Source organism: Denticeps clupeoides, chromosome 1, assembly GCF_900700375.1.
Source record: "Denticeps clupeoides chromosome 1, fDenClu1.1, whole genome shotgun sequence".
NCBI lineage: Eukaryota > Metazoa > Chordata > Actinopteri > Clupeiformes > Denticipitidae > Denticeps > Denticeps clupeoides.
Window position 1 is genome coordinate 14,945,142 of NC_041707.1, and position 60,948 is coordinate 15,006,089.

The window sequence follows — 60,948 nt, forward strand, 5'->3', positions numbered from 1 at the left end:
CTTCCGTGCCTTTTGGAAGTTGTTTATGGTCCCTGGAGAGACTGGGGAACCTTCCTTTGTGCTCCTTTGGGGGCCACTCTGGCGGCCGACAATAATTACTCATAACAAAACCATTAAAATCCTCCTGGGTGGAGAAGATTGTGTGTGTGTGTATGTGTGTGTGTGCATGTGGCCGCATGACCTGGTCCAGTATCAATTGCAGAGTCATGTCATCCCAAGACTCCCATTTTATTTCCCATGTTCGCTTGGCTCTGACTCAGCAGCTACAGCGCTGGTGCCAGGCGAAACTCATGTAAGCACATTGCACAAGAGTCGGAAGTGTCTGTTGATCTTAAAAATGGAAAGGGAAAAAATCAATAAACACACACACACACAAAGAGGAAAAAAAAATTGACTATTGCACATTTGCAGCCCATTTCAAGTCCACAAACACATCTGCCTGCACATCAGCTGGCTAACCAGTCAAAAAGCTAAATCAAATGTTTGGGAATTATAATTTAAATTCCCAAAATTTAAAAGCAAAGACTGACACTGTTTTATTCGGCACGTGAACAGTGCTTTCGATGGCTACACGTGAACAATTGTGAATGCTGGAAGAACTGTGCTCCATCAAGAATTGACAGCGGTCTATTCTCTCACCATATCTAATCCAATTGCATGTCGATTGGATAATGAAGGCCAACACAAAACACAAGAGAAAAGGCGCATACAATGGGCACAAAAAGGCATTATTTTGTAGCTGATCGCGCTCTCTGCTCGAACAAAAAACACAGAGATCCTATTAGATAAAGCACAGAAAAAATCTGCCGCTTTAAGAATTCTGCTGGTGAAATTCTATGGGACAGATAAAGAACAGCAATGAGGATCTTCAGCTGACCCGCAGCTATTTCAAGGCACCTGGAGGTCCCTACATGGAGCCAAATGATGCCCGAGGCTTTGAGTAAATAAAAAAAAATTATTTACAGGTTCAGTTTTCACTGACAAATTAAAACCCTGGCAGAACCACCAATGGCCCAAAAACTCAACGTCAGTACATTATATGTTTCCACAATTTGCAGCAATGACAGCTTGACAGCGACGTCTCATGCTCCTCACTAGCTTCATGACATTGTGAGGCAAAGCGTTCCACTCTTCCACAAGTGCTACACACAGTTCTGACAATTGTGCCACGACGTGGTGGAGCATTATCATCCATGAACAGAAAGTTGGGGGTGTGCTGGCGGAGTTGGGGGATGATGATGGGTTCTATGATGTCTCTGAGGTAAGAACGTGCAGTGACTGAGCCATGTACAATAACCAAATCTGATTTGCACTGACTGGTGATGCCCAGACTGCACCTCCTCCACCACAGCAAACCCTGGGGACTATGTGGACCTCAGCGTATCGCTCACCTCGCCTTCTCCAGCAACGCTGATGACCATCATTTCTGTGCAAGGTGACCTGACACTCTGCATGACCACTGCTGCATTTTCCAAGTCACATGGTCTTGTGCCCACTGAAAACGTTCACAGCGGTGTCTTGGTCTTGGTGTCAGTGGACTCACCTGCAATAGTTGTCGGACGTTCAAGCCAAAGCGGTGGAACGAATGGTTTGTCTGGAAACCCTAGTACCTCTCGCATCTCGTAAACGAGCCTGCAGATGTGCAGCAGTTACATAACGATGTCTGAGTACATAGGTACATGGGTACTGGCCATCATTGCGGACTGTCACTCGTGGGGCTCCACTCCAGGGTCTGTCATGGACTCTGCCAGTAGTTCTGTGTCTTGATGCAAGTCTGCTGATAACACATTGAGACACACCCACTTCACGAGCAACATCTGACTGTCTGTCACCACTTCGAAGGCGGCGCCATGGCCAGGTGACTCTGCTTGTCCATTAAGTGACGTTCAGTGTTCATGGCTGTTTGAATGATTAACTTGGAATGACTTACTGACAATACCAACTTTTTATACATGCAGAATGTTGAAATTGATGCCACATTGATAAAGGTTGTCTCTTGGCCCCAATATAAGGCACACCTGTACACAATGAGACCATTACATGAAAAACACTAAATGAGGTGTGTCTATCACCCCAATACAATGTCCTCCTTATCCCCAAAATATCTGATGTGAAACAAACATGTATGTATGACATCCACTAAGTCTCTCACAATATGCTTATTGTGAGTAGTGTATATACATATATACAAATAAATATACATATATATAACATTATATTGGAACAGTACGTGGCTTCGGCGCCAGATAGATGCATTTTATCACGGAATCGATGTAAACATGGTGAGCTCATAAGAGGGCTCATGAGCTCAAATGAGAGCTCATAAGAGGTACAGTCTTGCCTTTATTGTGACACGCCATTCATAACATAAGTAGATCCTGGATCTAGAACCTGTTATATCTGTTTCCATAGCTTCATTTTTACTAGTGTAAGAGAAAACAAGACTCTATGTTTTGTGTGTGTGTGTGTGTGTGTATATATGTATACAGTATGTACAAATGAATGCCTTTGAATGCTTGGGACTGACATGATTTACTGCTTATGGGTAGTCATAAGATATTGCAGCGATGACAGATTGATGCATTATTTTCTTGTTTTCTTCCTAGCTGGTTTGTCATATGTTGTAATACTTTGATATTTACAGCACAGCAATGCGCGCGCACACACACATACACAAAACCAGCACATCTTTCATCACTTCACTTTCACTTTTTAAATGTCCATGAGAGCACCACTGATGCTGTCACTGTGTTGGGGAAGGCATGAGGGGCAGAAGGCACAACATCAGTAGTTAATGGAACTGATGGCACCAGACGCCCATTCGCACTTGCTGGTGTCCCTCCCTGAACAACATTTTCGTCAAATGGAACAGTTGCAGGTCTTCTCTCAACTATAATGACGTGCTGCTTTTGTTCATTTACCTTGTGCTCTTTGGGATGCCTGGCGTGGTAAATGCAATTCCGTTTCCTTCCTTCGAGGGCTTCTGTTGCATGCTCTCCGCTTGAAATCGTATTTTACATTGGGCATTTTGCGAAATACCAGAGTTTCACTTCATCACTTGGGGCTTGAGAAGGCAGGCACCACCTGCAGGAACTTGTTTCCTAAAGACGCTGAGATAGACGCATTGGCAGTCAAAATAAATTTCCCTTCCCTATGTGGATCAGCATGATGAATTAGGTCTGAAAACAAAGTGGTTACAATTTCTTTGAATAGGAACTCCCAACAACCGAAAGTAAACTTGTACTGATAAGGAAAATGGGGAAAATCACGTGCCTCCCAAAAAGAAACATGGAATCTACTATAGTGAGCTAATAAGTAAGGCAAACAGTGCTGCCAGGTATGTGTAGCATTTTGAGCTTTCTCACGATTTATTCAAATTATTCACTCTCCCTCTCTCTGTCGGACTTTGACAGGTGACATAAGATAAAGGGATTTTAGGGGAAAACTGAAGGTATCCTCTGGTGTCGTTTTGTAAGGAAGCGTAAGGCACTCAAATGTGAGAAGAAAAACAAAGGAGGTCAAAATTGCTCTTAATGATCTTTTATCCATCAAGCAAGCATGATCTTGCAGACTAAATTAGAGCTTCTTGTAAGATTGCAGTATGTTGCCAGTTGCAAGGACTGGATCCCCCCCCCCCATTTATATATTTAATTCAGAGCTCTTAACAAGCATTTTTTTTCTGAACTATGCTCTGCAATGTGCATTTTTAAATACAATTCTTTAGATCATTTGACTTCTTCTTACTCTCTGTTTGATCGCGTGGTGTGGTAGTCATCACCAACAACTAAGCAATACTTCATTTTAGAGAGACCGAGTGCCAGCGGAGCCTCTGCGTTGCATCAGCTTCTACAGTTTGCCTGTGTATGTTTCTACCTGCTCCCACAATACCTCCAAGATGACGTCACAGACCACAAACCCACGTGACTGACGAAGACAGCTTGTGGCTGCCTGGGAAATTAAATAAAAAAAAAAAAAGCAAAAGAATCTGATTGTTTTGCTGTTTCTTCACAGGCGGTTTCAGTCACGTCTCACTGTTTTTACGTTCATGTCTATAAATTCTCCTAAATAACACGCTTTTCTGTTTGTGATAACTTAGTCCATGTATAAATAAAAAGGTGCTTCAACAACGTATTCGTTTAAGGGTGAGCACACTTATGCAATCATCTTATTTCTGTAGGTTGGAACATTTGTTTGTTTGTTAAAAGTTTAGTAATTAATTATTGTGATAATTATTATCCATGTCAATCTGGCATCCGTGAATGATTCGGAAATCTGAAGGCTCATGAAAGGTAAATGATTACATCTCAATATTTCCAGTTCTGGCATCGCATTTGCCCTCCTCTTTGGCTTAACTAGTTATAAATTCTTATTTCACCTCATGTTGCAGCTTCCGTCGTTTTTATCTTTTGTGTGCTAGCCCCCCCAGCCGACCCCACCTAAAATATTGCCCTTCCAAAGTTGCCCGTTCCCGTGTAAAAACCGCGCACCTGGCAACACCCGCCGGGAACTCCGTGTCATCGATCCCAGAGTGGACACAAGTGGATTTAATTTAAGTAGTAAAACGAACTTTTACGTTAAACCGATTAAACATGGGGCGGGTGAAGGGTATCCGTCCCGCCAGTGTTGTACTTTTTCCGGGATGGGAGGGCAGTGTTATACTTTTTAATTTTTTCCGGGGTGGGGGGGGTCCGTCCCGCCAGTGTTGTACATTTTTTTCCGGGATGGGTTATACTTTTTTATTATTTTCCGGGATGGGTTATACTTTTTTATTTTTTCCGAGGTGGGTTGGGGTGGGGGCGTTGTGGGCGGGGCGTCCGAGCCGGGCCGAGTTAATGAAAACGCGCGCGCACGTGGAGGGGACAGGGCAGCCCCGCGTCACCCCGCGTCACCCCCGGCGTCTCCGCTCCGCAAGATGAAAGTCCGCCTCGGACCAGGTGAACAGAGGTGTCCGCGTTAGGCGCCTTCTTTTTTTTTTTTCTTTCTTTAAAAGAAAGAAGGAACGAAGCCAGGTGGAGTTTTCATGTTGGCGCAAACCCGCGGCGCACAACACACACCGGCGTCCGACTCCGACTCTTTCGCGCCCAACTATGGTTGACCGGGGTCCCCTGCTGACCTCGGCCATCATCTTCTACCTGTCCATCGGGGCGGCGATATTCCAGGTCCTCGAGGAGCCGAACTGGGAGCGGGCGGTGCGGGAGTACCGGGCGAAGAAGGACAAGATCCTGAGCGACTACCCCTGTCTCACCCGAGAGGACTTGGACAAGATCCTGGAGGTACGAACACCCAACAAGCCACCTTCGTCTTCCTCTTTAGCGGCCAGAATTACGTCCAGTTGCCTGTCACAACTTGACTGGGGCTCGTTAACGTTTGGGGGGTTTAAAAGAGAGAACTTTTAATGGGGGGCTTGGAACAGAGCAGTAATATTTAATTGTGCGTGAAATTTAATGGAGCAGCCCTGAAAACAACACTATCATTGCGCTTAACCGCGCCCCGCCACGCCCCGCCACCATTTATTTTTTTTGTAATAGACTGCTGCTAATTTTCAGCTCAATAAGGTTGTGCAGGAATTTCTAGAAAGTTTGTCGCATCGCGTTACCCGTGTGGCGACCCTCCGCGGCCGATGGGGAAATCCTGCTGCACCTGGGGCGGGGCGAGCCATGTGATGTGACCCCCCCATCCCATCCCATCCCATCCCATCCCATCCCAACCCAACCCATAGACTGTCAGATGGCTTTGTGAGGGCCATGTTCCTGTTTGTGTATGGTGGTTATGTGTACACACCGCAGAGGGTCGTCGACATTTACAGCATTTATCAGACGCCCTTATCCATAGCGACTTAGTAGTTACGGGGACAGTCCCCCTGGAGTAACTCAGGGTTAAGTGTCTTGCTCAGGGACACAATGGTAGTAAGCGGGATTCGAACCTGGGTCTTCTGGTTCATAGGCGAGTGTGTTACCCACTAGGCTACTACCACTCGTCGAGGTCCCTGGACGTGTCCACTGGCCATATTTTCCCCTCCTTCTTCTTCCCAGGATGAGCGCGCAGGGCGCAGAAAGTCGCGTGTGTTTGTCGGGCTCCGGAGCTGTGGAGAGCGTCTCGCCCAAGTCAACTGCTCCCTTAGAGGCGTCTTTGAAGACGTCCTTCAATGCCTCAGACCGTCAAGCTCGAGCGCTGGCGACGAGTGAACCAGTCAAACTTGATTCCTTCCTCCTCACATCCAGGCCGTCACAGCGTCCGCGAAGGTCTTACGCTCATGTATATGATCACATGTTGATGTTATCTTGTTTTTTTTGGGGGTTTTTTTGTCAGGTTTGAGGAACAATCTTATTATGCATTTCATGGCGCTGCCGCCGCTCTCTGTTCCCGTCCCGTTTCTGGTTGAACCTATAGAAGGGTTAACCCGTCTTTGGGGATTAACTCCCGAGGGCCTCGTCTCATCTCCTTCGCGGCAGAGTTCAGGCCATGTGCACAATTCAAACTTCTAATCTCCATGTGAGGAAATGGCGTTTTTTGGGGGCGTTCTGCGATCGCCCCCCGCCCCCGTACTTCTGATCAGACGGAGGACGTGTCCTGACGTATCCCTGGGCCCGAACGCATAATTAGCTGCCCCTTTCACACACTTTTGTCGAGCAGATCTGTGAAAAGGGACAAAGCTGGCCTGAAACCCGAGCAGCCATATCTGCATTTTCTTTATTCTCCTCTTCCCGTGCCAGTTGGGGTGTTGGTAGATGATAGCTGATGGTGCTCGTAATGTTGCGCCAGTTTTGTGGTCTTTCCACCTTGTCTAAGATTTCATCCGGTCTGTTCTCATGAAAATGGTTTGAGGGGGAAAAAAAAAAAAAAAGCAACTGTCATAAAGGCAGCATAAAGTTTAATAAAAAAAAATAATGGTATATCGGTTATGTAGACATCCCTAACCAGTGCAATTTTTATGAAACTTTTTTTGATGACTTCTGCTTGCAATATGTGGCGTTATAACATGATTACATTGCTGTCGTGTCGGAAGGAAGCTCTATGGCTTTGGATTATGTCGCACGCCATAGCATTATTTTTTTCTGCCGCGCATTTCCTATTGATGGCCTGAGGTGACGGTCATGTTCCTGTTTGAGGTTGCCATCACCATCTTGTTTTGAACAGTAGTTCTGTGAATTCCCCATGTAATCTCATTTAGTAATGATGTGGTGCTTAAAGTTCACAGGAAGTGGTAGACATGGCTTTCCGGGGTTAACGCTGCATTTTATGATAGAATTACGCATCTCGTGTCAAAACACAACTGCTTGTAAACGTACGGGCTGGACGAGAAGTTGATTTAAAACTCAAAACTGATTGCAATGAAAACTTCTCAATAACAGAACGGAAGATGTTGTGAGAAATAAATTTTATGTTCAAACTTTCACGATAAGAAGGTGATGGTTGGGCTTGGGGTAGTTAGTTGCATGTCCATATATGGTCGTGCATCCTGTCTTGGGATGAAAATTGGCATCTAATAGTACGGTATTGAGAGAGAGTACTTTTAATGTTTTAAAATTGTTGGCTTAAATTGTTCTTTTATGAAAAAAAAAGTCTTTAGTTTATGGATGTCTTAGTATTGCTGAAGCAGCATGATTGTCACATCACTGATTCTACGGGCGAGCTGTCATGATGGTATTGTGTCTTGGGTCACTGTCATTCTCAGCCTTAGTCTGCATCTAAATTGGAGGGCGAATGCTCTTCGGTTACACATTAGTTGAGCAGTTTCGGATCTGTGGAAGGACGACACGAGCGCAGTTTATCACCAAGTCAGCGGAATTGTGCCCATCCAGGCCCTGTCCATTTATTAACCTGCACGGGTTGTCCATTGTGGTCATGCACACGGACATTTCGGTAAACCATTAATGTCAGTTTCTAATATTTTCTTGAAGCCCCCAAAAAAATAAACCTGCCGCGGGCCCTTTCCTGAAACATTTGAGACTGATTGCGCGTTTTAGGAGATGAAGATTGGTATTGTGCTTCATTTCCTCTTTATCCACTCAAGTTCCATCTAGACCTTGAGCGCTGAGGCTTTCAATTTCTGGATCATGTAGCATAACTGTGCATGTCGGGAGCGCGGATGAAGATCCTGCAGACTGTAGCAAGCATGGGAATTCCTGCCATGAGGAACGTGGCTAATGCCGGCTTCTGTTGTGTCAGCTTTTTGTCTGTCTGACTCAACAATGAGCCATCTTGTAAGAGTGAAATGACAGGATTGGACACATTCTCTTGCGTGAATTTGAGAAGGAAGAGTCGGGTCTAGAATGAGTGTGGTTGTGTTGGACTAGGACTGGGCCTAGAGCAAATGTCCCTATAAAATGGTCAGAAAAACCGTGCGAAATTGAATCGATACACGTGATATTGTATATACTTTTTCAATCTTACAACAGCCTTGTCTCGAGACCACAGCTGATCAGTCCTGCAACTTCAGCAAACCTTCAGGCTCTTTGACCTTTGCGGCTAATGGAAAAGTACCCGTAGTTTGTGTGCGGTCAAGACACCGTTGATTGGAGTGATAATGCACAGTTTGTTTCATTTTTTTTTTTTTTTTTTGCGCCAGTTATCAGTGCGCCGCAGAGGGTGGGACGAGTTAAGTCTTCTCTCCTTCTTTTCTTTTATAAAGCTGCACAGACACGAGCAATCGACTTGGGGCCGTTATCAGTAACTGTGCACCATGGAAGTTGTACCATTATACAGTCGACGCGAGACGACCTTGAGAACCCGAGCTGAAGAGAAACCGCTACAGATAAGGAAACTGTGGGGCGCAAAAAAATGAGCGTAGCAACGCAAAGTTGACTGTTAAAGTTACTCATCAAATGTTAATCATTAAGAATTCCCCAAAGCCGGACAATAATGGAGTTGTTCCAGGATTACACGGAAACGGTAAGTTTTAGTGCCCGTTTCTGCACAAACACCAAGTTGCCGAGTTAATTTACCTAGAGGGTGATCTCACTGTATATGAAAAGGGAGTCATGTTCTCAGTGAGACGTCTTCAGTTACGTCTCATTTTCACCACGTGTCTCATTGTAATCCTTCTATCCGTGAGTGCCCTATCACTGCCATCAAATGATATTTCATATTCTGGAAACATGGGGAAACATGATCCTTGTCTTCGGTGCCCATATTTACCCACAATTTACTCTGCTAGCGTGTAACGAGAATTTGCGACCTCAGTTAAAAGCCGAGGGCTCTGGGGTCTGGCGCTCCTAGGGTCTCCTGGCCGATGCAGCCAAAATGTCCTGTTCTCCATGTCCTGAAAAGCACATTTTGTCCTGATAAGGGAATCTTTTTTTTTTTTTTTTTTTTTGTCAGCTTTGTGAGCGTTCTCTAGACTAGCAGTGCCAGATGAAAGTGAAAGTTGTGGAAAAAGTCCAGTTTTCCAACTTTCATTTTCTAACCCTTCCACAAGGCCCATTTCACTTCTGTTTTTGGTCAGCGCATGGTCCCCTGGTCATGGTTCGAGTTGACCACCAAGTGGCATTTGAGGACTCTGAGGAGGCCTCCCGTTGTTCCCGGTGGGGACTGAGGACATGCTGGCCATTGTTGTGGCTCCTGGTGACACTGTTCTGATGAGCAGGATCTGGCTTCACAGTCGAGACCAGTGGTGCATCGGGATTGTTGTGGCATTAGCAGCTGGCATTTTGGGAACTGCATAAAGCCCGCGTTTAAGGTCCTAACCACTGATTCCCCATACTTTCTTTATTTTTAATATTGTGAGTAATCCTACCCACTCTTTACCATGACAACAAAGAGCTGGAAAGTTCTCCCGTACTTCCCATCACGGAAAAAGGGACTTTTCAGGTTCACTACCGCCTTTCAATCTTCAAACAGCATCGCATCAAAGTTGGCTCCCCAGACCTTTAACCTCCACTGAACACTTCCATGTGTCCAATATTTAAGAGCCTTAGCAGATGCGTGAGACAGGACGGTTCCTGTGCACCACCCAGGCAGTCGGCTGCTGCTTCTTCAGATCCTCCCTGGGGCTTACAGTGATTTATTTCTGCCCAGATCATGTCTGCGCCTTCTGACTTCTAACACAGTAACCGTTTCCATTTTCAGGCCCCTGTTTCAGGCCCTAATTAACCCGCCATGGCCTTCTGTTGACCTTGTTGACTTTCCAGCCGGTCAGGTGACTTTGCTTAGCTGGGGTCCTTTGATGGATTTCCGTCAGGGCGCTCTTCAGGGGAAGGGGGCTGGTCCACTGCTGGCAGAGTGGAAACCAAAACTGGTTTGCAGGAATTCTTTCAGAGTAGAAGACGGCCAATGAGACATGCTGTCCAGGTATTGCTTAAAATCAGTTGAGAAACTATCGACATATTACCAGTAAGGACGTCTGTGTGGTTAAGGTCAGGATTAGATTTCGGTTAACTTTTTTTTTTTTTAACTAGAGTTAATATCCATTACTATTCTGTTGAATCGATGAATAGATTAACATTTAACAGAGATTACTCAGAGACGACGTGAGTCTCAGTTTTTGCACGTCATAGCATTTGCTTTTCAGTTGCAGTCTTCCTGTAAGACATGCAAAATTCTCATTTCTGCCTGTTTCCATGGCGCAACCTCACTGGTGTTGAGGCTCGTGCAGAGTGTAAACTGTTGTTGTGATCGGTCAGCGAAAGCCGCCATGAGTGACTGATAAAATGAATGATAAAACCTTCATCCCTGGACGACCACAAGCTTTTTGCCTCGTTTGCTGCTGTTATGAGCAGACGTGTCCAACCTTTTGACTGGTAGTGTATGCATGTTTCATGTTATGAGCAGAAGGGGTTAAAGTGTTCACTCCTAAATTTATCTGGAGTTACGCAACGTCAGGAGACTGTTGAAAATGGGCAGAGACTTCAGCATATATCTGCTAGGCATGCTGAGGCCCTGTTCCAAATGCCCTTTGGATAAGAGGGTGTCGTGCATGGACCTCTTCTACCATCAAGCGTGCACAGATAACATCAGAGGCCAACAGGAAGGAAGTGGTAGAATGCAAAATTAAATCTTCTTTCTCATCAGCTGAACATCAACGTCGACGTCTGAGGTGTTTCTGCTCATTTCTTACTTCTGTGGCTTTTCGCCTTCTAGGTTGTGTCTGATGCTGCAGGCCAGGGAGTGACCATCACAGGCAACAGAACATTCAACAACTGGAACTGGCCCAACGCGGTTATCTTCGCTGCAACAGTAATCACCACCATAGGTGGGTATCAGCCCCATCATCTCCAGCATTATCTGTTTACTCTGGGTGTACCAGGATGGTGGCAGGGGGGTGAAGACAAATTAGTGACACACATCTCGCTGGGCAGGAAATTGCCTTATTTATTTACAAGACGTTCAGTGTTTGGTAATCACTCGGTAATGGCCTGTTTAGCTTTGCTGTGATGGGCTTGGCCTGCTCACAGGTGCATTCTTTGACCCTCTTTCCAGCGGCTGTAAAATCCAAGCGAACGGTGCTCTGATAACATGGTGTCAGAGGCAAAGAGTTTATATTCTGTGAGCATGATATTTGATTTTTTTATATATTTTTTGTGTCATTTTAACAGGGTATGGCAACATTGCACCTAAAACTGCGCCTGGGAGGGTCTTCTGTATTTTCTACGGCCTATTTGGAGTGCCCCTCTGTTTCACATGGATCAGTGAACTTGGAAAGTTCTTTGGTGGAAGGGCCAAGCACCTGGGCCAATATCTTACAAAGAAAGGCGTGTCACTGGTAAGAAGCGATTTGGATCCTATAAATGGAAAAAAAAAAACTCTTAAAAGCACAAGCTTGTGCACCTACTCTCTATGTCTCCATTTTTCTTCTAGAGGAAAACTCGGTTCACCTGCACAGCCCTCTTTCTCCTTTGGGGAGTTCTGGTCCACTTGGTCATCCCTCCATTTGTGTTTATGTGCCAAGAGGGCTGGACCTACATTGAGGGCTTGTACTTCTCCTTGTTACCTTGACTACAATCGGCTTTGGAGATCTAGTAGCCGGTTAGTTTTTCCATTCATGATATCAAACGAATGTTGTTGGAAAGAAGCAGGCTCACCTTAGTCTTTTGGTAGCGGTTAGGCATGTCAAGTGGAGGTTTTATCTTCAATAGTTGAACAAACATCTCTGTAATTTGACCTTGCAGGTGTGGACCCCAATGCCAACTACCCCAGCCTGTATCGCTACTTTGTGGAGGTGTGGATCTATTTGGGCTTGGCCTGGCTCTCCTTGTTCTTCAACTGGAAGGTCCGCATGGTGGTCGAAGCCCACAAGGCCCTGAAGAAACGGCGGAAGCGTCGCAAGCTTTCCATGGATGAGCAGCAGCACTACAAGGAGACCCAGAAGTCCATGCGCCTGCCACCCTCTCCCAAGGAGGTGAACATCTTCAGCTTCCGGTCGAAGAGACCGGAAGCCTTCAGTGACCTTATTAAGCAAATGGGCTCCAAGGACAGCAGGATGAATAGCGTCAGCACCAACAGCAGCATGATCAAAATAAAGGAGCCTGTACGTTCCAAGAGCTGCAGCGACGCCATCGCCTCCAGTAATAACGCCATCCTCAACCTGGACCGGTCACCTCGACAGAAGCGGCGCTACAGCTTCAGTGATCGTGTGACCGTGGCCTTCTCCAAATCTAAGAACTATCTTCTTGGACAAGATAATGGTCTGCTGGAGGAGGTTCCCGGTGAAGTGGACCTGGTTAGTGAGCAAGAGGGCATGTTCGAAAACCAGCTGGACAAAGAGGCAGGGGAGGACCGCATGGGAATTGGGGTTTCGGGCTGTGGGACGTGGGAGTCCAAAGAATACCAGGCGCTCATATTTCAGAATGCCAACATAACCTTCATAGATGAAAACCTTTTGAACAGTCCTGAAGATGAAAATGATGACTGCAGTGAAGAAGCTCTCTACAACGACAGACGAGAACGCTGAATCCGAAACAGACTCCAAAGAGTCTGAGGGCTCGGTCTTCACAAGTGATGGGTCGGATCATTGCCACTCCTATGAGAAGCTTGTTGAGGAGTACTCCAAAGAGGAGAACACAGACTCATGACTGACTGTCATCTGTATGACAGTTAGTGTTCCTCTGAAGGGAAAAAGGGACCTTGAACACCTGGACAATCTGGCTGTTTGTGTCTTCTTTGTTATTTTTCTGAACAAAATGAAGTACCTGAGACACTTTTTTTTTTTTCTTTTCATGTTGGTGTTCCACAATCATGTTAAGGAACTGGTAGAGGCTTATAATACATGTCAACCTCGAATTACGAAGTCCACTAAACAGCCGCTAGTAATCTCCTTGTAATAGGGTTGTTGTCTATTTATGTGGATAAAACAGTCCAGCATTCCCGTTCAGAGTGCATGAACTCAACTGCATATGATCTTTTGCTGAAAGGTTGCTAGTGGAAGAACAGAAGTGCTCCTGGAGTGCTCAGCTTTCTACCCCTCGTATGCACCATATTGGTGCTGTAGTCTTATTGTAAAGAAGGAGAGCAGTGGTGTGCAGAACTTAAGGTGGTTCAGTTCTCCTGATCCATTTAATTCTGTTGTGCCTTGAAATTTTAGGTGTGGGTTCATTCCAAATGTCTTGGAACTTAGCTGGAAAGGCCCTGTTAAGTGGAAAAAATTATATTCTCTGGATATCTGCCTAACCTTAGAACGTATGATGATGCTGTACCATCTCTTACAACTTGTGAACCTTTAATATCCTGCCCACAGTTTCCTTTTGCTTTGAAGCAGTGTGGTGTGGCGTCACGGAACCTTGCAGCCACACCTTTCAGATCCTCCTGCCTGCATTCTTCCGTGCTGTATACTGTGTCAGTATGTTTCATTTTTATTGTTATTCATGTTTTAAACCCAGCCCCTGAGGACTGCTGCATTTCTTAATGATCACGTTTGCTAAAATGTGTACTTATTTACCCTGGTTTTAAAAGAGGACCCTCCCTCCCCCTGCCCTTCCTTGTGTGTTTTTAAGTGGCAGCTGCATATTGTGCCTAGGTGACTAAGGATTACTTGACTACAACAGGAAGAGTGAAAACTGCTAATCAGGAGTTTATACTGTATGATAAAATTGGGTTGAGTGTCCATTTACGGTGTAATGACCCTGTATAGTTATAGAAAAATTACTCAGGACCAGTTAATGAACATAATGATCATAAGCAATCTGGTCACCTCATCTGTGGATCAGTTTTTTTCTGATATATGTGAATCAGACTAAATACAAAGACTGTGATTTTACTCTTAATTACTGTGTTAGGAAATAAAATAAACTGCTCGATGCCCAAATAATGGTTTAGAGCCATTCGGTCTCTGTTTGTGTTCTGTTATTCTCTTGGTGGTTGTTTGCACTCCATTTGTTGGTCATATTGATATTCTATATTGAGAGGAATTTTTATGAAAATTACAATTTTTGGCATCAAAATCTTGCATTTAAAGTTGTGGTTCTCAGGCCTCCATTCACCCTACATCAGACTATGCAGCTTTAGACCATAATCAGTAGACTTACTACGAATGCGGTTGGCTGAAAGGGGTTTGAATCAAAATTTTGCAGAGAAAAGGACTTTAGGATTTGGACAACTAATATCTAAGGTACTTCAGGAGGGATTTTTTTTTTTTTTTTCTTTTAATACTTAATGTAAGGATAACCCACATTTGTGTAGTATAAAACTGTGCTCCACTAAATGTACTCCAAATGTACAACATGTTTTTTACTGTTTAAATTATTTAGTTTTAAGGTGCTTTTTGTAGATAAATCTACTGTATGTCTATTATTGCATTTAAATAAAGAGAAAAAAAAACAGATATCTGCTGAATGTGTCTTCATTCCACCTTGCTCATTTTTGCATTGCAGTAATAATACTAATAATTCATATATGTATGTTCACTGATAAATCTAAAGTTTGTGTTTGCACTCCCCGGGTGTAGTTAATTTAATCACTGCATATTTATTTGCCTTTTTTCTCTCCTTTATCAGCCGGTGTTTAGAATTCTCACCCAAATCTGCCGGAGGGAAACAAAAAATGTGTTGGGCCGATAGCACTTTGCGGTGTTTACATTTCCAAAGCATTCCTGATCTGCTGAATTGGGGTGGAGATTACTGCATGCATACCATCTGGATGTGGATGGGTACAGGACAAACTGGCTGCTTTGTCTGGAGGTGGTCACATGAAAAAATTGTCCCCCTGTTCTGCTGTGGCCTTTGAATACAGTACGCCCCAGTGACCAGTCTGCCTGGGTTATGTAACACTGTCACACGGTCTTCAGCTCTCATCAGCGTGGACCTTGACTGCTTCCTCTGGATTTCGTTTGCGCTCGTGTCCTGTTGTTGGCGAGCTCTACCACGTTAATGCGCTAGTCCGCTACCCTCGTTACATTTGCTGCTCTGCGCTGTTTCCAGGGTACATTTTAGGTATATTTTTCCACACAAGGAGTTCTTGACTAATCGTCAAACTTTTCACGCAAGAGCGGACTTGTATAGGAAATAAAGATTACTGGAATGGGAATATGACATAACGCTATCAGACACTGAGTCGTGAAACTGGTTCAAAGGTGAAGACGTCAGCAGTGAATGGCGGTGCCCTAGAAAATGCTTGTGCAGCAGCAGGTGTGCAGGGCATGTAAAAAGCAGTTGGAAATGCGTTCTGCATGTGATGCGGCGCCAGGTCAAATGTTTATTGGGCCTCCTGAACTCCCTGACTTGTCATTTAGCACTAAATATCTCTGTGAAGATGGTGGTTTGACTGAATCGCCATTGTGTGTCTCAAGGACAGAAAGGCTGTAAAATATCTTAGCCCTGCCCTGCAAGGTGCAATCTCTGAGGTCACAGGAGGTCATGTAAGGTATTACTGTAAAAGGTGTGTAAAATCAGGTAAAATAAAATGTTTGGGACTTTATTGCTATCTATTTTACCTTTGCTCTTATCCTTACTTAAGACTGCTTACAACACTTGATAACACACTAATATATCTATAATGTGTCCTTATCTACAATATATTATTAGTGTTATCTATTAATATCTTTATTAAAAGTTGTCTGGCTGTCTCATACACGTATGCCTTGTTATTTCAATGAAGGGACTACAAATGTTCATAAATATTTGCTCAGAAAATGTTTCCAACTTATGTAAGTTGAATTATGCAACCAGCGATAACGTCGAAATGATAAAGCTGCATCAGAAGTGTGTGAACAATGGTGGAAATTATCAACAGGTTAAATTATGTCTTTAAGTTTGTTGACCTTTTGAATTTTCCAGAGTACCTCTCACGCATCATCACCTTTTCACACAAGTCATCACGGTAGGGAATGAAGATTCAATCAAACAAGTCAATATAAAATGTTGCACTTGTTCAATCGATTTATTGTACACAAGAACCCAACATTACAAATCCATGAGTGCCAAATGCACGTGAAGTAACAGTGAAGGTCAAATTAGATACAAGTCTTACCTATTAATGGGATGGAGGTGTATCTTGGAAGGGTCAAAGGACAAAAGAAAAGTTATTCATTCTAATCAGAATGGAAAAGGTTAAAGAACCACTTCTACAATGTCTGGATGTAATCCACAAATCCACAGTCAGAAGGAAACAGAAAGGTTTACCTGCGGCAATACTGATACTCAAAGCAAATGTGCATAAGAAAATAAATAATAGTTTAACTTGATTATATCTTATATCATATATCAGTAGAAATATGTCCTTGTACTCAACCATAGAGATGTTTAGGGGCATTCAAAATTTTCCATAAGACAAAAACATGAAATAGACAGAAAAGACTTTTTTTTTTATTTAAGAAATTACTGCCATGCCTGCTCTAGTGAACACAGCATTCCTGCTGCTGATAAAAGTTCCTATCTATATTTATGCAGATATTCCATTCATTACCAGCCATTTCCAGCTATTTGCTGCATGACAAATGTCTAGACATGATTTGTAATCATTTTTATGTGATTTATTTTATGTGATGTTTCTAAATAACCATAAACTTTTGAACAAAAGTGTATATTAACCTTAAATTAGGTTTAAGGGGTGGGGTGAGAATAAATGTCACCCAATACACTTATTAATATGCACTCACTTCAGTGCTGTTTGATTCTATGAGTATTTCTAAATGTGGGTCCTAAATTATCCTCAGTAACTTCTTCAACCAGGGAGAGGAAAGGACATGGCGCTGTGTGCTCCTCATGAGGCTCCACACAATGGCCGCATTGATCAAGCTCCAGCGTTACCCTGCCCATTCGGAATTACCATCAGGATACCACATGACAATCTGCTGCTTCTTCTCTCTGCGACCGGGGGCCTCCTTGAAGGGCCACTTTTCTCGCAGGCTGCTGGCGCCACAACCTGCATCTGTCATCCCCGCATAGTGGCGCTGGTGAAAGTAGCATCTTGGTGCTGTTTCTGTGGAGCTGCGTTTTATCCGTCAGCACTGGGACACAGGAGCTTTGGAGATGGTTGAAAGCTCTCCAATGGCAGCTTTGTGACAAGTGAGTCACCGAGTGAAGACACCGATCTCAGGCTCACCAGCATCAAAGGGTCTGCTAGCCTTTTTGTCTGCTGCGTGCCGGTGGGAGGCAGCTTTTTCTGTATCACAAGACAGTGGCCACAGTGTAGTCAGAGGAGCACCGTCATGAGAAGCCAACCAAACGTTGGTCAGAAACAGGAATCAAGTTACGTTATGTAATAACTGTTCCATTCTACTGGATCATCAAGACAGGTCTTCTCAGCTCTTTGCATGAAACGCCAACTTTGAAACTATTGAGCGATATAATGAAAGGGTTTCTGTTAAAAAAAATATGTGAATTATGGCCACAAATGTATGACATCATCGTTCAAGCTTTGTGCACCGCTGCAATGTAAATTAATTGCTTGTTTGACTAGATATTCTTGTATTTATATATATAGCAAGCAATGCATTTTTATATATTAGCTAGCGCAAATATTAAATTGTTTATATTTATTCTTAACATTTAGTGTCATTTTGAACTATCCTTGTTTTGGATAGAAAATAATTAATTTGTCCATTATTTTGTCCATGTTATTAAAAAACATTGATTGATTAACAATAAAAATGACTATGGTAGCTGTCAATGATTCGAGGCGCATTATTCCTGTGTTCAAATGAAATGCTTTATTTACTTATGCAAGCCTGCTGCCTAAAAACGTTTATTAGTTTGGATTATTATTATCGCTGATGCCCAGGCTATAACTACTGTAAATGTAAGATTCTTTGATGAAAGTAAAACGGCAAACTTATGAAAATGAGTGTACACACACATACACGACCAATCTGCAAATAACACTGAAGGCAAAACCAGAAAGGTAATAATAGAGTCAAGGCATCTACTTGGATGTTCACTTCCCCACAAAGTTAAGGGCGAAACCAGATGGACCCCCCCTTTCCTTTCAATCCCCCCTCAGGAGAGCGGTGCAACTATGTGGCCCAGAAAAGCAACTGTACGACAACCAATTGTTTCCTGAGTTCCGAAGAGTAGCCTTCCTGAGCGGAACTTTTCGGACACCCCTAGCCGGGTACGCCAGAGACCCTGGGAAGAGAGGGGTGGCGGTGGGCCAGATGCTGCTCACGAGTGGCGTAGAGGATGAAGCTGCTGTGAAACAAACAATGGAGGTAGCAGCAGTCTCATGGTATTGTGTAGACTGAGGAAGGATGTGTGTTTAAAAAGGCTTTTATTTAACAGTGTGGACATTCTGTTCTTTGAATCTCTACATTTACATTTACATTTTACATTTAAGGCATTTGGCAGACTCTAGGTTTCAGCGACTTAACTAAAATCCGCATCAAGGTATTGTTCTGATGCGGCTATTGCAGTTAAAAAGTTCTACCTTTCTGCTAAAAATGCTTGGAAAGTGGTCTGCAGTCTTGCTTTTTAGCCTTGGTTCTGAAACCGTGGAAGTGGTGGCACATGGGCTCCATCTTGTGGCACCTTGGGGGTCTCTGAGATTACTGTGAATATTCTGATGCTGTTTGCTGAAATGAAGAATCCTCACTTGCTGTCCATTTGCTCTGTATTATGGTGGCCTATTATGGTGCCACTTGGTTCCTAATTAAGTAAACAAATAAGTATTGTTAAATAATATGTTGATGTGGGTCTGTTTTCACACACTTGTACATGGCCTTGTGGCACGGCCTTGTGGCACGGTGCGACATCATACACTGGTTTGGATCTTTGGCCAAAGTGGTGCTGGGCTGATGTGACATGTGGCTGTGCAGACTTTTGCTATGCTGTAAATTCGCAATAAACATGTTATCATTGAGAGATTTAGCCGCACTTAGCAAAACAGTGTTGCATTATCAGCCATTCCAGCTTTTTTGCTCCACTAGTATCTGCATCAATATTCCACATAGCATAAGACAGCAATAAACTGAGCTCATTTACAGGAAATCCTGGACAGTGTGTTTCCCCTCAGGTTATTTAAAACAAAGTACAATGTTGTGTATTCTGGCCAAAGGAATATTTAAAAAAAAAAAAGAACAAATTCATAACTATTACAGATTATGATAGCAATTAAATATCATGCACATAATACATTTAAGCCAATGCAATGTGTCCTACTGATATTCTTGTAAAGCAGCTGTCCTCTGTTTGAACTTTGACTTTCCACTGTAGTTCAGAGAGGAACTGAAAATCTGTGCTGTAGTGCCACCGTGTGGCAAACTGGCAAAAGCTTTTAATTCATATTCACATTCATATTCACTTTCTAATGTATGCCTATATCCATTTTTTATTGTGTATTCCCCTTCACATGTGTACAGTAAAGTTTAGAGAATGACACAAATACTGGTTTTCACAAAGTTTGCTGCTTCGGTGTTTTCAGATCTTTTTATTGGGATACTGAAGTATAATTACAAGTTTTAAAGGCTTTTATTGATAATTCAACATCAAGTTTGTGCAAAGAGCGCATCATTTGCAGTGTTGGTCCTTTATTTAAGATTTCTGCGATTCTCCCTGGCATGCTGTCAATCAACTTTTGGGCGTAATCCTGACTGATGACAACCCCTTCCTTCATAATTAGTGCTTGGAGTTTGTCAGAATTTGTGGTTTTTATGATTCTTGAGGAATGACAAGAAGTTCTCCATTGGATTAAGGTCCAGGGAGTTTCCTGGCCATGGACCCAAAATTTCAATGTTTTGTTCCCTGAGCCACCTAGTTTTTGGCCTTCGTGGTGCTCCATCATGCTAGAAGAGGCATAGTTATTTACCAAACTGTTCTTGGATTGTTAGGAGAAGATGCTGTCAGAGGATGTTTTGGTACCATTCTTTATTCAGGGCTGTGTTCTTCGGCAAAAAATTGTGAGTGAGCCCACTTTCTCGGGGTGGCACCAGTGCAGAGCTTGCTCAGCAATGGCAGTCCTGGCGCTTGCTGAACTTTCTTGGTCACCCCTAAAGCTTTCTTCACAACACTTGAACCTCTCTCCTTGACGTTTTTAATGATCCAATAGCTGGTTGATTTTTATACATACATATATGCCTGTGAAGCCCTTTTTATGCAAAGCAAGCAAGAACAATGATTTCACGCATCACCCTTGAGAGATTAGGGGAGAATAGCTTCCCTGTGCCTTCGGGTCGGGGAATCGGTCCTGACTGTTGTGCACCAAATCGCAGCTCAGAGTACCCACCCTTTTTGGAGTGCTACACTGTAACAAGGATAATGTGAAATCTACAGTAACTAGCTGGCAGCTTTTAGCAAGTAAGTTGCTGTAGAACATTCTACAGTATGCTTACTGTAAATTTAATCACAGTACCTACAAAATACTGTAATTGTTATTATAGCAATAATCTGAATACTGTAATCATTGTTACAGTAGTAAGCACAGACTGTATTTGCAATCACAGTAATAAAGTGCTGTATATTTCATTACAGCACATATTAGGCTACTGCAAAATGCATGACTGCATTATTTGTTATAATAAGTCATTTATAATTTGTTATAAAATAAAAATTATAGCATACAATACAATGAAGATGCGTTTTTTTGTCGCAAAACATTTCATTTATTTTTTAAAGCAGTTTACAAAAGGTTTTACTTTGTAAAAAACACTATTTTCCCAAACAACCAATTAAACCAATTTAAACACCAAGGCCTAGAATTATTTTGTAACACTTCAATGCTTATACAGATCATTTAAAAAAATACTGTTTTCTACTGTTTACATTTCCCTTTTCAGACATTGGTTTGTATGTGCAGTCACTGTATCCTGTAAAGTTAATTTTGATAATATAATAAAATTAACAATAAAACACACAAAAGCATCACCATATAGACAACTATCACATATTTCAGGTTTTGTTTTTTTGTTTGTTTGTTTTTTACAAATACAAAAATTCCAAGTAAGTAAAATGTTCAGTTAAAAGAAGAATTGTAGAAAAATGCATTTGTACGAAAACTGGAAGCTGGCCATCAGCACTTCATTTCTTAATATTGAGGATGTAAAATTAAAAACGCTTGGTCATCCTCTGGCTTCATGAAATATATCCTAGAAATATGATTTCTGTGTTCCGAATAACTCAAAGATGAGAAATATGAAAATTCCTGCTCAAAATTACTGTATTATGATATACAGCAATATGGTTTTACTGTAAAACAACAGCCGCCTAGGAATTTTAACCATGATGCTTTGCAAATCTACAGCAACATGCTGTATACAGGTTCTACAATAAGGATTTGTTCATTATACAGTAATAATGCTGAGAAAACTACAGAAATTTGTTACAGTGTAGATAGTGCTCCGACTGGGGAACGGCCTGCCAGATCTGAACTCAAGTGGTGTTTCGTAATTGGACAAGCCGCAGTTTGACCATAACGAACACCATGTTCTAACATAAGGATGCCAATCTGTGAACTTGGTACCAAGGCAGCCTAGGTCGCAGGTCGATGATTGACCTTGTAGTCATATCATCTGACCTGAGACCATATATTTTGGACACTTGGGTGAAGAGAGGAGCGTAGCTGTCAACTGATCACCACCTGGTGGTGAGTTGGATCAGATGGCATGGGAAGATGCCAGTGAGGGTCTGCTGGGAGAAGAACATGTCAAGATGGTCTTCAAGTCCCACCTCCGGAGCGTTGACCACGTCCCAAGAGCAGTGGGGGACATTGAGTAAGAATGAACCTTGTTCCGCTATGCAATTGCTGAGGTGGCTGTTGCTAGCTGTGGTCACAAGGTGGCCGGTGCCAGTCATGGCGGTAACCGCCGTACTTGCTGGTGGACACCAAAGGTTAGGGGAACCGTCAGGCTGAAGAAGGAGGCCGGATGGGACCGGATGGCCAAACGAGTGCAGCAGTGGCAGTCACCAAGGCAAAATCTCAGGTGTGGGAGGAGTTCGGTGAGGCCATGGAGAAAAACTGCCGATCAGCACCAAAGAGGTTCTGGCAAACCATCTGACGCCTCTGAAGAGGAAGGCAGCAACTCACTCACACTGTTTACATATATATATATATATATATATATATGGAGAGGTCCAGTTGATAGTTGAATATCAGATTGAGGAGGAGCAATGTGGTTTTTGTCCTGGCTGTGGAACTGTGGACCAGCTCTTTACCCTTGCTGGGGTGATGGAGGGGGCATGAGAGTTTGCCCAACCAATCCACATGTGTTTTGGGAATTTGGAGAAGGCTTATGACCGTGTCCCCAGGGGCACCCTATGAGGGGCGCTCCAGTAGTATGGGGTTGATGGCCCTTTGTCACCAGTTCTGTTCATAACCTATTTGTAACCTATATGTTTGGTGGCAGGAGAATCTCGTCTCTGCTTTTTGCGGATGATGTGGTTCTCCTAGCTTCATCAGGCTCTGACCTTCTGCTCTTGCTGGGTAGGTTCACAGAGGAGTGTGAAATGGCTGGAATGAGGATCAGCACCTCCAAATCTGAGACCATGGTTCTCGATCGGAAAAGGGTGGCTTGCCAACTCCGGGTCGGGAGAGAGGTCCTGCCTGAAGTGGAGGAGTTTAAGTACTTGGGGTCTTGTTCATGACTGAGGGAAGAAGGGAGCAGGAGATTGACAGGTGGATTGGGGCAGCATCTGCAGTGATGCAGACACTAAACCGATCTGTCATGGTGAAGATGGAGCTGAGCCAGAAAGCAAGGCTCTCGATTTACGTCCCAATCCTCACCTCTGGTCATGACCCTTGGGTAATGACCCAAAGAACGAGATTGCAGATACAAGCGGCCGAAATGAGTTTCCTCCGTAGGGTGGCCGGGAACAGCCTTAGAGATAGGATGAGGAGCTCGGACATTAGGGAGGGACTCAGAGTAGAACCGCTGCTCCTCCACATCGAGAGGAGCCAGTTGAGGTGGTTCGGGCATCTGGTTGACGGGTGGTAGTAGCCTAGCGGGTAACACACTCACCTATGAACCAGAAGACCCAGGTTCAAATCCCACTTACTACCTTTGTGTCCCTGGGCAAGACACTTAAAGTTGCTCCAGGGGGGACTGTCCCTGTAACTACTGATTGTAAGTAGCTCTGGATAAGGGCGTCTGATAAATGATGTAAATGTATATGTAATGGTCAGGATGTCTCCTGGACGCCTCCCTGGGGAGGTGTTCTGGGCATGTCCTGCCAGCAGGAGGCCCCCTGGTCAACCCAGGACATGCTGGAGAAATTATGTCTCCAGTCTGGTCTGGGAACACCTTGGGGTCCTTCCGGAGGAGCTGGTGGAGATGGCTGGGGAGAGGGCTGTCTGGGATTCCCTACTTGGAATGCTGCCCCCACGAACCGGACCCGGATAAGCGGAGGAAGACGACAACGACGACGACGAAAACCGGAAACAGCAAACTTTGTGAAAAACAGTATTTGAGTCAGTCTCAAAACTTTTGGCCACGACAGCAATGTGTCTAATGTTTTACTTGTTTTTCACAGTTTAGACTGGGAGTTCACTCAAAACAGAAGCTCAATTGAAAATGTAACATAAAAAGTCTATTTTAAGAGATATTGAATGTTAAATATCTAATGTCACTGCAACATTACTTCTCAGATTGCAAACATTAAGAAACATTATATTAACTATTGAATTACTAGTTATAGTTTGAAGGTTTGCAATGAAATTGGCTTTTCTCTCACTATCACTTCACAATGCTTGTATAATCTGTCTTGGAATGTTAATTTTAATTCTGTACTCAAATACAGGTGCAGGAGAACAATGTGTCAGAGATTATTCAGTTCAAGTGGTTTTCTTGCTCTTGCGTTTTTCTTCTGTGCCATGTGAAAGGGGGTTTTCAAAGGCCGGAGAGGTTGTCAAAAAAAAAGGAATCGCTTAAAACCAAAAACAGTTGGTGTGAAACTGTTATTTATGAATAAAAATGTATAAACATTCCCCTGTTCTGTACATCATTGTCCAAGTTACACAATTTGCCATATCATATAATACTACCATTTTGTGAAAATATTCACACAGAATACACCCAAACAGTATTAAAGCATTTGACTGCATATCATGTTTATGTGATAAAAATAAAATTTGAACTTATTTGGTCATACATGGTTTGTAATTGTACACCTGGCCAGTAGGTGGTGTGCATATGAAGTTTTGAGAAATTAACCCTTTGTCCCTCATGAGGCTTCATCTCACCATCACTAGTTAAAATCGGTTAAAACACATTATGTTTTGTGCACTGTGTGCTGTATATCACAATGACAATAACTTAAATTTCACTTCACTTCAATGATGATTAGTCATCACATGGTAGAGTTTGGTGTTCCACAAGGTTCCATCCTAGGTCCATTGATATTTTCCTTGTACATGTTACCTTTTGGTCACGTCATTTGGAAACACGGTATTAGCTTTCACTGCTATGCTGACGACACAAAGCTGTATTTATCAGCATTGCCAGATGAGAGGCAGCAGCTGAACAGAATAAAAAATTGTTTGAAGTGGATGCTCACCAACTTTCTTCGGTTGAACCCTAATAGGACAAGCTCTTGCACTTGGGCCTCAAGCAGCCAGACGTAAGCGCTGAATCACTACATCATAACTCTGGATAGCCTTTCTATCTCACCAAGTACAGAAGTAAAGGATCGAGGTGTTCTAAGGTCTCTCATTCAATTCGCATGTAGATAATATCACTAGGACAGCATTCTTTCACCTTAGAAATATCGCAACTATAAGAAAATACGATCTCAATATAAGATGCTGAAAAGGTCCACATCTTTATTACATCAAGGTTAGATTACTGCAATGCATTACTGTCTGGATGTTGTAGTAGGTGCATGAGTAAACTCCAGCAAGTTCAGAATGCTGCAGAACTAGAACTACAAAATTTGACCATATCACTGCTCTGGCTACCCATAAAATTTAGGATTGACTACAAAATCCTACTTTTGACCAATAAAGCTCTAAATGCAGTACCTGAGTGAACTCTTATTTATTTATCACCCACCATGCCCCCTGCGTTCGAAGGGTGAGGGGTCACTACTGATACCCAAAGTACAGAAGGTCACAGCTTGGAGCAGATCCTTCTCTTATAGAGCTCCGCAGCTGTGCTTGCTCAGACACAGTCTCAGTGTTTAAATCTAAACTGAAAACACATCTGTTTACTCTGACCTTCTGTTAAAATCCCAGACACAGTGACAATTATTAAGTCCACAGTCACCTAGTCAAGCACACCTTTGTTAGGCCGTCGTAGTTAGGCCGCTGTTGCACAAATTGACCACTATAACCACGTACCAGTTGTACAATGCCACCGTCTGCCGTTGCTTCTGTTGGCACTGAATCAAGTGCACAGACCACCTCCAGAGTCCAACGAAGAGACCAGCAGATGAATCCTAGTCCCTAGCAATGAACTTCTGATAAGACGACTCAGCATGAAACATACCAGAGGGTCACCACAGCCACCACCACCGTAACAGCTATAGCCTCCGGGATCTTCAAAGAGACCATTAGCATTATAATGGACATGCACTGTACACCATGACACTGAACTAAACAACTACTTTGCACTGTCCAGTACCTCCAAACATGGACAGATGCTGTATACTACACTTTTCTACCACTACAATTGTTGGACTTTTTTTCTTTTCTTGGACAAATCATCACCAACCCTGCACTGACACTAATTGCAGGCTCACTCTACCCTGGAAGGGCGTCTCTCTCTGTATCACTCCTTCCCAGGGTTTCTTCCTTTCTTTTTTCTCTCTCCTATTTTGGTGTGGAGCTTTTTTGTGTGCAGAAGGGTCAAGCGTGGGGGGTGTAAACTGTAGGACCTGTCAAAGCCCATTGAGACATACTCAACATACGTATGTGATAATGAGCTATATAAGAAATAAAGGTGTGGTCAAACTGTCTCATTAATAAAACACTTGATTTGACCTGACTGAACGGACAAATTTATTGAAGCTTATTTCAAGTGTTTTGTGTATATATACACTCCTCATTACTATAGTTTATGTCAAATGACATTTGAGAACTCCCTCTCACTCTCTGCACACAGTGTCTGGGAGTTGCAGCACTGGTTATGAAAATAATGATAAGCAGGCCAGGAATGTTTTTACTTTGTCTGCATTGTGGCACTACCAGCCTAGTCCTTAAACTTAACAAACAGCAAGTGTAAAATCACATGAGCATAAATGATGTCCAATACACGAATCACAAAGACTTGTCAACTTCCCTGAAACGAGCTTTAAAAAGAAAAGGCCATGCCTGTTTCAACTGAGGCAATCACCGTTTGATGTTGCATCGTGCGGTTAGCATGGATGTGGTGCCGAGTCACTCTGACTCTACACTAGACTGACAATGATAAGTAGAATATAATAGTTCATCAATACACACATAGACGTGATGACAAATCTACCACGACCCAATCAAAACCTGCAAAACCTGTGGCGGATCCTTGAGGAAGGCATTTCACCAATCAGAGCAGGACGTGCCAGTAACCCTGAACCACAGTCTGAGCTGCTCAGTGCCAAACTGAAAATGATTAACTTTCTCACAACAGCAGCATGGAAGACACAACCTGTAGCTCCTGTGTATATTTGGTGCAGGCATATGAAACTTATTATAAACACTTAATAAAATGAATAACAATTAACAGCTCGTATGGATATGTAGGTTGTAAATAATAAGAAAGCCATTTGTCAGCCAGTCATGTAAAAGCCAAAGCATTATAACTTTTGCTACAAATTTGATCATTATGACCTTTTTACCACTATTTAATAGCATTATTACTAGTTTATCCCTTAGATGTGCTCGTGACCTGACTTAAACGCGTCTTTAATTGAAGATTTTGCATATTGATCGTAAATCACAAACTACTGGCATCTTGTAAAATAATAAGTCGCCAGGCGTCTGCTTTTCAATAAAACAGCCTACTTCTGTTTTTCTGCCGTGTGCGGGCAGACGTCTGATGAAATCCCATTTTAGGGCGGGGCGTCGCAGCGCCCAGGGCCCGCAAGCGGCGTCTATTGGTCAAGAGCAGGGACGTCGCCGCGCCACCTGACCAATTAGATTGCAGGCGTGCTCGCACGCCGTCCGCCGATTGGCTGAAAGTTTGACGTGCCGCACGCCTGCGGTATACATAATAACAACGCGGCGCCGGCGGCGGAATGTGACGGCGGAGCGACGTTCAGCGGAATGGTGGACAGCGTGTATCGGACACGGTCTCTCGGCGTGGCTGCGGTCGGTCTGCCCGACCAGTACGCCGACGGCAAGGCCGCCAAGGTGTGGCAGCTGTACATCGGCGACACGCGGCGCCGGACAGAAGAGTACAGGAGCTGGCTGGTGGCGCTGCTCAGGAAACACGGCTGCCGGCGGGTCCTGGACGTCGCCTGCGGAACAGGGTATGTGTCCCGAGTCCCCTGGTTCCGTCCGCGGGGCTGTGCGCGCTTGCCACGACGCGGTTTCCGGCAGCTCGGCTTCATCGCGCCACGTGGTTCCGAGTGGGAGCGTCTGCCATGTTCGAACAGAGCAGGAGCAGCTTCGCCTTCGGGAGGGATGTCGCGTTTTCACCTCAGATCGGAAGTAAAGGGGACTTTTAGAAGCCTGATTATTTACTGTGAAAGGTGGCGGATGTTGTTCGACCGATGGGCGGCGCCCCAGTCCACTATATCGGAACTAGAACACGGACTGAACATTATACTGACAGTATATAAGTATTTATTTATGCAAAAGGTTACACTATCTAAATAATTCTAATCTTTGTGTACTACAAAGCCACTCGATGCTTATGCTGGCAGAGTATTTCAATGTCATCTGAACCGCATATTATTTAAAAAAAAAAAAAAGACAGCCACGCCCCTAATAACCAAATCTTCGTCCACACCCATCTATCTATCTATCTATCTATCTATCTATCTATCACTGTTTAAATCATATGTTTGTCATGGTGTAGATTCAGATTTCTCTGTTCTGCTGGGACATATATATCATATAATAATAATAAAAAAAAAATTATGCTAATCCTGTAGCCACCAATCCAGCGCATTTTATCAAATTTCAAAATTGATTCTGCAATAGGTTTATTGGATCATAAGCGCTAATTCATTCAGTTTTTTATGCTGTGATATTGCCAATTTGTTGTAGTCCCTGTGGGAATTTGGGTTCTGAAAGTATGTGAGATGTCCCTGTGTCTCCCTTTTGAAACATGTCACATATTTTCTATTGAGGTCTGGGTGGTGAACGGGTCATGTCAGCACGTGTGTTATTGGGTTATTGTAAGGTTGGGTGGTTCATTTTAGGGGGATGTATGGATCTTTATGGTGCTAAACACCCTCCATAATGATGTTCCATGATGTATTCATTGCTTTTTATATCCCTTATGTGTGATGTTTAACAATAAATTAAAATCTTTTTTTTTTTTTTTTTTTTTTACCCAAAAAATTTGGTGCTCTTCTGTAAATTCATGTATGGCTGTGTGGGTCAGCTATGTTCATTCATGTTTTGCTACTCTGGGCAGCTATAAACCGTACCAAAAATGATTGCTCAAAGATCTTCCAGTGGTTTGATATGACGTTTTCATGCTCTGGCCAAAACTAATTATAACTCTTTTTGGCTTCTGCTTTCCAGTCATGTGTAGCAGCTGTTGACTGAGTAATGTTTTGCACTCAACCTAAATGCACAGTCAGCATAAGCTGAGGTTGTTGCCCTGCAGCAGTCTTTTCCAGCCATGTCTGGAGAACCCATGCCATTTGCTGCCACTGGAAAGATAACATTCCAGACTTGGATTTTTTCCTACTACCACCACTGCCTTTTTTTTTTTTTTTTTGCCGGATTGGTTCTACTACTGGAAAATGTCATTAAGCATGACTAAATTAAAATATAATTTCCACTATTTTCTCAAATAATTCAGTTGGTCTATTATGTGAAAGTGTGTAACAAATAATACTTTTCTAACCTGTGTACCTGGCAACTTGTAGGGCCATCTATTAATGTGTGTGTATTTCTTTTAAGAAGTGCTGAAACATATTTGGAATGAAATCAGACTTTAATAAAATGTCATTTTCATTCGTTATATTTTATATAACACCTGTTAATATTTTATCAGTTTGTTGTTGAAATGGTATTATTTAGATGCTAAATATTAATTTGTAATTCTTCTTTGTACAGGGTGGACTCGATCATGTTGGTGGAAGAGGGATTCAGAATGGTCAGTGTGGATGCCAGTGACAAAATGCTCAAATATGCCCTGAAGGAGAGGTGGGAAAGAAGAAAAGAGCCGGCGTTCGACCAATGGGGTATGAGGTTCAGTTGGGTCCTCTAGGTGTAAAGATTGAGTTTATTTTTTGTAACGGTTGGGTTGATCCTCACATTTTAACAGTTATTGAAGAGGCCAACTGGCTCACGTTAGCTGAAGATGTGCCAAAGCCAGACAAAGGGTTTGATGCAGTCATCTGCCTGGGGAACTCATTTGCTCATTTACCAGACTTCAAAGGTGAGATGTACGTTGTGTGAAATCTGAAATCTGGTTCTGACCTTTAATTGCTCACACTACTGAACCTGTGTGAACAGCAGCAGATGCAAAGATACATTATTTCCTGGAATCCCAGTATTGTGGAATTATGAAAGGCCTAAATGCAATCCGCATGCGATGCAACTGGAATATGTGCAGGTCACGTTGAGATCACACTGGGATCTGATCACTTGGTCTGAGTTTGTTAAGCAATGTGTACACCAAGAACATGGAAATTAAATTGGAGTTGGGGGCAGTGGTGGTCTGGCAGGTAAGGAAGAGGACCCATAATCGGAACCACCATGGTGCCACTGAGGTCTCTCTGAGTAAGGCACCGTCCCCAAACGCTGCTCCTGGGCGCCTGTCATGGCTGCCCACTAAAAAAGCAGAGGACACATTTTGTTCTGGCACCGTGTGCTGCGCTGCAGTGTATTACAATGACAATCACTTCACTTTCAGGTGCACAAAAAGGTATAGATCCATTCTACATCAATTCCCCCTAATTCGATCTGAATGCAACGTCCGAACTAGCGTCCACATCACAAGCTGAATCTTTGATGACCCACAGGGGACCAAAGTGACCAGAAGATGGCTCTTCACAACATTGCCAGTATGGTGAAGCCAGGGGGGATTCTGATAATCGACCACCGGAACTATGACTACATCCTGGAGACTGGCCGAGCTCCTCAGGGGAAGAACATCTACTACCAGGTAGTCATTTTTGGTGCATGTCATTAATGTTCATTTTAAGAATTAAGAACATCTGTGCGGCTGTATAATTAGTAGAATAAGCTTTTTAAAAAAAAAAAACAGCTACGTTTTACGAATGCAAACGGGGTCAGATGAGTGATTCTGATTCCTTTCAGAGTGACCTGAAGCAGGACATTTCCACCTCTGTTTTGTGGGTGAACAACAAGCCCCATATGATAACTCTGGACTATACCCTAGAGGTTCCTCAGCCTGAGGGGGATAAAAAGGAGCCAGAGACCAGGTATGGGAGCAGGGGGGGTATTCTATACTGTCTACTAACCAAGCCAATCAGGTTTAATGCTACTTCCTGTAGTCATTTACACACAGAGAAAGAAATAATAAAGTCAGTGTGACATCTAGTGTGACATTCAACAAAGGAGTGATGATGTTGGTTGCCAGGTCTCATCAGTTTCTTTGGATTAACAGCACTTTGTTTAATGGAATTTTTTAACTAGTATGACATTTTCTTTACTATGATTTACATTGGCACTAGCTGCAAAGATTTTGATTAGAATCTTCTCCTTCTGGCTACCTCTGTTGACACGGCGGCTGAATTTATCATTCTTCACATGTGCTACCTTGAAGCATGCAAGCATATATTCACAAAGTTGCAATGTCCCTGCTGTGAAAATTGGCTTGTTTTTGTGACTGTAACAGTTGGCTATTTATTTAAAGTCTAGCACCAAAAATGACACAAAGAATTACTAGTTTACTGCATTCACGGTAAAAACACAGTACACTCAAGTGGTGTAGCAAACAAAAAATGGTAAAGTGCCTGTTTGTGCATTTCTTCAGTTCACTAAGAAAATAAGTCAGTTCATTCTGTAATATCTGGTTCGATATGTTAACTCGGGAGCAGCCGGTAACAGATTTGGGTGTGCCCTGTTGCTTTTACAGTAAGTTCCGCTTGTCCTACTACCCCCACTGCCTGGAGAACTTCAAGGAGATGCTGAGAGAAGCCTTTTCTGGCCGGTGCGAAATGAACGTCTATGGTGACTTCCAGGCCTACAAACCGGGCCAGGCCCAGGTTCCATGCTACTTCATTCATGTAATGAGGAAGACGGCGTAAAGAGGAGAAGGGAAGAGGAAGGTGCTCTCTCTACTCATTTCCCTTCTTTCCCACTCTTTCGAGTTCAATTGTTCTAATCTTCAGTATTGGTGCTCATTTCCTGTTGGAAAGCTCCCGTGATTTTCTTGACACTGTACTGGGGCACCTCGTGTTGGTCTGAGCATGCACACTGCTGCTTGACGAGGCAGAGCCTTGACCTCATTTCACCCAGGGTTTGGCTTTCGGTTTGGAGCTGGTTGAATCCTTTGACTGCATTGCAAACTGGTTACTGTTATTATTTCAATGCTTTCTCTTTTACCCTTGTTTTTATGGTAATCTCTGTTGATAACGTTCTACTTGTGAATTACATTCCCTAAAATACAAATCCAGTGTGCAGTGCATTCTTACTCTCATTCTTACAGTTTTGCTGTTCTACATTATTAACCCCCCAATTGAAAATTAATGGAAAACTGAAACACTGAAACAATCAAGTTAAACCGATTTAACATGTTTCTTCAATCTAGCCATTTTATCCAAACATGTCATTGTGGGATGCACTGGGTGTGTCTGGTCTGTTGAAACTCCATTTTCATTCTCATTCACATTCAGATTCTTTCTGTGAGCGATTCAATTTGCACTTACTATTACATAATGTAAATGTTAATACGCAGTGTTCATACTGTTTCCAAAAACATAGTTTTCAACATGCCAGTGTGACCAACATTATGCCACGAAGTGTTTCTAGAAGTTTCTTGCTCAGGTTTAAGCGATATGATTTTATTGGTGAGCATTTTCAGCTGCTGCTGGACAGGTTTGACATCCGCTGTTTCCATGGTGTTAAGACGGGCTTGCACCAAAAGGCACTTGGCTTCCCTCTGTTGGGCAAAGGCACAAAAAAATGACAAATCGTGCTATAATAGCTCACTGCAGTGAATCAAGGTGTTCTTATTTCATTTTCTGGGGCAGTGCTGAAGGGTGTGACATTCTATTTGAATTAAATACAATTTATTGTGCTTGTCTTTTGAATGGATAAGCTCCTGAAAAGTGCAAAGTCCATATTTACCAAGACAAATGATTGACTGTGACCTGGACAGCAATGGTAAATGTTCTACAGGTTCTCAGACAATTTAATATTTTTCTGTATAACAATGGATGCAATTTTTAAGCCATCTGCATGTTCATCTTTGAATTCAGGAATACCAGGCGAACCTGTTCAAAGTGTATTTTTAATACAGGGAGGACTTCGTGTTCTGATTTGGATGAGAGATGAAGTATGTTTTATATAAGATGCTCTGGATATAGTCCACATTTTTTGTCTTGATAGTCCAGAAAAAATCAACCAGTTTCATATTATCTAAATTTTTGGAATTTTTTTGGTAAAAAAACAAAATTCTTAAAAAAAAAAAAAAAAATCTGTTAATGTTAATTCTGTTTCTGTGGCTTATTTCTAAGTTGTTTCACCACCAGCATGATGGGGAAACAATTGTGAAGTGAATCTCGCTGCAGCCTTGCAAATAGTGACTGGGATTAACAACGATTGATTGTAATGCCGACACCCTAACATCATTACGTTGCTGTAAATACTTAAAACACATTGGAGTGTTTGCACTGGCAGGTGATTGCCTTAATCTCTGTCCCTCTGTGTGACTAGTCTACAAAAATAATTAAATATAAGAGTTGTGTTCGTTGTGAATTTTGTTCTGAGAACAGCGTCAGATCTTATAGTTTTGTTCGTAATGGAATAACAGAATATTACGGATCAGGGGTCCTCATCAGGGGTCCTCATGCTCATGGGTTCAGTAATCCAGGGTTGAGGAACATCACAACAACTAGCAAAAAGTGAACTGGCTGACGGGCTCTGAGGACTGTGGACTAGAACAGAGAGTAAAGCAACTTGGGAATGTTATACAGTCAGTAGTTACAGGATCTGTCCCCCTGGAGCAGCGCAGGGACACGGTGGTAGTAATCAGAATATCTTTTAAGTCATTGTCACAAAATTAGGTGCAGTCCCTGAGCCGCGGAGGTGTGTGTGTGTGTATATAACTCCACATGTGTTCATTCATAGTTTTGATGCCTTCAGTGAGAATCTACCAATGTAAATGGTCATGTTTCAAAATTATTTAAAAATTAAAAGGTGAGCTAGAAATCATATTGCAAATGAAAGTGGGGTTTGAACCGGTGAATAACCATTATAATTTCATAAAATGCTTTTCTATCCTGGTCTCAAAGCTTTAATCTTTGAGATAAGGTGTCATGTTTGAATGCAAATCTGACCCTAAGAACTAACTATGTGAATCCAAATATTCTCAATTCTGATGGGGAAAATTCTGCAGATTCTCCAATAGATGGCGCCGTTGTACATATGTTAACTTTTTGATTGTTTTTGTCATTGATATTCACAGCAGAGCACAGCACAAGGTGCACACAATTACATGTCCTCTGTATTTAACCCATTGCCCCTGTAGATGCATTTCTTGTTTGTTTGCTTTACAATAGTTTTTCTTTTTAAAAATAGGAACACATTTATTTATTTATTTATGTTATTTTTTTTACAGAGGAAACACCAGGCTTAAATGTGCAGTAGAATTAATTTATTTTTCTTACATTTATTTTTGTGATATGTCTTTTTGGTCAGTATAACACCATGGTTTTACACTTAGGCTTACCCTCTTACCTGACAGACAAGAAATTTCTGAATGAATGCGCATTTCGAAAACACTTTTTATTTTTAAAGTAAGTGCATGAGCATGCAAATATACAGTCTGTTAACACAGTACACCAAACTATCTGTTAGAGTTCAGTGGTCCTCAGATTTTAGAAGAATAAATAACTTACCACACAACTTGCTGAATTAAATCCGTTCTGAAACCCATGTATAAACACGAATGCCTTGGTAACCAGTGCAATTATGCTTTTAAGCTACAAGCTCCTTTTTCATTGCTAAATATTTGCCCCTGACCCCTGCAAGACTACTGAAAAGTTATGGCAAAGAGTTTTGCAATTGGCAATTCTGTGTTCTCTTCAGAAGTTAGGCCCACCTTAATAAGGGCACAGTCACGTAAGATTCTCAGTTGAATTCTGACACCAAAGGAGCACAATGACACACTGTTAATAAATGGGGTTGCTCTTCATGCATTGCCATTTGGATCCAAAAAAAGTCAAACGTAACTTAATCATAACCAAACTCTTTCAAACTGCACTGAGGGTTCCAGCACCAGCCTGAAGGTTGCATTTTTTACAAACTGGCAGTTTAAAGCATGCATTGCTGTTGTAAAAGTCTAAAATGACCTATATGAATTGCAACTTTGCATAATGAATTGCCAATTGCAAAATGTTTTCAAATTGTATTCTGAAATTGCACATTGAACACACAATTGCACAATACTTTACTACTAAAATAAATAGGCCAAACGTCTTCTGTGACTGCTAACTTTCAATCAAACAAGTTTCTAAACATTCATGAATGTCGACATTTTGGGGAACATTTTCCTTCCGATTGTAACAATTTAGCTTTGGTGTTCATTCCACAATTAGGTTTCCACAATTCTTTATATAGCATGTAATATTTAGCTTGCTAAAATGATCAGGTTAGCTGAGAAAATAAACAGATTTTTTTTCCATTCTCCTTCATAAGTCTCAATACATACATTTTAGGTTTATTTTCTTCTCCCCAACAATGCAGAATGCATGCTGCAACATTATTACTCACCCATTTCATTTGTTTAATGAAGTCCTTGATCAAACAAACCACCATAAATCTTTTGAGACTATTATTATGCTGTGTGGCACTGAAGAAAGACAGAATCGGGCTGATAAATGAAATGGCTCATGCAGTTGTGTTGAAGGAATAATTGATGCGTTGTCTGCATGTGAATGACATAAGTAATACAAATTCCCAATTTTCAAGGATCAGCACAGGGCATGCTTACAAACCACTTTTACAACAGTAGCCACTGTAGATTATTACTGGGATACCACTGACTGTCTTCAGAGGTTCCATTCAGAACAGACACATTTCAAAAACCCATTAAGGCGCAGAGTTTACTTAAAATCAACAAACCTTTTCTTTTCTTCGGTTGCATCAATAACTGTTTTAAACAGTACAAAATAATCATAACTTCAAAACCAAATGTACTATAAAGGACACATAAAAACATCAAAGATTCATAAATATGCAACAGCCATATATAAAGCACAGCTCCTTGGCATAACGCAAGCTGTAGATTAAGCCATACAAATACCAGGCTTGCTTCAGTCTGCAGAATGGCGGAAAATTGTTGAAAGCACTGAGCACTTATATCACTGTCTATATATTTCAATATCAATACACGCTTACATGGATTAAAAATAAAAAAAAATGCCAGAACATAACAACATATTATCCTCTCAAGTACTGTGTAAATTAGAGAAGATCGATGGACTGTTTGTGCAAAAGGCTGAGGTATCCGTTTACCCCTCAAAATAAAAATGCAGCTCCTACTGACTCAATACAACGACCACGTAACTGAACAGCAATTTGAGTGGCGGCAGGCAGGAAGCGTTTACAGGGAGTCTCTGAGGTGCACTGTGGGGCTCAGAACTGGCTGGCGCTGCTGGGGTCGCACTGCAGCAGGCGTACGATGGAGGGGTCGCTCTTGGCACCTTTGATGAACTCCTCCAAAGACAGCCGCCCTGCAACGAGAGGTTTCCACAGTCAGAGCCAGAAAAGAAACTGCACTGTGTGATCAGATGGAATGTGCTACATGCAGTAAGAACGAATAAAATTATTACAAAAGCGCCTGAAGAGCACATAAACAAGGCTATTCATTAAGAAATCATCACTCTACAATAACAACCTGAAAGAGCAGCAAACCGGGTTCTGCAATAGAATTTCTTTTTTTAATTGTGAGTGAGTTTTATTGTTATACTGAATGTGAGTACATGTATGTTACGTAACGGATAAAATGAATCCTGCAAAAGCAACTTTGCATCAACTTGGCCGTCTTCACAATATGCATTAAAATACTTTTTATGGCTCATAAGGGATTATCCCTTGTAAACCTTAACTTCAGATATAATGTCCTACCTTTAAGATAACAAAATAAGTGATTGGTATAACCACATATTCCTAGATCCAATTAGAATTCCTAAAAATCTTGTAGGTGCTGATGAAGGTGCTGTATGATAACAACATAAATAACCATTTGACAACATAACCATGCAAAATAAATTAATGTTCCTCGGCTGTTAACATGTGTGTAGGTATGACTGACAAGACACATTGACAACATGAATATTAAATATTAAACTATAAATCACAAGGCAAAATCCACTTCAAAGTAAGAGTGCTTTTTTATGTGCAGAAAAAAGAATTCTCATTGCCTCCGCTGCCCATACCTGTATTTCAGTGCAAAGTTTAAAGTCTGGCCCCAAATTAATGATATGAGGAGAACTGTGAATTAAGACATTTAATTCCTATTGTAAAACCCAGGAGAGAAGACAGACCCTTTTACCGTCATTATTAGTGTCCATCTGTCTGAATATCTTATCAGTCCTCTTCTCTGGAGTGGACTCATCCTCTGGCATCTTCATCACAGAAGAAACCATCTTATAAATTGCCTGAGAAAAAAAGAGAAATAAGCAAAAGGAAAGAATGTTTGGCTGAAAATGTTCACAGAAGGGATAAGACATTCAACGAGTGCCTGCACATTAAATATACCTTAAAATATGCATTCATACATAAAGTATATCATCTGAATTTAACACTTAATTTTTCTCTACTTGGTCTATTACTCAATCGAAATTACATTGTTTAACCATGACATGAATAGCAAAACCAAAGCATAACCTCCTGATGTTTGGCTCCCCACCCTCGCCATCTAACAGAACTTTAGGTTGCTGTGGAAACCCTTTTACCGTTGCTTTCAGAGCATTTTCAGCAGCCATTTTAATCAGACGTGCACGTTACAATTGTGATTCCTCATGTCAGCGTGTTTATTGAACCTCCAGACAAAAGTCATTTTCCGTTCCTCGTAAATTATTCAACAAAGTCAGTGAAGGGGGGGTGAGCCTTCGGCTCATTGTCGGCAACAGGAACATGACAAACTGACGTTCATTACCCCTTCAGGAGCAGAGAGGCTGTGTCATTCGAAGGAAAGGCCATTTCCTTCTAACATCGATTATAGCTCATAAACCCAGAATAAGGACTGTCCTTTAATTTCACCTCACGCTAATTACGGCCAACTCGACACTGACTGCTGGCCTAGAAATGAGGAGGTCGGATTGCTTGCACCTAAACCCATCAATCTCTTTTAACATATAATTGTAGAGCAGACAGAAGGCCGTCTTTAAGGTGTAGCGTATGCCATGGAAAATAGTAGAGGGGCGGTTTAACTGCTGACCTGGACAATCTCCAGCATCTCGGCACGACTGATGTAGCCGTTCCCATCCAGGTCGTACATACTGAAGGCCCACTTCAACTTCTGCTCCAGCTTTCCACGTGACGTCACGCTCAGAGCAATTATGAACTCCCGGAAGTCGATGGTGCCATCGCCATTGGTGTCGAATGTGCGAAAGACATGTTCGGCAAACTTGGAGGCATCACCGTAGGGGAAGAAATTGGCGTAAATCTTTTTGAACTCCTCCACGGTAAGATGGCCGGTGGGGCAGTCCTTAAGGAAGCCCTTGTACCACTCCTGCAGCTCGTGGTCCGTGAACTCGGTGTTCTCCCGGAGGTCGTTCAGGACCTCTGGACGCAACTTGCTGTTCTGCTTGCCCATGATTGCCTCCGCACCCCTCACCTCCTCCCTTCTGCACCTTCACTCCAGTCCTGCCAGTCAGACCCTCAAAAGCTTAAAGCCACAAACCTTTCCACCTGTGAAAATAGTGACATAAGCTCAGTTCTCTGCATACATCAATTTCCATGAAGACACTGGAAAACAAAGGCAAGAAACTAAACACTAGCTTAGAATACTTTACTGAAACAAAATGTGGCTACTAATTATTTATCTGATTGCTTCTACTTCATTATCATTCAAACCAAGCTTTCTTCCCTTTGCCCTTCAAGCAGTGCAGAGGGAAAAGCACTTTAGATTTATGAGATGGGCCACATGTGGGTATTCCCAGTCATTACCAGAAACATTCATGTATCTAAATCCAGATTCAAAAAAGATGCCAGCATATTTTTTGTACAATTGAATGTTGCCAGATCATTTAAAAAAAAAAATCATCTAAATCAAACTAGTTTACCTCTTAAATGAGTTATGATTGGGAATATTATCCTTTCCATTTACAAAGTACAAAGCAATCATGGCTCCTTAAAAAATTCAATCAAGAGTTCTTGCACAATTATGCTTTTAACAGGCAGCCCCCTTTTCCGTGGAGATGTCATAGAATAAGGATTGCTTCCTGAAACCCCCAAAGCTCTTCAAACAGGTACTGTATGGTCACCATGGATACCAGCACTTGTTGGAAAATGTTGCCACGCATCAGAGAATTTGAGCGACAGATAAAGGAGGAGTCAGGTGCACTTAAGAGTCTTTTCTTCTTTTATTGAATACAGCCACTGAGAGAAGAGTGGACTCTTAAATACTTAATAAAACACTCTCAGGTCTATTACGGTACAAAACAATCAACTGTAGCACATGCTGTATATTAACTACAAGTGTTGGATAATTATAAGCAAAGAGGGGAGGGGGTACAATAACCTGATTTGGGGGAATTCTCAAGCAATCAAAGCAGTTCTCACACAAATGCACAATAACAACAATTCGACTGTGAACAACTGTGACCATCCACGGGGAACAGAAACTCCCACTGTCACCATACAGAACAGAGGGACAAGCCAAGACCTGACATGCTGGCACCACCATGTCCCCAGTGAGCCCACACACACACAATGACAAATTTATGTTTGACAAAAAATGACATTGTGATGAGTTGTGTAGATCTAATGACAAGACATAATATTTACATTTGTATATGAAAAATCTAATGATATAATATTTTACTTAAATAATAATGTATACTTTTAAGCAATGTTATAAGCACTGTTTTAGCATGGATTGTCATATTTCAGAAGACCAGAGATCCATACAATAAACCATAAAGCATTAAACCAACATTTACAAGTTATTTAATAGATCCGGTGAATATTTTATTATTGCAACATGACACATATGTGAACATCTTTTGATAAGTGGACCGATGTTCTGAGAAGTATCAGTTACCCACATCTTAAAATTGGCTGAAGAGGCTCCTTAAAGGAAGGGTTAATTCCGTGGCGCTTGTCTTTTGTTAATTCTCATGGAGTAGGAGAGACTCTAAATGGACTGCGGTGGGGAATAAAAATATGTTTACAAAAGATACAAGCATTATTAAATCCCCAATGTGCATTTAACCTTTAACACTGGAACTGTAGTTTGGCTGTGAATGCGCAACAGTGATGAGTGAAACCTTTCAGTAGTAAGAGACATTACTCTAAAATAATGTCCTTGCATTCACAACAAATTGCAATTCCTCTGAACAGATGGGGGCGCTACACCACTAGTCAAACATATAGCCAACTAGACTAGACATTTTATTTACCACAATCGGTATCGCGTTCCTTCCGATTTAGTTCTCTACCCTTTATCCTGACACGTAGCATATGAATGATTTGTACATACATGTTACTGGCGAGAAAAATGAGAGTGAACTGCAGTGCCCTCTTCAAACGAATTAGTCTGTATACATCTCAGCAAATATGGTGGTAATGGGTGTTAGTAGCCTAGTGGGTAACACACTCACCTATGAACCAGAAGACCCAGGTTCAAATCCCACTTTCTACCATTGTGTCCCTGAGCAAGACACTTATCCCTAAGTTGCTCCAGGGAGACTGTCCCTGTAACTACTGATTGTAAGTCGCTCTGGATAAGGGCGACTGATAAATGCTGTAATTGTAAATGTAAATATAAATTAAGACGTCACTACTGACATAAACACCTCTGATGCTACAGAATACAAAGTAAAGGTCTAGAGCATATGACCATTAAGTCTAGATTAATGTGGGCAATATGATGGAATTTGATGGCATGACTATTCAATTCCACAGGCACCAACCCTCTTTCCATAAACCAGTACTATAACATGTGAATAAGCTTGGGTGGCTTGGTAATTTTAGGTTGTAGCAGCTACAACATTCCAGGCTAATTTAAATACAAAATACATGTTTAAATTCAAAGCCTCATGATAATTATTGCAATGACATTTTTTATGACAGAGTCAAGTGTGATACGCCACAGCACATCACCCAGTGCACACAATGAAGTGTGACTCTGCATTTAACCCATCCTCTGGGGGACTGCTGCCCAGGGAGCAGTGTGTATAGACGGAACCTCAGTGGCACCTGAGGGATTCGAACAGACAGCCTTCTGATTATAGGTATGTCTTCTCGACCATTAGGTCATCCACTGCCCCAAAAACAAATGCAGGCACCACTGAGATTCGAACCCTGTTTAACTAGACAGGCACTTTAACTAAGCCACGGTGCCGAAGCCATGTGATGAGAAATCTCACTGCATCTGTTATGATGCCTGATTTAGATTAAATTAGATTAAAGACTTTATTGTCATATATTATCAAGTGTATGTGATTAATCTGGCTTCAGGATTAGGCCATCTGCCTCGTTATACACCTAAAATTGCCCAGGAGGTTCTGGGGGATCTTGATGTATGAGAAGTACAGAAGCTCAGTGACCTGCAATGAAGGAAGTGATAAAAAACGATACTGAGAAACAATACAAATGTGGCTTTATAAACACAGACGATCAATTTCTATGTTCATGCTGACAGCTTCTATCATATAGCAGATGTTGTGCCCTCTGAATCGTTCAAGATATGAATCAATTTCCTTAGCAATTCAGATAAAGGGTATTAACTGGAAAATAGCAGACCATATGCAATGGAAAATGAGCCTGGGGGTATATGGAAAATGTTCTTAAAAAAGTCGGAATTTCAACATGCTGGAGGCAAAATGTCAAAGTGCATGGGTAGCAACATGTATAAGGATGTGATGGCTGAAGCACAAGGTCCCAGAACATTCTATACTAGCTGTGGCCTCCTAGTGAAATGTTTGCTTAATTTGCATAAAAACTATATATACATGAAAGACATGTTTTAAGTAGTACAAAGGGCACCTTTAAAACACCAAGTCAGTTCCAAGAATTAGAATAAATATTATTATAAATGAATATCTGTGTCAGGTATGGTCTTTTGAATTCTTGAACTCAATATTTAAGGCAGGCAACAATACATGCTGTACTGTCATATTTGTTGCTTCATTCATGAGTAAAAGAAAAGATTAGCGAGGTATGCACTTTGAGCCATATCAAATTTACCAGCATTTGAATGCATCTGCAGACTCAAATTCAATTTAAGAATGCATCTGCTTAAGTTTTGTAAGCATGTGTGAATGAACAAATCAGGGGATGCAAAGTCCACACAGCTGTCATGCACTGTAATAAGTCAAAAGAATATATTTTAAAATCAAGTCCAATATATCCTATCCATTCGTTGGGCCTGTTGACTGCGCGCACCAATGGTAAAGCGTTACACTATCATCACAACAACAAAGCAAAGCAATGCTGCAAAGATGGCCTTAAACATGAATTTGCATTGAAATAATGAAACTATTTAAGAGAGTTACGTTGTTAGGATTGCATTGTCCATTTGTGGGGTGGGTGTGTATTTCCTCATCCTCTCTGTGTTTATTCCTGGTCTTGTGTTTCACTCTTCACTCTTTCTGAGCAAATACTAATATAGCAACTAATATATAAACTGAACAGCCAGCCTTTTCTGATTATGTTCCCATGGATATCTGCAGATTCTCAAAACGCCTTTCAACCTCATGCAACAAGTGGGTGGAAATTGACAGATGCTTGTTGAAAATATATTAAAACGTACCAAATATCTATAAAAATACAGCAAATATCTTGCATACAGGCATCCATGGTCATACACACAAATCATAATGTACTAACGGGTTTGCATGTTGCATGTTTGGCAGTGCCTGGAGGTGTAGTGAAAGTGATTATTATTATTGTGGTAAAAATGTACGTTGTTTTATTTGAGCTAACTCAGGAGACTGGATATGAGGTACAAGAAAGTGGCACATATCACTACATCACATTATCACAGTGGTAGCCTGGGGAAGTGGGTAAGGAAGTGGACCCATGGTTGTGGATTCAAATCCCGATCCACCAATGTGCCACTGAGGTGCCGTTTACCATGTTATCGTCCCCACACACTGCTCCCTCGTCATGTCTGCCCACTGCTCACCAAGGGTGACTGGTTAAATGCAGAAAACACATTTCGTTTAGTGCACCGTGTGTTGTGCTGCAGTGTTTAAAATGACAATCAGTTCATCCACTCATTCCAATAATTTTGGAATATTGATTTTTACTCGTATTAATGCATTACTTAAATCAATTTACTTTTACTTACACCACATGTCCATGACGCTCTCTCTCTTTTTCCTAAGTCACCTTGCTGAAACCCACAACCACTTTACAACAAGAGCGCACAGTTTTCATCGTATGTCTAGGGGGTCCGGCCCGTAACAAAAGAAAAGACAAAGACAAAAACCTACTAAGACGAAACTGAGAAATTTAACCAGTATTTTATTAACAAATGAATATATAAATAAAGAAGAAATACAGACGAAACGAATTACAACGAATAACGACAAACAAAACGGGAACCACTGCCCCTAGGGTAAGCGAAGGGGAAACCGGAAGTGATGCAATCGAAAAGGGGAACTGAGGCTCCTTTTATTCTGGCTGTCCACAGCAGGAACAGGTGGGCTCAACTTGCAATCACCAGGCATCCTGCAAACACAACACAAACACAGACCAGAAACACACCACACCCAACTCAAGACCCCAAGACCACAATTTTCTGTGTAGACACCTATACCTCACACCATGACCCCTTGTTGATGTTCAGTCACTTTTTTTCCCAAGTGACCCTGCTTGAACCAGTGACCACTTTTAGACAAACTCTCACGGCCACAATTTTCATCATAAACACCTATAACTTGCATTACCACTGTTGACATTAGCGTTTGCATTCAACCTATTTCTCTCCATTTAGGTCAAAATGTGCCTATGTGTCTGTATTTGTTAACAAATGACCCTGTTCTAGTTTAATCTATTCCTTGTTTCAGAGTGGTGTGCAGTACCCGTGTAAGATCCACCTCAATTTTCTCTTTTACTATGGTGAAACTTAATATTTATTCCCGATTCTTGTATTGTGTTGTAAATATTAAGATGTATTTGTTGCTATTTGTCACAGGTTAGCTGAGTAAAAGTTAGGATATGAATGTTTACATTGCTCCTGCTTCTCTACCATGAGTCCTGCCTAAAAAAAGCAATAAAAGCTAAAAACCACTCACATACAGCATGTGATGGAAAACTGGCTGCATATGGAAAATGTCCGCATCACAAATTGCTATGTAAATAAACAAGACAAATATACCAAACTGTTTAAGTACAATTTACTATTTACATGCTCGGAATCTCTTGGGAGCAGCGTTGATGCTTCTCATTATTTTATTCCGCATTTCCAGTGAAATACTGCCTTGAGCTGAGAATTTAGCAGAGGACACCAGGGTATTACATCAACAGGATGTGGAAAGTATGCACACCCAAAATATCTTTTCAGATTTTTAGGCAACAATAGACTACAGCTCTTCCTGGCATGGACTCTGGCTCTTTCGGAGTAGGAAAAGAGCAGAGATCACAATAGGACAGCAGGATGCACACGACCCTGAAACCCACAACAAAATGGACACACACAGCCACACGCACCAAAAAGTCAGTGAGATCTGCAGCAATTGAACTTGATCTAACTTGGCCAACAGCCCTCACCTTCACCACATTTCTAATCGTCACGCCTCAAACCAAAGCATGCGTTCACACACATTAAAAAAAAACAAATGAATACGTACACAAACAAACCCACAGATTTGCATGCCTATTCAGGCTGTTTGCATTTTTCCCCTATTGATGGGTCTCACTCAGCCACAGGCATGCCGTATCACTTCATATCCACAAACATCCCCACCTGTGATGTGCAGGGCCTGAAACTGAACAGTGGACGCTTCACCCCTCTACATGATGTACAGCTAATCTTTGTAAGCGTTGTAATAATCAACCTTTCTGTAATAACTGATCGCTGTGTGTGAGAGAAGATAAATGAGGGCATTTGAGTTCTAGGTTCCCTTGGTAGGGGTCAATGATGATTAAATATGGTTCCACTGTAACTTTACAACATTTACATACAGCTTAGGTGGCAGGTGTAAAATTTGGCTTAGTCATGCCCAACCAATGTGCACAGAGAGGCCAAGTGAACTCTTATCCTATTATTACAATGAATGTCCCTGTTCAAATATGAAAAAGCAGGCCCATGTCCTGTTTTTACAGAGAGAAAAGTCATAATGGATCATTGAAAAAACATTTCTTGAAACAATTCAAACTGAATATAATTGAAGCAAAAATGGGCTAGATTATGTAAGGTCTGCTACTGTATATGGCAAAAAATAAAAATTAAATTGCATATAGGTGTTCAATTTATTGAACATTGATAACCAATCTGTACACCATTACATGTAATTATGTGATACATATTTTTAAAATGTACCAATTTTTCAAGTTGGCCTGATAATATTTGTGGTTCCAAAATCACATTTATCATTTACAACATTTATCAGACGCCCTTATTCAGAGCGACTTACAATAGTTCATAGGCAAGTGTGCTACCCACTAGGCTCCTACCACCCAATATCATACGATAATTCTTTGATACGGGTGTTAGTAGCCTAGTGGGTAACACACTCGCCTATGAACCAGAAGACCCAGATTCAAATCCCACTTACTACCATTGTGTCCCTGAGCAAGACACTTAACCCTAAGTTGCTCCAGGGGGACTGTCCCTGTAACTACTGATTGTAAGTCTCTCTGGTTAAGGGCGTCTGATAAATGCTGTAAATGTAAATGTAATGATAATAAGAGCAATATGCATTTTGATTAATAAGTGAAGAATGCAGCATAGCACAGCACACAGTGCACATCACTTTGTGAGCAGTAGGCAGCCATGAAAGGCGCCCGGGGAGCAGTGTGTTGGGACCCTAGTGGGACCTTGACTGTTTGGGATTTGAACCTGAAAACTTTCAGTTACGAATCCTCTTTTTTACCAGGTAGGCAACCGCTGCCTCTTCATTTTATACATATCATTTTATATTATATGTACCTAGAAAGACAGATAATTCAACGAATGGGAAAACGTCTTATTCAATGCACGATGGGTATAAAAAAGTTTTGACTTTAAGATGCTCTTTCCATATTTTCCTGGATTAAGTTTTAATATGCTTTAATGCCAGATGAACAGGAAATGGGCAAATGTCTTTCATGGTGTGAGCCAACTTTCTCTGAGGACATCTGAACACACTTCAAGTTTTCTCATCTCTAAGGAACATCTTTTTTCCTTCAGCCATTTCCTTGTAGTGTGGGACTTCTAAACATCTAAAAATAACGTTATCTGAACGTGGCACTGTGGCTCTCATCTCAAAAGATACATACTGTAGGAGCGGACACTCACTCCCACAAGGCCAAGGAAGAGTGTGAGCGTTAGAGATGGCAAGAAAAATACAAAGAGAGGGGGAAGTGTAAGTTTATGTGGGAATGGCAGAAGATAACGTGCCGAGCAAATCTAGAAAATACACAACTTTGAAGTAAAAGCTCAGGCGTACTGCACATACACTGTATCTAAATAAAAAGATGCCTTGGTTATTAATATTACTTGTTTAATTATAACTTCCTGTAGTAGCAGTAGCTTGTTATTTGCTTTATATTGCTTATCATTACCTGTAACTGAAATTCATATATTTTTGTAAGATTAGAATGAGCCTCTTCCAAAGAGGCATGTTTCTAAAGACGCCCAGAACCAACAAATCCTCTAGTGAGCATGTTTTGCGTATTATATTGAAACCTGACAGCGACTAATGCACGTTTGGAAACCGAGCAGTGCAGGTGGGGTGACCTTAATATCTCACAATCATTTTCCACACTTATTAACTGCTGAGATGGTTAAGATTATTAAAGCAAAAACAAATGACAGTGGCTGGTTCTACGGTCACTTGCAACAGCACAGAGCTATTCGACAAGCGCCTTGCTGTCTTCTGACCAATTCTCCATGCTCACCCTGTGGTGGCACAACGGCACACACTAGCGTTCTTCCCACACACATGCTGTTGCTACCACAGAGGAGAAACCCAAGCTGTCACCTCCTCGGTCTCGCTGCTGTGGTCGGTTTTTCAGCCAGAGCCTGATAGCTTCCCCAGACGATCTTCAATTACCCTAGGTGAGACGTACAGCACCATGATGAACAGTTACTCCTGCAGCTCATCTAGACATGGTATTCAAACCCACTTTGACAGCTGAAAATAATATATGCGCCGTATTCAACTTCATGCCATTCGCTTGGCAACATAATTAGCAATTGTAATGCATAGTTTTTACACAAAATTCCTTCAAATTATGAGTCTGTTGATTGAGTTGTTTTATTATCACACTGGGTCACATTCAACATAACTATGATGCTTTTACAGTTTTAATAATAATCAAAAATTTGTATAATCAAAGATTTTGTAATCCCAGTTTCAGTTCATATCACCCTACAATGGATACAACGGTCCCTAGTTATCCCCACTGAAAGTTGAATATCGAATAATTTCTCCATGATCAATCCCTAGCAGCAGGACTCGACTGTGTGATATATTGCCGAGCATATGCACATCAAAGATGAAAGGAAAGTCTTGCACGCCGTCATATGTTGTCTTCGTACCATCTGGATGCGTGTCTGTATGCGGCGACTGCGCCATGGCAGCACGAGTGAGAAAGCGGCGCAGGCACATAAGTTAGGAATTAACACTGAGAAAGGACCTCTAGCATGGCCACTGTTGCTCATCACTAATGTATGCAATTAGCATAATCACTCAAGCAGGCCAACTCACAATGGCCAGCAGTGCAACAGGATCTGTGGCCAGAGGAAAAAAAGCAAAGGACACAGGAGCCACCTGATCCCTCCCTCCGGCACATGAGGGCACTAGGCATGAATGGGAGAGGGAATGTACAGAACCCTGCACATAGGGAATGACTTCAGACCCCCATTGTCTGAGGGTCACCTTAGAAGGTACGAGCTCACAAAAGCAAGCTAGTAAGTAAGTAAATAAATAAATGAAAATAATACACATGTCTAGAACATTTTAAGAGCAAACAGAAGATCTATTTTTCTGCTTGCCAGCCAGGATATTCAAATCAGATTTTCACTGTGCTCCACAGTGATTACAGTATTATGTATTCAAGGTAAATTACAGGAGGATAAGCAACAATTGCAAAGTCCCTCTACCGTGTACTAATGCAATGTTATATATTCATTTTTAATATATTGTTCAGTATTCTATACCATGAATGAAACTGCATTCATTTCAGCACGTGAACATTCAAGAAAAACACGGTCCACAACAGACTATTCTGAAGTGAAAGTGAAGTGAAATGAAGACAAAAAAAATTTATATTTCCCCTGTATAAATATACAGTGCTCAATCATCAGGAATGCTGGATCTGATGATCTGGTGATCAGTCAGAATCCCTCAGTTAGTCCACAGTCAAGAGTTACAGGCTTTATTGGACATCCACTGATCAATTTACAAATCATTGGGAAAAGTGGTTACCCAGTTTTTTGAAAAACCTAAATCAGTTGACAGACAAATGCAATCCAAAATGATTGAGCAGGATAACTGTTAAATAAGTGAAAGTGAAGTGATTGTCATTTTAAACACTGCAGCACAGCACATGGTGCACACAACGAAATGTGTTTGCTGCATTTAACCAATCACCTTGGTGAGCACTGGGCAGCAATGAAAGGTGACTTGCGAGCAGTGTGTGTGTGTGTGTGTGTGTGTGTGTGTGTGTGTGTGTGTGTGTGTACGCTTCACTGACTGAACACGAGTAAAGGATTCACTTTGTCATGCATTGTTCTGTGATCAAAGTAGCAGCTTAGTTGAGAGACTATTGTTTGAGAGTACAAGTGAAATTATCTGAAGAGTGAATGAATAAAATGAATATAACTTCTGCTAAGATGCTGGATGTTGGAGACGAGCCACCACAGGTGATCAGTCAGAATCAGTCCACAGTTTGAGTTACAGGTTTTATTGAATTGTGATATTCACAGTATCACACTGAAAATTTCCCACTTGTGGGACTAATAAAGGATCATCTTATCTTATCTTGATTAGGTGTGTAGCACTTTGTGTTTTATGAAGCACCATAACAGTGACACAAATGAACATTAATGCAACAAAGCTTCATAAACAGAAGTTCAGATAATTAAACATGAATACTGGGCAATTTTTACATAACCAGGACAGCGTCACTCATGTTGCGTGGCACACCAACGCTGATTTACATTGTCGTCTTGTCGTCTGTGAAGAGAGCATTGTTGGTCGAAACTCTCCTCTGCACCGGGGGGAGGAACTTCATGCCGGTGCTCTTAATCCCAGGGGAGCATTATGCCAGGCGAATGTGTATTAAAAGCAATGTGCAGTGAGATGTAATGTGTTTTTAAGCACTACATTTACAATGCTACGATTAGCGATTAGTAAATGCTACAATGGCTGCCATGAGCAGTGAAAGATTTCCAAATTTTGGATGTTCAATTCCCATTTTCAATAATAATAATAATAATAATAATAATAATAAAAGAAATATCCCTGCCCCAGGCACAGATCTTACTACCACAACATCATTATTTTAACCTCTGCCTCATGGTGCCTCAGAAAGAGTGTCTTTAGCATGAAGCAGATGAAATTTGCTTGTGTTAAAAGACACTGAGTTTAAGCTAATCTCCTTTTTAAAAACCATCTCTACAAGCACAGAGTAAACAGAGTAAATGGATGTTTAAGGAAACTGTGAGACTGGAAAGGGGGAAGCCTCGGAGTTTCCTACAGTGTCCCGCAATCAACACCAATTCAGCAGTAAGCACCCTGTTTCCTCGCAGGGGAAGCGTTCTTTCCATAAATGACAAGGTGGGAGCCACTGGACGGGAAATGTGGCGCCACACTGCATCTCATTCAAGTGTTTATATATGAGATGGAACAGTGTGTGTGTCTGTTTCTATTTTTCCAGATACTATTTTCTCCATCTCATCCATCTCCACTAAACAGCCGTGCCTTCGGTACCTGTGATTGGCTGAGGGCAACATGGCATCACATCTAATGGTATACATCATATAATAAATACATAAATCAACAACCAAGATGGAGGGTAATCTGCACCCCTCCTTGACAGTCTCCATGGTTATTTGCACTCTTATAAAAGGAGAATTAAAAGGGGCTAAAACAAACAAAAAATCATCACGTTATGTGAAATTTACCAGTCAGAAATGCACAATTAAAAGTAGAAAAATGTTAAAATAGCACAATGCACAGAGGGTAGCAAATAATTGAGACATGGTTGTTACGCTTGTTATTTCTTCTTTGTTAAACTGAAGGGTTGGATTCGTTGAGATAAGGGTTCATTAATGAACCACCATTTCCATATGGTGTGCTTCACATTTTTACGAGAAGGAAGTACGGCTGAGGCACACTACAGCTCTGTCACTGTTTAAAACATTCTGTTAAATGAGCAGAACATTTCATGCAATGTGACAAGTTAGATGATCTCTTAGCTCTTAATCAAAATGACGTACAATCATTCATTACAAACACAATTCATTAATTATTGTAGTAATAGGGGAATCAAACTTGCAACTTTGTGGCTACCTGGTTCATTGGAATATACATTGCATATTATATGACTACAAACTTACCTTTCAGAAATAAAACAATGAATTAAAGTTTTTTTTCTACAGTAACCTAATGAGTCAAGACACAATATAACATCTAATTAGAATTCATAACTTTCATAAACATGAGAGGTCAAGGGCATGAGACTGACCAGTCAGCTCACGTCTGCCTTGCAGCTTGGATTTTGACATTTTAGTTCTGGCCATGTAGACCTGTTAAACATTAATGAGTTCAAAGAAAGATATCGGGTTTTTTTTCCCCTCAACATTCCATTTTCCCTCACCACTGAGTGATAACAGTAGGTCATGCCAAAAGTGAAGCTTTCAGAGCCTGAAGTTTCAGGCTCCACAAAGACCACCACAAAGTCCCAGGTTCAAACCTCCCACTTACTACCACCGTGTCCCCGAGCAAGATACTTAACCCTGAGTGTCTCCAGGGGGACTGTCCCTGAAACTACTGACTGTAAGTCGCTCTAGATAAGGGAGTCTGATAAATGTAAGGTATATCCACTCTCCACAAAACAGTCTCTCTGTAGTCACTGACTTTTTTTGTTTTACATTATCTGGAAATTATAGTATCAGTTTCATGGCAATCGCCTTAAATCGGTTTTAAACGTTGGTTAAAAAAAACAAATCAATGACAGCCTATAATCTAGGAGTGTGCAATACTGGCAAACTATTACATTTCCATATTTTCTGTGACTTTAACAATAACTAGTTGACTTTTTCAGGATGGGTCGAAATCAGCCAAAGACCATCCCAGTATGAACGTTTCTTCAAATGTGGCCCAAAAAGAAAACCAGAACGTCACTGCTGCCTCAAATAAAATATCAGCAGAAAACGTTTATGCTTTATTGAAATTGCCTGTAGGGTTCTCTGGGTAACCCTGCAATTATACATGGCGGCCACGAAAGAGCATCTGCAGCTAACAGTGGGGACACCAGCCAAGGGACGAAACATCTGTGAAAGGTTGCATCCAGCTGATGACCATCCAGCTGCCCAAACTGGATAGTCAGACAGATTACATGAAACTACAGGTGTTTTAAAGTCACATTTATATAAAAATATGGGAAATCCAAAATTGACCAGGCACTCTCACGGGTTCCAGTGTATAAAAAAAGTGCTAAAATATTTCAAGTTGAAGGTCAACATACACATTTAACAGAGCAATAGTCCTTGGGGTTATCTTATACTATGGCTTTCTCCAGGTTTACTTGACCGATGGTCTCTGGCTCCTTCAAAATCTCCCCATCTGTGCTCATCTCGTCTCTTTATAATGAAGGGACAGTGTCTGTTCCTCCATCTGGGTCTCAGCCATCTGAGCCATCTTCAACATCTGAGTGTCTCTAATTCTTCTCTTTACACTCAAAGCATATTGTAAAATAAAAAGCCTTAGTGCACTTTTTTAATATTTAGTTTATCCTGATAGTTTTGGTAATCACCATCACCATAACTAACAGATAATTCTGCATTTCACACAACTGAGAATTTTTCTGAGACTCTTATTCTTTTTCCTTCATCTATTTTTAGTTGAAGTTATGAAACCCCAGGAAATCACCAGCAAGCACAACAGCTCATCATAAAGCCACTCAAGTGACAATGTTCCAGGAAATGGCCAAATTCTGACTTGAGGAAAGGGGCCAGAGAATTTCTGGGTACCTACAGAGAATTTTCTTGCATATCACATTTTCACATGAAGCAAGTGTGTAAATTAAAATAATGAATTTGTATTGGTATTTCTATGTTATTTTTAATAACATTTTAGTAATTAGTGTTTCCATCACATTATGTTGTTACTGTCATGGTCATGATATGTTGACAGATCTACTTTAGAATATTGTGTTTTTTTATGGTATATTGCTGTTACATCTGATAAATACACTCGTTATACACTAGTCCACATAGAAGCTTTTGCATTTTCAACTTTCACTTATAGGTGTGTTCTGCTGCTACCGATTCATCACTCTGGCTAAATGAGCTCTTGTTTGATGAGTTATTCCACTCTGAAGGTCTGGCAGTTTACATTTTATATATATTATTATTATTATTACATCACCTGCCAGTGTCACCCAATTAATATTTCATAGCCATCTCAGAGAAAGAAAAAAAGTCCCATAAACCACAAAAGAGAGAGAGAGAGAGAGAGAAACAATGTTCCATACAAAGGCCCTAAAACAAAGCCCGATTAATACTTCCAGTGCACCAAAACCATGAAAAGGTCATTTGATGAATCCTTCCTGCCTTTCACCCTGTCGCGATTATGTAAAAAAAAAAAAGGCGAGACGGCGCAGTGCATTGCCTTGCAGGAGGTGCTGCCCAATCGAATACTTCTCCAAGGTAACGTGGGCTTTGCTTTGAGAACATCTACAGTAGATATCACCGCACTCTGGAAGAAAATAAACCCAATCAATGTCAAATCAATCCACATCTCAAAGGAGATTCAACTATACATTTGCATTAAATGTAAATGTAGCCGCCGTAGCAAATGGGAACACACAATCAACTGTCATCATGTGTGTGAAAGAACCTGAGCCAATAATTTCTAAATCACCTACAAACTATCACACATTCATTTATCACCCCAGAAAACAGAACTGCACTTAAGGTTTCTTTAGAGCACAGTTGATTCCCTAATGCATGAAAAGTAAGATGTTTGGGACGACCAGAACCCTTTCTAGAACTGGTCGTCTGGCCGAACTGAGCTGTTGGGGAAGAAGAGTCTTGGTGAGAGAGGTAAAAAAGAACTCAAAGATCACTGTGGATGAGCTCCAGAGATGCAGTTGGGAGATGGGAGAATGTTGTAAAAAGTCAACCATCACTGCAGCCCTCCATCAGTCGGGGCGTTATGGCAGAGTGGTTCGACTGAAGCCTCTCCTCACATGGAGTTTGCTAAAAAAACACAAGAAGGACTCCAAGATGGTGAGACATTAAATTATCTGATCTGATGATACCAAGATAGACTTTTTAGCCTTAATTGTAAGGGTTATGTGTGGAGAAAACCAGGCACTGCTCATCACCTGTCCAATACAGTCCCAACCGTGAAGCATGGTGGTGGCAACCTAAGCACACAGCTATAATGTAGAAGGAGTGCAATAAAACCAAGACGAAAAAATTTAAAATTGAACTATGAGATGTAGCATCACAGGCAAACGCCATAAATGTTGTACAGCTCTCGTATCAAAACTGGCTTGAGCCATCTGAGAATTGTGAAATGTCAAACTGAAGCCTGGTAGCCATCGTTGTCACAGATGACATTCCCAGCACTTCTGTATTAAATGAAATGCGCCCTAGTGAGCGAACACTGATGGACCTCAGCCTGTTAAATGAGAAAAAAGATGTATGGCAATGTTATGGAAGAGGACAAATGGACCTAAAATCACTCTATGGACAAGGTAAATCGAGATGGTTATCAAGACCATGCGATGGAAAAAAATATTACTTATGTTTTAAAGGGTAAACAGGACGTCTTTTTATGGAATTATTCCAAAATATACGGCTGTCTGAAGGGATTGAGGATAACTGAGTATATGGAACAACTAGTCTGCATTGGTGTTGACTGATACCAACGGGGTGAAGTGTGTTTGTTGTGTTTTGTTCACTAACTATTTATTTCTTAGTCTTTATCTTCTACTGTCTTTATTATACATGTTAATTTGTAAAAACAATAAAGATATTTTGCACAAAAAAAAAAACTTTAAAAATGAAGTGCGCCTTTCACGTCCCTTTGTAAAGTGTTTCCGAATCGACTCTGTACTCAAAGCGGCTTTAAATGAAATAATAACTTGACATTTACAAAATGTGTTGAGTGATGCTAGCCAGTGAACGTCTCCACACACGACAAATGGCCAACTGGTTAAAAGTGGACGCACAAAGTGGAGTGAAACGAAGTCAGAACTAGCCAAATGAAAGGAAAAAATCCATTAAAAAACGCTTCACTCACAACGACTGCAAAGCAGCTGCCTCCAGTGATGCTGCCGCGCCGCCGCGGAGTCCGTGTCCACCTACAGCCCGCTGTCCTCAGGCGCACGATGCCCCGGACATTCCAGGAAGTACCGCACAAAATAGCGGTTACGAACTTCCTGAAGAAGTTTTTAAAACAAAAAAGAAAAAAGAAAGTAAAACTCGAACTCAGTCCATTTTAAATCGTCTGCCAGGGAGGATTTAACTTCGAACTCGTCCGGGGGTGTCCTTCCACTTCACACGCCCACCCTGCGAAGGAGACGGCCAGTCACGGAAAAGTCGGCTCGCCTCGCTCCGTTCCGTGTCGAGCTGCTCGGCGCACGGACGATTCCACTCCGCTTTCCGGAGGGGTGCGACGCGTTCGTTCACCGCGGTTAGTGCGGCCGTCGTCGGTAGGCGTACATCGTAATATACACAGACGTAGGAAAGTGCAATTGGTTTTAATGAATGCTGTTGCGTTTTAGGTTCGTCTGGCTATTTTAAATGAATTTGTTCGGCGCGATTTAGATGGTAGAAGCCGACCTGTGACTGGAGACATCATCCTTCCACACAAGAAAGTATGTTGTTTATAAGGTAACTTATATAAATGTGAAGTGGTGTATAGACTGCTTTTAATAGCTGAATCTTTCACGAATCTGTCATGTGTAGAATATCTGCATGCATTTATGTGCCACAATAAAGTAGAACATATGGGTCAGGGTACTATCAAGAATCTGGGTTAAAACCTATGAAATGTTTGTGAAACCTATTTTGTTGACCACTATTCCAAATTTGTCCTGTTTTTGGTTATGTTGTATGGCAGTTCACCATTGTTATTTTTATCACAACACCTCCAACAGCCCTTTTTGCTTGGATGCTACCAGCTTCCATGCAGAGTGTAAAGTAAAGGTACCTAAAATGTCAGAAAATTAATAGATCATTTTGCAGGACAAAAGTGAACAGATGACAAGTGACAAAAATGACAACTGACCCAGGGGTGACCAAATAAAAAGCCTGGAGCGAATTCATCCTGGAGCGAATTTATCCTGGATGTGTTGGGGTAAATGTGGCCTGTTTAGCCTCATGTACACATCTGATTCAGTCTTCTACTTCTTAGGGAATATAGAAGTATATAAGCTCTGCAGGGCTAGTGCCCTCCAGGACCAGGGTTTGTGGTCCTTGGTCTAGACAAAAATTAATATGCCAAGTAAATTAGTCTGCAGAGCATGTATGCATCTTTATAAAACATTAAGTTTAACATTAAAATGTCAAAATTCTTTTCAGCATCACACATTTTACTCATCGTAATTCAAAAGAGTTTGCATACTGTTGTCTCTTTTTCTTGTAATTTTGCTTTATTATATTCCATATTACATATCATAAACGATCTATCACTCTTGGGCACATTGTAATTAATTTTAAATGTGTCCTCTCTCTCCCCAATACCACCCACCAACCCCCCAAAATGAGAGACTGAAAAATGTCTAACCTTTCTGTGTTGTCTCCTAGCAACACTGACTTCTCTGATGTATCTGCTATTTCATTTGTAGTTTACCTTTGGGGAGGATGAAGTCAAAAATATATATATTTTTTGCTTCTTTCACAAATCGGATGAATGTCAGTGGGCTTGGATGTGGAACTGGCTGTGAATACAATGTTTTTTACTGATCTGCAGTTTATTTAATCCCCAGGTCACTTATAATACAAGATTTTCTGAAGGCATCCTCCATTTACTCTGCCTTCAACTTGCATCAATGCACAAAATAGGATAATGAATGACCAATTCTGCAACCCTGATTAGTCGGTAATACCTGTATAAGAGAATTATCCTAATGCCCCATGAGGGTTTGTGTCCATGACGATGAGTGCACTGCCACCAGACTGTCTGTCCCCAGACAGAAAAAGCCATTTTCCTCCTTTCGGAGAGTAGAATTCATTAGCAGAGCTCTTTGCACCTCCATTTAGAATGGAAAGCAACTTATTATACTGTTCTTAACATTTTGGTAAAAATAAAGGTGTTCTAAATCCTGGCTCCTTGTTCCTCCAGTATTTGGGATTTTGTTGAATGATTTTAGAGTTGTTGAATCATAATTAAAACAGTTAATTATAACCTAATGGCACACAGTATGAATCGGAATATAAAAATGTACAGCCTAGAGCTGTCCCAAATTATTATTCTTTAAACGATTAATCTAACAATTATTTTTTTACGATGCATCAATGCATCTAACAATTTTTCCTAATCAGTTTGGTTTGATTTGATTCTTTGTTATTGCCACATTAATTGACCAATATAGCTATTTATACATTCTAATTTAGAATGAATTAAAAATCAGAATGAAAAAACCTTCATTTCTTAACATTCCAATACATGTTTATTGCTCTTAAACGGAGCGAAAATTAAAGTAAAATGAAATAAGTGCAAAATAATGTCAGATGTAGCATTCAATAAAAAATAAAAGGAATATTTTCTAAGAGCAATTGAAAGAACAGAATAACTGAAATAAACTTGGGGGCTTAAATAATGTTTTATTGCTTTTATTAAAATAAACAGCAGCTAATGTGTCTTCTGATATCCTTCTCCAACACCAAGTATACTGTAATGTAGAAACTACTGAATAACTTCTTCTACATTTAAGTACACCCACATCTTTGATGAACGATTGCTTTCTTTTCCTTGTTCTGGGTCCAACGCTTATTTTGCATGAACATTCAGGGAATGAATCTGTCATGGCCGGAACCTGGCGGCACACTCGCAGACATGGAGGAGGAGAGTTGAGGGAACGACGGGAGACAGTGGGACAGCATATAGGGGGCAGGAGATTGAAGCCCCACGGCGGGAGGATGGGAGTGCTTGTAGACAAAGACAGCTGGCCGAATCGTGGGCGGCGTAGGTCAAGGGCATCGGTGCCTGGATTCTCCATGGGCAGGACATTAGAGTGGTCAGGGGCAGAGCAAGGGTTCGCCAACATTCGGTCCAACAACCATACAGAAAGGGAGAATCAAAAAAGAGTGCTCGTAGAGTGACCCTGCCTCATGGTCGGCATGAGGCAGGGTCAGTCGTAGTTGAAAGCAGGTGGGCAGCAAAGAGAATAAGTTCTACAAAGAGCAAGTGAAGTACAAGATGTTACAAGACACTGGTGTTTTATATGGGACAGTACCACTAATGTTTTAATGTCATTTAATGTTTCATTAATGCCATGTTAATGGGATTCGTGTAATTTGACAGCCACAGAACATTTACAGGCATATCTGCTTGACCTCTTAGTTGCTCCCTGTCCAAATCCACAGATGGCCTAAAGATTATACTGTAGAAGATTTCTGTTTTAAAAAAATAATAATAAAACAATAATACATTTAAATGTTGCTGTTGTGATGGCCACATTGATTTACTACTACACAAGTGAAATGTATAATGATATATTAGGTCTCAGTGGTACCTTGTCAGTGCGGGATTTGGACCCACAACCCTTTGATTCTGAGTCCTCTTGCTTCCTCTGCCAGGCCACCGCTGCCTTATACTGCTACAAAACAACTGATGTGAAGCGCCACATTTTCTGGAACCGAATGGAGCTGGGTGGAGCTCAGAATTTCAGTGGAACACTGAGGACATCTTGTGAGTATAAATATAGCAGCAGTATATTACCAACAGGTAGTCACTTGAAGAAGCCACAGAAATGATTTGGTTTGCTTGCACATTTCTCATTGAAGATTGATGTTGATATACCGTGTCTGCCTTCAAACAACTACAATTAGCAGACATTTGATGTTAAGCAGATTATTCTTGACTTATCTCTTGAAACATAGTTGTCCAAATCCACATGTATATGTATGTATTTCAATACATACAATTAGAATTACACTATGTATTAACTATGTAAATAAATATGCCTCCATCCCAGGTCCTGGAGGTCACCAGGTCACCATACCTTTTTCCAGGTTTGTTAAGGGAACCTTGAAAAATGCAGAATCAGTGCCCTCCATAACTGGGTTCGATAAGCCCCGGTGATTATGCTCCACAAGGGCAGTGGTGGCCTACCAGGTAAGAAAGCGGCCCCATAATTGGAAGGCTGTCGGTTCGACTTCCAAGCCACCAAGGTGCCACTGAGCAAAACACCATCCCCACACAGTGCTCCTGGGGTGCCTTTCACGGCTACCCACTGCTCACTAAGGGTGATAAATGCAGAGGACATTTTTTTGCACCATGCTGTGCTTGCTGTGCTTCACAATGACAATCACTTCACCTTCAAAATGAAGAGAACCACACATTTGTCATTCACCCTCCACTAGATGGTAGCAGAAGCCAGCCTTGTATCATACTTGTAACAAGTTTCTTCATTAGTAGACTTTTTAGTAAAAAAGGACGTATGTTAGAAAGACAAGATTCTGTGCAGTCAGCAGGAATGACCCATCAAGCAAGTTGTGCTGCTTTGTTTCTGCACTGTGAGCAATGAGCATGTAAAATATTATACTTTAGGACATAAACAGAGCATGAAGCAGTTGTCTCTTAGACCTTGAAATAAGCAGATCTCAGCATGTGTGTGTGTGTACGTCCTTTGCTGCTGTGGGAAAGCAGTAGACATCTGTAGGGTGTTCTTTTCATCAGCCGCAGCTGAAAGCCCGTTTGAAGGCTGGCCATAGTGGTGATAGTCTGGTCAAATAAGTCAACCATTGATGGGGCCGTGACCAACAAAGGCTCTGTTTATTCCCTTCTCCCGCACTCTGAACCAAGGGGCCGGTTAGTGTGCTCAAAGGGACAGTCGGAGAGTACTTTGATAGGCAGCATTCCCATTCATGCAATGTGGCCATGTGGAATGTTGGGATGGAGTTTTTCAGTGCAGCAGGTTGAAGCACTCTTTGGCCTTTAAGACTGCTTAATGACATAGCTTAGCCAAGAGGACCTAGGCAGAATGTCTGTGAGTTTAAGATGACACACATACAGTATTATGACACACATATAGTATTGATTATGCTATCAATTCATGTATGTGATTTCACCTTGAGTGGATTACAGCTTTTACAATAAGACTCCATTTACTGCTGACAACCTACTTCAAACCTGACATTGAAAGTAAATGATGGCTATAAAAAGACATGCTGATATAAGACAATGTGTTGTATATACTATTAAGATAAGATAAGATCAATCTTTATTAGTCCCACAAGTGGGATATTGCATATGTCATGGTAGAAAGTGTATAGAAACAGAGGTAATATCAGCAAAACAGAGGTAATAACAGCAAAAAATAAATATGTATATATCTACAAATGTACAATTGAAATCTACACATGTACAATGGGTACACCTGCACAGTTGTATTTGAAGTGTGTGTTTGTTTGTCTGTGTGTGTGTGTGTGGTCATCTGTGAGGTCTTTGTTATAGAGTCTGACAGTGGTTGGAAGAAAAGACCTTCTGAATCTCTCCTTCCCACATCGTGGAAGCAGTGGCCTGCCACTGAAGGAGCTGCTCAGTGCTGTCAAGAGTTTCCTGCATGGGGTGGGAGATGTTGTCCAACAGGGATGACAGCTTAGCCACCATTCTCTTGTCACCTCCTCACCACCTCCACTGGGTCCAGAGGGCATCCTAGAGCAGAACTGGCCCTCCGGATCAGCCTGTTCAGTCTCTTCCTGCCCCCAGCAAAGATGCTGCTGCCCCAGCAGACCACACTGTAAAAGATGGCTGATGCCACTAAAGAGTCAGAGTCTTTAGGAGTGACCCCTGTACTCCAAAAGACCTGAGCCTCTACAGCAGGTACAGCCTGCTCTGCCCTTTTTTGTAGAGAGCATTTGTGTTATGAGTCCAGTCCAGTTTATTGTTCAGATTAACCCCAAGGTACTTATAGCTATCCACAGCCTCAATGTCCATACCCTGGATGTTCAGTGGTTGCCGTGGAGGATGTTTGTGCCTGCGGATGTCTACCACCAGCTCCTTGGTTTTTCCAGTGTTGATCTGGAGGTAGTTCTGCTGGCACTAGTCCCATCAGTGATGAGACCGACTATTGCAGAGTCATCAGAGAACTTCTGCAGGAAGCAGCTGGTAGAGTTGTAGGAGAAGTCTGCAGTGTAGATTGTGAAGGGGCCCCCGTACTGCAGATCACCCTGTCTGACACAAAGCCCTGAGTTCTCACATACTGTGGTCGGTTGGTGAGGTAGTCCAGGATCCATGTGGTGAGATGATGAGCGAGCTTGTCCCTCAGGATTGTGGGTAGGATGGTGTTGAAGGCACTGAAGAAATCAAAGAACATGATTCTCACAGTGCTCCTAGCGTTCTCCAGGTGAGAGAGGGAACGATGTAGGAGGTGGATGATGGCATATTAGATTCCTTCATCGTATCCTATCCTGAGAAATGTAGTGATTAGCAACATAAGTGTTATTTTTGAAAGTGGAAAAATGATGGTATTTGCAGGTTGCCATTTAATTGCCTGTAATTCTGCACCATGGCTGAATTTTGGAAAGGGACTTTAGATATAGTATTAGGGGGCCACTAAGACCTATATAAAAGCGAAAAA

The 60,948-nt window shown here is 41.5% G+C and overlaps 3 protein-coding genes across 4 annotated transcripts; 2 read left to right on the top strand and 1 right to left on the bottom strand.

Moving 5' to 3' along the window:
- The first annotated feature begins 4,875 nt into the window (after nt 1–4,875).
- Nucleotides 4,876–14,215, top strand: LOC114797144 (potassium channel subfamily K member 5-like). Its single transcript, XM_028991858.1, is given in 7 exon segments — nt 4,876–5,273; nt 11,080–11,191; nt 11,535–11,701; nt 11,797–11,920; nt 11,923–11,964; nt 12,108–12,847; nt 12,849–14,215. Coding segments are annotated over 7 exon segments (1,533 nt in total). The 5' UTR covers nt 4,876–5,087; the 3' UTR covers nt 13,011–14,215.
- A 13,237-nt stretch (nt 14,216–27,452) lies between these two features.
- On the top strand, nt 27,453–52,776 carry LOC114797470 (glycine N-methyltransferase-like). Of its 2 annotated transcripts, XM_028992482.1 has the most exons (7): nt 27,453–27,737; nt 29,503–29,630; nt 29,714–29,827; nt 30,414–30,556; nt 30,712–30,836; nt 31,493–31,685; nt 52,031–52,776. In XM_028992482.1, the coding sequence occupies exons 1-6, from the start codon at nt 27,532–27,534 to the stop codon at nt 31,662–31,664; spliced, it is 888 nt and encodes a 295-aa protein (XP_028848315.1). In that variant the 5' UTR covers nt 27,453–27,531; the 3' UTR covers nt 31,665–31,685; nt 52,031–52,776. The 2 variants fall into 2 exon arrangements, with proteins under 2 accessions (XP_028848315.1, XP_028848301.1); XM_028992468.1 differs by lacking the exon at nt 52,031–52,776 and having other exon boundaries at nt 31,493–32,028.
- On the bottom strand, nt 34,765–54,759 carry LOC114797861 (hippocalcin-like protein 1). The gene is made up of 4 exons (XM_028993129.1): nt 54,441–54,759; nt 38,024–38,496; nt 37,136–37,241; nt 34,765–36,314 (listed from the first exon to the last, which is right to left on the bottom strand). Exons 2-4 carry the CDS (start codon nt 38,399–38,401, stop codon nt 36,217–36,219), a joined length of 582 nt encoding a protein of 193 aa, XP_028848962.1. The 5' UTR covers nt 38,402–38,496; nt 54,441–54,759; the 3' UTR covers nt 34,765–36,216.
- Nucleotides 54,760–60,948: the final 6,189 nt, after the last annotated feature.

Bases quoted from the DNA above. Each gene is read 5' to 3' on its own strand.
- LOC114797470 (XM_028992482.1), top strand. From the start codon at position 27,532: ATGGTGGACAGCGTGTATCGGACACGGTCTCTCGGCGTGGCTGCGGTC. The intron at 29,631-29,713 runs GTATGAGGTTCA...ACATTTTAACAG, and splicing joins GCCGGCGTTCGACCAATGGG to TTATTGAAGAGGCCAACTGG. The intron at 29,828-30,413 runs GTGAGATGTACG...GATGACCCACAG, and splicing joins TCATTTACCAGACTTCAAAG to GGGACCAAAGTGACCAGAAG.
- LOC114797861 (XM_028993129.1), bottom strand. From the start codon at position 38,401: ATGGGCAAGCAGAACAGCAAGTTGCGTCCAGAGGTCCTGAACGACCTC. The intron at 37,242-38,023 runs GTCAGCAGTTAA...TTTTTTTCTCAG, and splicing joins AGATGCTGGAGATTGTCCAG to GCAATTTATAAGATGGTTTC. The intron at 36,315-37,135 runs GTAAAAGGGTCT...CTCTCGTTGCAG, and splicing joins GATGGACACTAATAATGACG to GGCGGCTGTCTTTGGAGGAG.